This window comes from Neoarius graeffei, chromosome 2, assembly GCF_027579695.1.
Source record: "Neoarius graeffei isolate fNeoGra1 chromosome 2, fNeoGra1.pri, whole genome shotgun sequence".
Classification (NCBI taxonomy): Eukaryota; Metazoa; Chordata; class Actinopteri; order Siluriformes; family Ariidae; genus Neoarius; species Neoarius graeffei.
The window spans coordinates 119,608,345-119,680,078 of record NC_083570.1 but is presented as its reverse complement, the minus strand read 5'-3'; the positions used below and the strand labels follow the sequence as shown (position 1 = coordinate 119,680,078).

Here is a 71,734-nt window from a genome sequence, read left to right as displayed (position 1 = left end):
CTCTGCCTGCCTGCCTGCCTGTCTGGCGCTCTCTGCCTGCCTGCCTGCCTGTCTGGCGCTCTCTGCCTGCCTGCCTGCCTGTCTGGCGCTCTCTGCCTGCCTGCCTGCCTGTCTGGCGCTCTCTGCCTGCCTGCCTGCCTGTCTGGCGCTCTCTGCCTGCCTGCCTGTCTGGCGCTCTCTGCCTGCCTGCCTGTCTGGCGCTCTCTGCCTGCCTGCCTGTCTGGCGCTCTCTGCCTGCCTGCCTGTCTGGCGCTCTCTGCCTGCCTGCCTGTCTGGCGCTCTCTGCCTGCCTGCCTGTCTGGCGCTCTCTGCCTGCCTGCCTGTCTGGCGCTCTCTGCCTGCCTGGCGCTGTCTGGCACGCTCTGCCTGCCTGTCTAGCGCTGTCTGGCATGCTCTGCCTGCCTGCCTGTCCAGCGCTGTCTGGCGCGCTCTGTCTGTCTGTGTGTATAGCTATGTGTCTGTCTGCCTGCCTGCCTATTTAGTGCACTCTGTTTCTGTCTGTGTGTATAGCTGTGTGTGTGTCTGTCTGTCTAGCACAGTCTGTCTGTCTATCTGTCTAGCACAGTCTATCCGTCTGTCCATCTATCGGTGTTTATCTGTCTCTTACTCAGGCGGTGGTGCAGTGGACTGGTTGTCACTGTTGCCTCACTGGTTATCACTGGGTTCGAACCTCATGGCAGACTGGGTCCTGTCTGTGTGGGTTTCCTCCTCCGGGTCTCTGGTTTCCTCCCACAGTCTAAAGACATGTGAATTAGATCAACTCCCTCCTCTAAATCCCCCACAGGTGTGAGTGTGTCTGTCTCTCTGTAGTCCTGACACTTTTTTGTTACACTGTGTCTAAACCCTTCCAGCGCGTGCACTCGTTTCTCTTACCTGTTCTGCCAGCCCTGGATCAGGTTGGTGTATTTACTCAGTACTCCTTCCAGCTGAGGCCTCCTTCCTCCTCCTCCTCCTCTAGTGCTCCTTCGTGTCTGGTCCGCATGGTTCGGGTTCGAGCCTCCTGTGGTCACTGAGGCGTGCTCTCCATTGGTCCGTGTAGTTTTCTCCATTATTTGTGTGTGTGTGTGTGTGTGTGTGTGAGTGAGAGAGAGAAAGAGATAGTGTGTGTGTGTGTGTGTGTGAGAGAGAGAGAGAGATTGTGTGTGTGTGTGTGTGTGTGTGAGAGAGAGAGAGAGAGAGAGCGGAAGTGCGGTTCAGACCTGTTTCCTGAGTCTCCTAAACCCTGTGCTGTGGGAAAGTGGAATTCATATCTCTCTCTCTTTCTCTCTCCTGTTCCGGTGGTGTGTGACGGTGCGCGTGGAGAACTGTGTGTGTGTGGGGGCGTAGCTGCAGTGCAGGCCCGCCCACCAGCAGCCCGCGCCAGCCAGAACATAGGAACGCGCGTGCAGTGTGTTTTTGGAATTATACAAACCGGACATGGATCACGTGGTGTGTTCATGCAAACCTCTCTCTCTCTATCTCTCACATACACACACACTCTTTCTCTCTCTCACACACACACACACAGGGGCGTCAGAAGCATTTTTAATGTGTGGGGGACACACTGGCAGGGGGTGTGGGGGGTCCTCCCCCAGAACATTTATTAATTAATTAATTAGATGCCATTTCCTGCATTCTGGTGTATTTTTAACAGGTTGTTAAACACCTAATTTTACCGACAAAAGTCACTTAATTCAATGACTATTTTAGAGACTCAACAATAAGTCCTCATTCAACTAGTCCATATGTTCATCAGCCTATTTTTAAACCCACTGCTCTGCCTAAGATAATGAGATGAATGTGACACAGTTTATCACCAACAATGACTTTATGGGTGCATTTTACTTTTTTCCGATTTAGTGATACTCATAAAAATGGCATGGCATCATGCAGTCTTCATAACACAAAATCACACTGTGTCAAGCAACGGTGACACACAAAAAATAACTTCACACAATGAACAAGTGCAGTTTTGTCAACCTACATGCAATGGTGGTACTACAGTAACATTTACAGATCAGTATAACAAATAGATTTATAGATATAATTCCTTCTTACATTGGTGCCACCACAATTTCTACCACTTCATAACTTTTATCCCCCTTTCCTTCACAATCCACCTGGAATAACATCCATCTCTCTCCATCGCTTTCCTTTCTACTATTCCTTCCCCATACACTGATTTCCCATATTACTTTCCAGAAAACTGGCAAAGACCAGACAAAACAAGTTCTTCAGATCACAACAGGGAATCAATAAATATCATCAGAGCAGACTTGACCTCATTCTTGGCATTACAGTAAGGCAGGCCTACTGGGTTTGAATTAAATGATAGCTAACATTAAGCTAGCTGATACATCTCCTAACATTGACTAGACAGCTAACTGCACTAACATTTCCATTGGGACAAAAAAAAAAAAACTGTCCTGTGGGGAAATTCTGACTGACTTTCTGCTGCTTTGTAAAGAATGTCCTAACTGTATGTCCATTGTGTCTGGGGAGGAGCAAATACTGCAAACAATTCACCATCAACCAAGAATACCCCATTAGGCTAAGCTTATTTCACTGTTTAGTTGAACATTAATTTAACGTGGCCTAGGGTTAATTTTGAGGGCAGATACAGTAACAAAAGAATAAGGTTTCAGCAAAAGCTAGCCATTGTGAGGTGGCAATGGGGCTGATGTCACCTCCTCCACTCTCGAGCAGCTGAGATTGGTGAGTTGTTGTAGGGAACGCCCGGAAAACCCGGAGTGAATTTTCAGTGGTCTGTGTATTCTCTTATCGATCAAGTGGAATGGATTCTTTCACGAAGCAATAGAAACGGCGCTGGGTGAACTCATATTTTATATTAAATGTGGGCGGGGCCAAAGGAAGAATTATGAAATGTGAAGGGGACACGCCCCCGCCACCTTCAATAGTGGCACTGCCCATGCACACACACACTCAGAGGTGGAAAAACTGGATTGACAAAGTAAAAGTCCTGCTTAGGTTTTCCTTCTGCCTGTGCTCTCAACACAGGTGATTTCACCAATTAGCTCATCAACCTGGCTTAGGGGATGTGGTAATTAGGATCAGCTGGTTCATTGAATTGGCTGGAGCAAAAATGTGGCAGGGTTTTTACTTTCTGCACCCAGGTTTTTCCACCTCTGCACACACTCTCTCTCGCACACACACACTCTCTCTCCCAGACACACTACCTCACTCTCTCTCTCTCACACACACACACACACTGTCTCACTCTCTCTCACACACACTCTCTCACACACACACTGTCTCACTCTCTCTCACACATACACTCTCACTCTCTCACACACACTCTCACTCTCTCTCTCACACACACACACACACACTCACTCACACACTCTCTCACTCTCTCTCTCACACACTCACTCTCTCACTCTCTCTCTCACACACTCACACTCACTCTCTCACACACACACGCACACACTCTCACTCACTCTCTCACACACACTCTCTTTCTCACTCTCTCTCTCTCTCACACACACACTCTCTCTTTCTCACACTCAGTTCTGTCGTGCCTGTTCTCTCATCTTTAAAATCAGACTGTTTGTTTATTTCACATCTGTATTTTGACACTATATCAGTATTTAATTCAACACTCTGACATCATCTTTATTTATGTTTATAACCTCACAGTTTGCAGTAACAATATCCACAGAATATCAGTCTTTTATTCAGGGTCTGATCTTAGTGATATATCTAACTCGAACACACACTTATTCACAATTATATATTCTATATAACCAAAAGTATGTGCACCCCTCATGATCACACCCATATGTCCTTGTACCTGTTGAACATTTCAGATTTATTCCTATGGCAGCAGGGGCGTGGTCAAGCATCAGTCTGTGACAGGAGGGCGGAATCAGGGAAGGTAAGTGGCAGAATTGCTACACCTGATGTCGGTTAATCTGTGTTTGTGTGTCTTCCACAGTGACTGTGCCCTATATAAGGAGAGAGAAAGCAGAGGAAGGAAGCTCTCTCCCCAACCAGACAACTGATGTGTGTGTGTGTGTGTGTGTGTGTGTGTGTGTGTGTGTGTGTGTGTGTGTATGGCTGGGAGTATAAAAGCTGAAAAGCTAAATAAAAGAGTTTTGTTGGAACTCAGTTCTGGCCTGCCGTACTTCTGTGCTCCACCCACCCGCTCTTATACTACAGTGGTGCTGAAACCCAGGACCGGAGCACAGAGGAGAATAGCCCCATGGAGTCTTCCCCCTTCACAGACCTGATCCATGCCCTCGCCATGGCTCAACAGAGCCAGCACCAGGAGCTGATCACCCTCCGAAAGGAGCAAGAGCAAAGGTTCGAGACCCTGGTGCTGGTGCTACAGGAAGATCGTCAGGCATTCCGGCACCTCCTCGCATTAGCGGGGTCCACCACCTCCACCGCCGTGGGCCCTCCCCACCTCACCCTAACGAAGATGGGTCCGCATGACGACCCCGAGGCCTTCCTAGCGCTCTTTGAGCAAGCAGCAGAGGCCTGGGGCTGGCCGGTGGAACAGCGCACGGAGCGCCTCCTCCCCCTGCTAACGAGTGAGGCGCAGCTGGCCGCGCTACAGCTCCCCGCCAACAGCCGGCTGGTCTACGCAGACCTGCGCTGGGCCGTCCTCCAGCATGTGGAGCGCACTCCAGAACAACGTCAGTGCTTCCGCGCTCTACACCTAGAGGAGGTCGGCCGGCCGTTCGCATTTGGCCAGCAACTCCGGGATGCCTGCCGGCGGTGGCTGAGGGCTGACAACTGCGACGCCAAGGGAATCATCGATTTGGTGGCACTGGAGCAGTTCATTGCACGACTTCCCGAAGGGACCGCGGAGTGGGTCCAGTGCAATCGCCCGGCGTCGCTGGATCAGGCCATCGAGTTGGCAGAGGATCATTTGGCGGCTGTTCCCACAGCAGGATCGCAGATCTCCTCTTCTCCTCTCTCTCTCTCCCCCTCCCCTTCTGTGTCTCATCCTCGCCCCATTCCCCCACCGTGGAGGCAGAGGCTGGCTCCACCCCAGCCGGCCCACCGCACCCGTGGTGCCCTCCCATTTCCCGCTTCCGTGTCTGTCTCTCCCCCCCCCTCAGGTAAGTGAGCCCCAGAGCACCAGTGCAGAGAGAGAGCCTGGGCCGGTTTGCTGGCGCTGCAGGGAGCCAGGGCACCTCCAGCATCAGTGCTCGGCAATGGAGGTGGGCGCAGTGGTCCAGATCCCCGATGCACCAGGAACTGCCCTCGATTGGGCCGGAGCGTATCGCATACCGGTGAGTGTCCAAGGGGATACGTATCAGGCCTTGGTGGACTCCGGCTGTAATCAGACCTCAATCCACCAAAGCCTGGTGCAAGACAAGGCACTGGGGGGAGCACAAGAAGGTGTTGTGTTTGCATGGGGATATTTACAATTACCCTTTAGTGTCGGTCCACATTCTATTTCGAGGGGAAAAAATCTAGTGTAAAGGCGGCAGTTAATCCTCGCCTTACCCACTTGATAATTTTGGGGACTGATTGGCCGGGATTTCAGGAATTAATGACTCATTTAGTGAAGAGTGGGTCCTGCCGTAGTTCAGCAGGGGGAGGTCCCGGTGTGGCATTGGCGGGAGCAGCTGTCACAGAGCCGTCTACGTCATCACCCCATCAGAGTGAGGAGCCGCTGGTTCCTCCTCCCTCTCTCGGGGAATCCCTCGCAGATTTCCCGTTAGAGCAGTCGCGAGACGAGACTCTGCGGCATGCGTTTGACCAAGTGAGAGTCAAACGCTTCAGCCAAACACCACCCCGTCCTTCCCCTATTTCTCCATTATGAAGGATAGGTTATACCAAGTGACGCAGGACACTCAGACTAAGGAGCCGATTACGTAAGTTTTGATCCCAAAGAGCCGCCGGGAATTGGTATTCCAGGCGGCTCACTTTAATCCCATGGCTGGACACTTGGGGCAGGATAAGACACTATCCCGAATCATGGCCCAGTTCTATTGGCCAGGGATTTGCGGCGATGTCCATAGGTGGTGTACAGCATGTCGCGAATGCCAGTTAGCAAATCCAGCGGCCATTCCAAAAGCGCCTTTGCGCCCTCTACCATTAATCGAGACCCCGTTCTAAAGAATTGGGATGGATCTCGTCGGGCCATTAGATTGGTCAACCATGCGCCGTACAACCCTCTGCATTGAGGATAAAGGACGTAAAAACGGATAGTAGTAGTAGTAGTAGTAACACGAGGGTATCACTTTTAGTTCTGGTGGACTATGCAACGCGATACCCAGAAGCAATGCCTCTTCGCAATATCTCCGCATGTAGTATTGCGGAAGCACTCTTCCACGTGTAGGTGGAATTGGGATTAATTAAATTATAAATTGTGATAATTGATAATTAAATTAATCAATTTATAAATAAAGATCAGTCTCATAAAATCTTAAATTATTAATCTTAATACTCACCGTGAATGGTTACATTCAAGATTAATAGTAGCTCTGTATTAGATGGGAAACCCAGTTGTATAAAAAAGCTAAATTTTGAAGGAAAAAGGAGTTCTAAATAGTTGGCCTTGTGAATAAACAGGAACAAGTAAAATGCAATTCAATTTTATTAGCTTTTATTTGTCTACTACTCACTAATAATAATCTCAAAATACATTCAATGTCGGCAAAGGTAATAACAAGACAAAACAATGGAACAATTACACCTGGACTATAAATTTGAGGGAAAGAGAGAGAGAAAGAGATAGAAGAAAAAAAAAAAGAATCCCTTGTGTGTGCGTGTGTGTGAGGCTAGGGCAAGCAGATGCGTGCGTGCGTGCGTGTAGGTGTGTATGTATCTGTGGGTAGATGCTAACGACTAGCCACTCTGGCAATGCTTAAACAAAATGGCGGTCAGTGCCTAGGTGTCGTATCACAGGTAACTCAATGAGGAAGGTACCCAAAATGGCGTCGGGAAAAATGGCGCCTGCAGGCCTAGTCGAGAACACAAGCCTACCAGCTAGCGTATCACCCTGAGATAGCTAGCAATAAGTTGCTAAGGAGAATCTGACCACATTACAGCTGGATCCAAACACTGTACTTAACAACAATTTCCAACAGACTATCTAGGCAAAGAACTCAACACGAGAGAGAGAGAGAGAGAGAGAGAGAGTATATGTGTGTAATAGGTGTTGGATGGAGAGGACTAGGCCTTGTAGCGGTCTAGCCTCGGAGCTTAAAATAACAAACTTGTCGCTGCGCTGCTAATCAGATAGGGAAGCTAGCAATGGAGTTAAGGAAAGATATCATGCAAGATACCCTGTCTAACAAGTTCAAAGAAAAAAACAGAACCAAAACAAACAATAAAAACAAACAAACACCTTACGTGTCTGAGCGGGTATGCTAAACAGCTCAAAGCTTAAACATGACCCTAACAACCATCTGAATAAGCTACAAATTAAAATTTGCCCAAGTGCCTACTCAATGCGATGGAAGTTCGTTCTCCGATGTCCGCGCTGAGGGTCGCGGTCCGAGGAGAGGAGTTTAGCGGCGAGTTGCGTCCAACCGCGGCTAACGAAGCAGGGAGATGGAGGCCTAGCTGGCCCACGGTGCTTCGGGAGAAACCTCCGGTGATGCATCGACGAGAAAAAGGCTGAGAGGAGCGAAGCTGTCCGCAAATGCCTCTTAGCGTGGAAAACTACTTAACTGTAGTTAAACTTTGCAAAGGTTTAGAATCAAAACCACTATATCGCTGAAACTTAGCGGGTCGTTCAAAAGTTCGGCCGAAACTAATTTGAACAGGCTGTTCTCAGACAATAGCGGTTAGTCTCAACACTGTAGGCGAGCGTGCCAACAGTCCGTCCGACCACTCCAGTAGCCAGAACACGAGAGGATGAATCGAGGCGCTCTCGATACAGTTAAAGCAGTTCCACTTTACGTCACATCCGGGTGGAGCGCGCAAGGAATTGTGGGATCGTTATAGGGGGCGCTGGCGAGTTACCAACATTCCCCCCTTGGCCATAGGCGCTGAAAGGAGTGATACCCTATGGGCACATGGTGTTTAGTCTGCGCCCACGGTCCCTAGTAATCCACAATGAGGTAGTTCCACAATGAGGTAGTTCCACAATGAGGTAGTTCCAAGGGTCCTTTCTGTGAAAAGTCTTTCAGACACAGTTCAACAGTTCAATTCATTTCATACAGTCCATAAGATGCATAGGCACTTGGGCATGAAAGCATAGGCACTTGGACATGAAAACAATTACACTATGGCTACTTAACTACCTTCTACATACAATATTTCACACAGCAAACAAAAAAAATAATCAAAACTCCATAAAGGAAAATGGAAAAGAGGGGTTAGTTAGCGTGTTAGCAAGCCTACTCTTCAAGAAAGTTAGTGGAGGCCTTAGGCCTGATGGAGAATCGGACAATGCCACGATCTAATTTCTCAGGTGCGTAGATCGTTTTGTCCAGTTTGCGGTGTAGTGTCAGTATGTACCTATGTAGAGTGATGGCTATGAAGACTGTGATAACCCAACCGCTAGCTAGAAATCCCAGCGCAATTCGGCTTATTAAAGATCCTTGATCGGACGAAGGGTTTGCGCGGTTATTCAAGAAAGTGGTAGCGATGCCAGTGGGCTTAAGATCGAATTGCACGGTTTTGGTCCCTTCCAGCAGTAGTTGTGCTTGGAGGGTGGAGTTTATCTCAAGTTCGTGACCTGGGAAGGCATCGGGCATTTCTATCTCGGTCTCATACTGGTCAGCGCTAAGGTGATGGAGGGTGATGTCACCCACGTGAACAGTGGCTCCTAGTGGGACACTTAGGAGAGAGGTTTCGTTAGGGATCTTCATTCTAGTGGCAGTGTTATGTTGATCATATGATACCAGAATCTCAGTTTGGGGAGTGTTGATTAGCCACCGATTACCAGCTCTTTCTACTCTAGTTCCTATTCCTTCATCTTTAATAGACAATTTGCCTGCACACTTCTGATCGGGGACTTTTGTCAATCCACAGAGACGGTCTGTGGTGTCTCGGATAAAGGGATTGCTGGGGCAGACCCAGTGGATATCTTTGGTAGAGGTGCACATGTCTAAGTTAGGGATGAGGTAGATGGAGGGGTTATCATCGTGATAGGCTATGGTGGGAGGTGTCTGCAAACGTACGTGTACGCCGTTGTTCCAGAAACCTACATTAAGGACAGATTTGATTCTGTATATGTTTTGCCGTTCAATAACGGGGAGATTGAGGATGAAGCCTATTTCTAGGTTTTGAGGGTTCACAAAAATGGGGATAGCACTGCCAAGACTATAAGCCAGATGAATCTGTGATGAGTAAACGTTAGTCGTGGTAGTAGATCGGAGTATGCTGTCAACCATGCTGAGGGGTATCAAATATGGTGGGATTTTACCTCCACTCAGGGTGCTGAGAGAGCTACTTACTTCTCTCATCAGGTCCTGCATTAGGTCTCGGATTACTCGAACGTACTTGACTTCGCTTCTCATGATTGTCGCTAGTCTGTCTACGGCATGTACTGTGTTCTTGATTAATGTAGAATGCATGTTAACGGTTAGTATGGTTCCCTGCAGGGTTTTGCCTAGGCCCTGCAGCTCCTCCTGTTGAGTTAGTAGTCTACCCTGGATTTCTGGCATTTCTTCCTTAAGAATGTTCATTTCTCGTTTGACCGCGGTCAGGCTAACGGTGTTAACGGCAGAGAGGCCCATTGAGAACAGAGAGCCAATGGCGGATGCAGCAGTAAGTAGTCCTCCGAGGAACCGTTTAGGGCGTGTTTTGCCGCTGAATTCCTCCTCAGTGACTATGAACTTCTGTAACTGTTCGAGCATGTGAACTGTGGTACGCTTGGCGTGTTCGATGTTGGACCCAATCTCGGAGTCAGGCCCGGTTTCGAGGTTTGTTTGTGTGGGCGATCTAAAATGCTTACGGTACACGTCCCAAGGATCGAGGCGGGTGTACACGCGCTGGGTATGGACGCGGCAATTGGTGAGGAGCAGTCCTGGGGCATCTTGGAGAACGATGCCACTCGGCGGACCTGGTTCCACTATGTTACCGGCCAATGTGGTCTGCAGGACTAGGAAGATGCCGAGGATCCAGAGAGGGGCCATTCTGCAACATACAGGAGTTTGTTATTCCGATTTGAGTGGTAACAAGGGTGGTTACTTAGAGATGCACGCTTATGGATTGAGAGGCATGCAACTAAGTTGGGCAGGCTATAACTTATTGTTTGTCCACCCCCCTATGGAGTGTGGACTGCTCAAAAAGCTTTATTTGGTTGCTATGGACCCATCTATACGAAGGCGCCTGGCTGGGCTTCGAAGTTTTGATACGGTAGGCGACGGGGGACAGTTTACCGACGATTTCGAAAGGGCCGGACCAACGGGGTAAGAATTTTCTGGCTACTCCTACCGGTTTGGTGAAATTGAAGTATAGGACTCTGTCGCCTACTTCGTACTCACGGTGTGTCGCCTTTCTGTCGTAGTAAGCTTTCTGTCCTTTCGCACTCTTTTCGAGGTGTTCCTGGGCCCACACAAATGTGGCCTGCAAGTGGCGTTGCAAGTCGGTGACGTACTGGTGTGCGGTGTACGCAGTGGCAACGCTTAGGTCCTCTGGTCGGTAGAGGAGGTGTAAGGGAAGAACCATTTCACGGCCAGTCATCATTTCGAACGGGGTGACTCCGGTGGTGCGGTGAGGAGTGGACCGAATGGCCATCAGCACCAGAGGGAGTTTGATGTCCCAATCTTTGCCATGGTGACTCACATACTTGCGAAGCATGCTCACGATGGTTTGGTTGGCGCGTTCGACCTGACCGGAAGACTGAGGATGATACGCGATGTGGAATTTTGCCTCGACTCCGAGCATCTCCCACAACACTCTCATGACCTCTGCGGTGAAATGAGTACCTCGGTCGGAATCAATGGATAGGGGCAAGCCCCAACGGCTGAACACATGGTTCATAAGAAGGAGAGCGGTGGTCTCTGCGGTTTCGTTTGGGGCGGGCAAGCATTCCACCCACTTCGTGAACGCGCAAGTGACGGTCAGGAGGTACTTATTACCTCGAGCCGATTTCGGCACCGGTCCGACCCAGTCTATCTGGAGATTAGACCAGGGGAATGAGATGCCTTTGCTTTGCAGTGGGGCGCGGTTCAACGGTTGGGCTGGTCGGAATTGGCAGCAAATCAAGCACCCTTTGACATACTCGGTAACGTCCTGAATCATGAAGGGCCAATAGACAATCTGTTGGAGTGTCTGGTAGGTCGCCTGAGCGTTCCTATGGCCCCCGCACGGGCTGTCGTGAGCGTACTGCAACATGACCCCCCTATGATCTGTGGGCACGACCCACCGGGGAGGTCCCTGGTTGCGTGGTGTGTACACCAGGAGTCCTTTCTCGAGTTTTAAGCCGTTTTTGAGATTGTGAAGGTGATTTAAGTCTCGGGACTGTTGCAACTCTTGTGGGGAAATTGGGGACGCCACGGGGTCCGCAAGGAACTTACGGATTTGGTGGATCACGGGATCCCTTTCCTGCATAGACACCAGGTCGGCATCCTGGGGCAGTCGGCCGAGTTGCACTGTTCCTGCTTGGGGTACTGCGTCAGTTTGACCTGCTCTAGCCTGTCGGCGAGTAATCACGGTTACGTTATGGCGTGGCGTCTCGGGAAGCCATGACGGCTGGAATTCCCAAAGGGGGCCGTCTACGGCTCCCGCTTTGGCGAGGCCATCTGCCTCATCGTTACCGACTTTGTCAGGTCCTGGGACTTGAGAATGTCCCTTCACCTTCTTCCAATAGACGCACATTCCCTGTTCGGTTACGAGTCGATCGCATGCTAGGAAGAGTTCGGAGTGTTTCACTTCCTTGCCCCTTGCGTTTTTCATGTCCTGCACCTTCCACGAGGGAAAGTGTGAGACGAAGCTATGCCTGGCATAATTTGAATCAGAGCAGAGGACTAACCGCTTGATGTTCTCACGGGCAGCTTGTTGCAGGACGATGAGCACGGCTGCTACCTCCGCATATTGGCTAGTCTTAGCCCCGAGTCGATGTTGGTATTTCCCTTGTATAGGGCCGTTCGCCCATACGATACCGACACCGGCTTGGACTTTGCGTTCATGATGGAATGAGCATCCATCTATGTAAGCAGTGGGGAGGTCTTTGCAGACGTTCTCGTCATAGTAGTGGTGGTCGGAGGGGAGAGCAGGTACGGTTGTTAGTTCGGTTTGATCCGGACTATTCTCGCAGTCGCAATGCTGGCATTCCGCCAGGCCTCGGCCAAGCGCCATCTTGTGGTTCTGGGCGTACTTCACCTCGACGTCGTAGCCCTGTAATGCCATCATCCAAGCTGCGATGCGACTGTTCGAAATTCTTCCCTCTCTCAGCCTCTGGCTGTTCAAGAACGAGACCAGTTGATGATTGGTCTCTATCACCACCTTCTGGCCACCAATGTAACTGCGAAAGTGTTCAACGGCCCAGACCGTGGCCAGCAGGGCGTTTTCGCAGTCTGAAAATTTAAACTCCACAGCACTGAGGGGCCGACTGGCGTATGCTACGACACGGCGATCTTTGTCATGCTGCTGTGACAGTGCAGCGCTCAGGCAGTGGGTGGAGAAACTAGCCTCCAAGAAGAACGGTTTGTCTTTGTCGGGATACGCGAGGCAGGGAGCGGAGCAGAGCTTCTGCTTCATGCTCTTGAACGCGAGTTCTTGAGGGTCACTCCACTGGAAGGGTTTATCCTTTCGGAGGAGCTCGGTGAGCGGTCGTGCTATCTCCGCGTAGTCCTCGATGAACTGTCGGGAGTAGTTGCAGACCCCTAAGAAGCTCCTGAGTTCGGGTACGTTGGATGGGGCTTTGATGTCTTGGATAGCCCGCACCCTCCCCGACTGGGGTTCAATGCCATCTGGCCCGACGCACAGTCCAACGTATTCGACTTTGGTGCGACACCACTGCCCTTTGGTGACAGAGAGCTTCGCTCCTGCTCTGGACAGCTGAGACAGAACATGGCGTATCTCTTCAAGGTGTGCATCAAAAGTCTGTGACCTAATGAGGATGTCATCGACATAGATCAAGTTGCCACGAGCTGCGGCATCGCTCATTGCCTTATGCAAGAAGATGTTGAATTCAGCGGGGGAGTTCGCGTAGCCGAACGGACATCGGTTGAAAGTTAGCTGGCGGTTCCCAAAGGAAAAGGCCAGCTTGTGCTGGTCAGCTGGATCCACGCGCATGGTCCAGAATCCACTCGCCACGTCGGCGGTGGAGAAGAACTTTGCACCCTTCACCTTGGCAAGTTCTTGATCCAGATGGATCATGGGCCATCTTGACAAGGGCACTTGCTTGTTCAGCTGCCTATAGTCAATGGTGAGACGCCACTTACCGTTCGGTTTCAGCACCGGCCACAAGGGGGAGTTGTAAGTCGAGTTACACTCGCGAATGATCTGCTTTTCCAGCAGAGTGTCCAGTGTTTCTTGTATTGAGTCGTATGCGGCTAACGGGATTTTGTATTGCCGCACGAACGTCGGTGGAGCGTTCGGATCTGTTGGGATTCGGACGGTGTGGATGTCTGTGACTCCGCAGTCATTAGAATCTCGTGCCCAGATCGCCTTGAAGTCGTAGAACAGTTCACGGAGCTGTCGTCTCTGGGCGTCCGTGGTCAGGCTGTCAGCTTTCACCAGCTGTTGTTGAACTTCTCGTTCGAAGCCTGGGTACGGTTCACCTAGAGCTGAATCGACGACCTCAGTTGCAGGGGTGTCGTTGCTCGATTGCGTGGCAAGAGCGTACACCAGCATGTGTTTCGGGGTGTTAGTTTTGGTCATGACTATGCGCTCGTCGTGAAGCATGTCGTGAGGTTCGACGCGGATCATGTGGAAAGGAAGAGTAATCCAGGGAGGTTCCACTGGATCGGAATGAGTGTCCGGCGTTCGCAGCTCACCGATGACTGGAATGGTGAGTTCAAAGTCATGGAATGCCTGGTCTATCAGAAGGCCTAAAGGCCGACGGGCGGGGATCATGATGGCGTCCCGCGTGGAGTTTTGAACCAGGAGGTAAGCGGAACGATGACTCACTTCAAGCAGCGGAGTCCCACACACGGCTAAATCGAGCTCCATGAAGAATCTGAGAGGCTGGAAGAACGCCTGGGAGCTACGAAACTGTTGGTCTTTCATGATGACCAGCTTAAGAGGGGAACCAGCAGTCCTAGCGGGAATGATGATGTCAAATTCGCTAGCGACATGGCAGGCTTGGGGAATCGTTTGTCCTGACCGCATTTGTTCCGGGTCAGCTTGGAACGGGTGCTTAGCAGCGTCGGCTTGGGTCCAGATGACCCGGTTGACTAGGTCCAGTTGGGCTCCCAGTCTGACCAAGATGTCTGCCCCAATGACCAGTGGGTCAGGAAGTCCGGGGACGACACTCAAGAAATGAAGGAATTCTCTCTGACCGATGGCGAGCGACACGGCGCAGACGCCCGTGGCTTTGATGGGGCTCTGGGGTTGTTCGGCTGACAGTAGCCGGTGGCTCTTCTGCACAAAGACAGGGGAAGGAGTGCTCTGACGCACTATGTCAAACCACGTTTGGCTGATGGCTGACTTCTCTGACCAAAGCGCTAACCTGACGCCCGGTGCCGTGACGCCGTTGACAGTAATGTTGCCAGATATCCAGGGGTAGTACCTGGTTGGGGCAGATTCGCCAAGAAAGCAAAGGAAAGACGGGTGGCCATCAAGCGCGTTGCGGTTGAGAAGAGTGTCGGTTGAGTTTGGTACGTCTTGACTCGGCTCAGGGTGGAGCGGAGTGGTCTCGAGGTTCTCGGGGACCTGCCCTGACTCAGCTATCGGTGGAGTAGCCTCCACGCTAACTTCATCGCAACAGGCTCGATCGTGACGACGAGGATCTGGGGTCTGTGGGGACGCGACCTGGACCCACAGTTGCCCACGACGACAGTCAATGAGGGGCGCTAGCCTATCTAGTAGGTCTTGGCCAATGAGGAACGGTTCTACCCCAACAGAGCAGATGTAAGTGGGGTGAGTGATGGACATGCCCTGGAAGGTGAGTTCTAACCATGCAATGGTTGTTACTGGGGCTTGATTCTGGGTGAAGCTAACCAAGTTGACGTCACAACGTTCGGTTCTGATGGGTCTACCTTGCGCGCGCTGCGCATCAGAAACCTCTGCGAAGACTTTGGAACACATCAGGGTGATTTCTGACCCGGTATCCAAGAGAGCTTGGAGGGAAACGTTGCCTTCTACCACCACTGGGGTATAGATACGCTTGGCGTTGCCTTTCCTAACCAAATCTCCAAGAAACTGCGTCAGGGGTGCATCCTGCGGGTCAGGCTTCACTACCGGGGGGGGTGGTTTCAACTCATCGCTGCCTATTGGGCAGGGGTCCTTTCCCCACCCCACAAGGTAGACACGCGGTGGTGGTGGGGATGGGTCCCGGCCTAGTCATGCTGATGGTTCGTCCCTGTCCTTGCTCGGCTTACCCTTCCTGTTCTTATTGCTCAGCAGTTGTTTAACCCGTGCTAATTCGGTCCTCAATTCTACCATCCCAAGCGGCTCTTGGTTGGCTTGTTTAATCCGTGCTAATTCAGCCCTCAGTTCTGCCATCCCAAGCGGCTCTTGGTTGGCTTGTCTAGCGGTAGCTAGCTTAGGGCTCTGCTCCCTTCGAGAGGAGTTGCGATGGGGCCTTGACTGTCCGCTATTCTGAGATTTAGGGCCGTGACTGCCAGGTTTGCGGTTCCCTTGCCCTTTGGCGTTGGGGCCCTGTTCCCCCTTGGCTCCAGCTTGTCGAACTTTCCAGTTACCTTTGGGTTGACTCGACGTCTGGTGGCCGGGGTTTGGGTTCGCCCAAGGGGGCCCGCGGTTTGGGGCTTCACCCCCTTCTAGGCCTAAGGACTGACCTTCCTGCTCATATAGGCTGAGGACTCTGGGATCGTCCTCGTGGCGGTCCGTGGGTCGGACGAACGTCTCCCACGTTAGTTGTGCGGTGCGACGCATTTCTCTCATAGTATGGGGGCGCTGGCGACACGCGAGTGTTACTTGGTTACGGATGCACGGGTGAAGGTTATGGAGGAAGAGGGACTTGAAGTTGCGATCTTCCTCTAGCCCGGGCTCGCTTCTGCCCTGAAAGTACGCTGCCCGGAGCCGACGGTAGTACTCGCGAGGGTGTTCACTTCGTTTCTGTCTGATTAGAATGGCACCCATCGTCGCAGCAGTCTCGTCCTCGTACAACGAGTATTCCTCTTTCAAGTACTTACGTATTTTCTTGTAGTTGTCGAGGACTGACTGCGGTAGGGTCTCAACGAATGCTCGTACGCCACTACCTAAAGTTTTCCAGACTAGTCTGGCCTTTTCATGCGACGTAGCCTCTGGCAGGTCCAGGAGGCTACGCTCGATTTCCCAGAAATAATCATTAACGCTTCGGTGTCTATGATTTTCCGGCTCAAAACGCTCTATGTCTTTCGCAAGGACGTCGATTTGGCGGATCCTAGTTTTGCGTTCTGCGACGAGGCGTTTTGATTTTGACCCGTAGGGGTCCTCGCTGTCTTCGCTATTTGAGCTGCTCTCATATCGCCTATGTCTGCGTTTCAGCTTGTAGGCGGCCTCTCCGTCAGAGGAGTCTGAGGGTACGTAGCGCGGCGTTTTCTGCGGGCTAGAGGCTGCAGCGATATTGAAGCGCGAGGGGGTGTAGTGGGGAGTAAAGTAAAAACTCCCAGCGCCACGAGGTGGCGATCGCGCGGCTTTCACGCGAGTTGAGCTTGAGTGCGGTGTCTGATCTACCGTTCTAAGCTCAGGTTCTTCCTCCTCCAGAGCGGAACTCTGTTCTTGGGAGGGTTTGGCCGATCCCTCATCTGAGCGACGTGCTTGCGTCACTTCTTCTCTGAGGTATTCTGTTTCGCGCTTTAGTTCATCTTGTGTGGCTCTCAGGCCCACGAGGCTACTCTCCGCGCTTTCTGCTCTCCTTTGAGCTTCGGCCAGTTGTCGTTTTAGTGTTCTTTTCTCTTGTTCAAGGGTCATACCCACATGTTCCATTTCCTTATAGTAGATCATGAACAATTTGGGTAGCCCTTCTGGGAGAGTCATAGTACGCTCCTTAAGTTTCCTAACGGCTATGTGTATTTCATCAAAGCGAGCCTTTTGGTCCAGATCACAGAAGTAATTTCTCCTATCCTCCGGGACTTGGCCTAAATCGCCTACAACGTCGAAGAGAGAGAGGAGGGGCCCTTCTGACTCCCTTGATGGGGAACGCGACATTTTGTTCGAAATGTATTAATTAACTTAAAGGAAATTAATACTAGGGGTTGATTAGGTTAGAATTTAATTTAATCCAAGTTGCTAAATAATTGATGTGGTTTCTTAGCTACTTTGTTTTCACTAATGTTTCACTTGTATTAATTAGCTCAATTAATATTAGTTAACAATAATGATTATTATTAATAATATTAATTAAGTACTTGGATTAGATATTACTCTAATGTACTAATCAATTAAACCAGTTTATCAGCTAACTGTGGTTGGCAGCTGAATTTCAGTTCTGTGATTAACACACTGTTAATGATTCACCATTAAAGTCATCTGTGTTATACCTTGGCAGTTGATTTTGGGTATACAGCAGTTTACAAGTTATTGTTGAGAAATTCACAAGGTCATTAAACTATTCCTCACACGGGGCACCACTTTAATGTAGGTGGAATTGGGATTAATTAAATTATAAATTGTGATAATTGATAATTAAATTAATCAATTTATAAATAAAGATCAGTCTCATAAAATCTTAAATTATTAATCTTAATACTCACCGTGAATGGTTACATTCAAGATTAATGGTAGCTCTGTATTAGATGGGAAACCCAGTTGTATACAAAAGCTAAATTTTGAAGGAAAAAGGAGTTATAAATAGTTGGCCTTGTGAATAAACAGGAACAAGTAAAATGCAATTCAATTTTATTAGCTTTTATTTGTCTACTACTCACTAATAATAATCTCAAAATACATTCAATGTCGGCAAAGGTAATAACAAGACAAAACAATGGAACAATTACACCTGGACTATAAATTTGAGGGAAAGAGAGAGAGAAAGAGATAGAAGAAAAAAAAAAAGAATCCCTTGTGTGTGCGTGTGTGTGAGGCTAGGGCAAGCAGATGCGTGCGTGCGTGTAGGTGTGTATGTATCTGTGGGTAGATGCTAACGACTAGCCACTCTGGCAATGCTTAAACAAAATGGCGGTCAGTGCCTAGGTGTCGTATCACAGGTAACTCAATGAGGAAGGTACCCAAAATGGCGTCGGGAAAAATGGCGCCTGCAGGCCTAGTCGAGAACACAAGCCTACCAGCTAGCGTATCACCCTGAGATAGCTAGCAATAAGTTGCTAAGGAGAATCTGACCACATTACAGCTGGATCCAAACACTGTACTTAACAACAATTTCCAACAGACTATCTAGGCAAAGAACTCAACGCGAGAGAGAGAGAGAGAGAGAGAGTATATGTGTGTAATAGGTGTTGGATGGAGAGGACTAGGCCTTGTAGCGGTCTAGCCTCGGAGCTTAAAATAACAAACTTGTCGCTGCGCTGCTAATCAGATAGGGAAGCTAGCAATGGAGTTAAGGAAAGATATCATGCAAGATACCCTGTCTAACAAGTTCAAAGAAAAAAACAGAACCAAAACAAACAATAAAAACAAACAAACACCTTATGTGTCTGAGCGGGTATGCTAAACAGCTCAAAGCTTAAACATGACCCTAACAACCATCTGAATAAGCTACAAATTAAAATTTGCCCAAGTGCCTACTCAATGCGATGGAAGTTCGTTCTCCGATGTCCGCGCTGAGGGTCGCGGTCCGAGGAGAGGAGGTTAGCGGCGAGTTGCGTCCAACCGCGGCTAACGAAGCAGGGAGATGGAGGCCTAGCTGGCCCACGGTGCTTCGGGAGAAACCTCCGGTGATGCGTCGACGAGAAAACGGCTGAAGCGAAGCTGTCCGCAAATGCCTCTTAGCGTGGAAAACTACTTAACTGTAGTTAAACTTTGCAAAGGTTTAGAATCAAAACCACTATATCGCTGAAACTTAGCGGGTCGTTCAAAAGTTCGGCCGAAACTAATTTGAACAGGCTGTTCTCAGACAATAGCGGTTAGTCTCAACACTGTAGGCGAGCGTGCCAACAGTCCGTCCGACCACTCCAGTAGCCAGAACACGAGAGGACGAATCGAGGCGCTCTCGATACAGTTAAAGCAGTTCCACTTTACGTCACATCCGGGTGGAGCGCGCAAGGAATTGTGGGATCGTTATAGGGGGCGCTGGTGAGTTACCAACACACGTCATCTCCCGAGTCGGAATCCCCAAAGAGATTCTGACTGATCAAGGCACTTTGTTTATGTCACACACACTGCGTGAACTGTATGGGTTATTGGGAATTAAGCCGATCCACACCAGGGTTTATCACCCACAAACAGGCGGTTTAGTCGAACGGTTCAATCACACCCTCAAGAATATAATTAAAAAGTTTGTACGTGAGGACACATGTAATTGGGATAAATGGCTCAAACCCCTGTTATTCGCAGTGCGAGAGGTCCCACAAGCCTCCACGGGGTTCTCCCCATTCGAATTATTATATGGGCGTAAGCCACGTGGCATTCTAGATGTACTGCGGGAAAATTGGGAGGAGGGACCTTCATCGAGCAAAAATGAAATCCAATACGTTATCGACCTGCACGCAAAACTCCACACACTCACACACCTAACCCAGAAGAATTTGCGGCAGGCCCAAAAACGTCAAATCCGCCTGTACAACAGGGGTACGCACCTTAGGGAGTTTGCACCAGGAGATAAAGTACTCGTACTGTTGCCTACCTCAAGCTCCAAATTGATCGCCAAGTGGCAAGGATCCTTTGAGGTCACACAGCGAGTTGGGGACGTTGACTATGAGGTGAGGTGGACGGACAGGGGCGGGGCGCTACAGATTTACCACCTCAGTCTGCTCAAACTCTGGAATGAGGAGGTCCCCATGGCGTTGGTGTCAGTGGTTCCGGAGAAGGTGGAGCTGGGGCCGTAGGTTCAAAAGGGAACATTGACATTGCATACCTCTCCGGTCCCCTGTGGAGACCACCTCTCCCCGACCCAACTCACAGAGGTTGCCCAGTCGCAGACCGAATTTTCAGACGTGTTCTCGCCCCTGCCCGGCTGCACCCGCCTCATAGAACACCACATTGAAATGCCCCCAGGGGTGGTAGTGTGCAGCCGCCCTTACAGGCTGCCCAAACACAAGAAAAAGGTGGTTCGGGAAGAACTCAAGGCCATGCTCGAAATGGGCATCATCGAGGAGTCCCACAGTGACTGGAGCAGTCCGGTGGTCTTGGTTCCCAAGGCCGACGGGTTGGTCCGGTTCTGTGTGGACTATAGACCCCTTTCACATGACATCACTGCGCCGCGAGATTTTGTTAGGCGCCATATTGGAAGACCAAGTACATGCACTCACAATATAAAACAAAGTATGAGCGAGAGTAAAGTGACACGATGGATGATAATTCGGGTTATGTGAGTACATTACCAGTTGCAGAAAGGGCACGGTATGTGGAGAAACTGGCTGTGATTGATGGGTTTGACCCATATGATAAGACTCAGAAAAAATTGTGAATCCAAGCACACAGTTTAACGCAAAAGTTCGTTTATATCCCGACCTTGTCAGCTGTCAGATTTATGTTAATGGACCTGGTAAGCTGGTAAATAATATTTTTTTTTTTTTTCTTTACCAAATTCTAACAGAAAACGAGAGCGCCCGAAAGGGAAAACCGAGCCGAGCCGCCTCACAGCTGTAATGCAAATTGCTTTCCTCCTAGGTATACAAGTGCGCTTCCATGGCAGGGAAAAAGAAACTACATTCTGCCGCCTATGTAGTCCCCTATTTAAACAAATAGGAGTCATTCAGGATTCAGCCATGTTTTTGCTTCCTGTTTTTACTCGACCAAAGTTATACAGTATTATGAGCTTTAAATTGCATAAATAAAACCATTTGGTGAAACTTTGAAGAAGAGATTGTACTGGTTTAAAGTTTTTACCTAACGTTTTCATGTCGACTCCAATTAATACACTAGTAGAATTGATGACTAGTTTAGTAGGCCAAAACTTTTTTCAATTTTTGACTGTACCAGCCTGAAAAAACTTGCGACAGTCAAATGGGAAAAAAGTAAGCTGGTCATGTTGTACTGGACTAATCTATGACTGATGAGTATAGTAAGTGATACTAGTACTGATACAATAAAACAGACGACTGTAATCTGGTAGGCAGCACGATTTATATTATTTCTCCGTGTCAGATACATAAGGAGGACCGGACACCAATTCTGCCATCTGTTTGCTACCCAGACATTGTAAACTATTTGTTGTTTACACCCAGTGCCTACACTGCTGATGACTTGAAAGCCTACAAAGGGCTACAGGCTTACAATTATGTTGTTAGTGGCTTGGGTCGTGATATTACAGCTGTTATTAAGAATAACCTACACATAGTTATGGCCAAGGTAATCTTGTTGATATTTATCTTTTAATAATATATCTTTTCAGTTGAAAAATTAATACTTTTTGTTACTATTAAGGTATCCATAATTTAGGTTAATTTATCCAAATTATACATATGTATTTATGATATATGCCTACACAACAACTATGCTTTATTTATATAATAGGAGGGAGAGCAAGCCCCAAACCATCCTAAATTATTATTATTATTATTATTATTATTATTATTAAATTGTAGAAGTCTGGGAGGCTTGCTCCTCATACAGTTATCAACTTGAGGCCAATTTAGCATGTTTTAAATCTGAATTTCTTGCGTTTGCTTACCTCAAAGTGTCCGCAGATCATGCACAGACTTATCCATTATATCCACAGTTTTTTGCCAAGTCTCACACAGGTTTCTTTCAAGTCTACTGTTGGGCCAATAAATCATAAATAAAACAGCTCAGATTTGTTTGTTTAAGTCGTTTGCCACTCCACTTTATTCTCGTGGGTTCACATACCGCTGCCCTAATCACAAGTTTGTTGGTCTTCCAAAATGGCGCAGGGTCTGTTTACTTCCGGTTTCGGGTAACGTCAGTGAAAGGGGTCTATAGAAAAGTCAATGCGGTGTCTAAATTCGATGCGTACCCAATGCCTCATATTGACGAGTTGCTGGATCGACTAGGCACGGCTCGCTTTTATTCGACACTGGATTTGACAAAGGGTTATTGGCAGATCCCCTTGACTCCACTATCCCAAGAAAAAATGGCCTTTTCCACACCATTTGGCTTACACCAATTTGTCACACTTCCTTTTGGGTTGTTTGGGGCGCCCGCTACGTTTCAGCGGCTTATGGACAGGGTCCTCTGCCCCCACGCCACCTATGTGGCCACATACTTAGACGACATCATAATCTATAGTAACGACTGGCCGCGGCACCTGCAACACCTGAGGGCCGTCCTTGAGTCGCTGAGGCAAGCGGGCCTCACAGCCAACCCGAAGAAGTGTGTGATTGGGCGGGTGGAAGTACAGTATCTGGGCTTCCACTTGGGCAATGGGCAGGTGCGTCCCCAAATTAATAAGACAGCAGCGATTGCGGCCTGCCCAAGGCCCAAGACCAAAAAGGGGGTGAGACAGTTCCTGGGGCTGGCTGGCTACTATCGTACACTGTAAAAAAAAAAAAAAAGTGAGCATCTCAACTTAAATTTTCTAGGCAACATGATGCAAGAGAATTTTGTGTTGAGATGGTCAACAACAAAAGGTAAGTTGGTTGAACTCAAATTTAAACATGAAAATCCTTCTTAAGTCAACAAAGATCCTTGTTAAGTCAACAAGGATTTCTGAGTTGAAATTTGAGTTCAACCAACGTACTATTTGTTGTTGACCATCTCAACTCAAAATTCTCTTGCATCATGTTGCCTAGAAAATTTGAGTTTACATTTGATTTCAACCAACGTATTTTTGCTGTTACCCAAATTAGGTTGCTCTTCTTATAATAACAAATAAATGTTTGCTATAATAACATGTATTTCTACATTTCATATGATGTTTTTTCAAGTTACCTGTACCTTAAAACATACAATAAATCACTGGTGCAAAAAAGACACTTACAAATAATTGTCAAAGGAAAACACTTTTATTTGTAAGACTGTGTCTCTTGCAAATGAAAAAGAATTCTGCAATGTGCAGGAAAAATGTGATCCACTTCCAGACAGATTGCTACAGGTCAATCTCACATTTCAATTTTAGAATGAAGAACTAAAGACCTTTGTTGAAATTTACCTGAACATTAAAGTCAAGTTGGATTACAGACTATAATTTGAAATTTTGAACACATTTGTTGAATGAGTCTTTCACAAGTGTTCTGGAGTAAACTGACATTTATACCACAATAAAAAAGGGGCTCAGGCTGCACCACAAACAAGTGCTCAGGCTCCATCAGCTACTTGCACTTGACAAAATAAACTAACTGTGACTGCTGTGTCAATTTCAAAATTCAATTTTACGACAAAAAACTAAAAAAAAAACTTAAACCTTTACCTGAGTATTCAAATCAAGTTAACCTTCACAGCTGAGCATCAGTGTTGATATATGGACTACACACTATGATTTGAAATTTTGCAAACATTTGTTGAATGATTAAGTTCTTCAGAACAAGCACATTCCTCCTTGATGTGATTTGCCCCTGCGCAGAGGTAAGGAAACCCCATACAGCACGTGTATATATGCGTCATTGGTTCTACCAACAAGGATACCAACATGCAGCGTTGCAACAGTTTGCAGCTAGTTCTATCAACAAGGATATCTTTGATATTTGGATGTTAAAATTCTTGATAGCTCAACATGATATCACAATGAGAGAAAGTGTATTAGGCCGACCTGGTTTAGTTGGTTGTAAGTGAAAATGACATTTCTGGGTCAAATGATATGTAAAATCTATGTTCAATCAACACCCGCCCATAAAATTTTTTACAGTGTAGGTTTATACCTAATTATTCGGACGTCACCAGCCCGCTGACTGATCTCACTAAAAAGGGGGCACCAGATCCGGTCCAGTGGACGGAGCAATGCCAGCGGGCTTTCTCTGAGGTGAAGGCTGCACTGTGTGGGGGGCCACTGTTACACTCCCCTGACTTTTCTCTCCCCTTTATGTTGCAGACGGACGCCTCGGACAGAGGGCTGGGGGCCGTTCTGTCCCAGGAGGTGGAGGGGGAGGACCGCCCCATGCTCTATATCAGCAGGAAGCTGTTGGTGCGTGAGGGGCGCTACAGCACCATCAAGGAGTGCCTGGCGATCAAGTTGGCGGTCCTCGCCCTCTGCTACTACCTCCTGGGGTGCCCTTTCACCCTCTGTTTGGACCACGTGCCCCTCCAGTGGCTCCACCGCATGAAGGATGCCAACGCACGGATCACCCGTTGGTATCTGGTATTCCAGCCCTTTAATTTCAAGGTGATCCACAGGCCGGGGGCACAGATGGTCGTGGCGGACTTCCTCTCCCATCGGGGGGGGGGCAGTCGGCTGCAGGCCGGACGGCTGCCCGGCCTGAGTCGGGCAGTGGGGGTATGTGGCAGCGGGGGCTTGGTCAAGCGGCGGTCTGTGACAGGAGGGCGGAGTCAGGGAAGGTAAGTGGCAGAATCACTACACCTGATGTCGGTTAATCTGTGTTTGTGTGTCTTCCACAGTGACCGCACCCTATATAAGGAGAGAGAGAGCAGAGGAAGGAAGCTTTCTCCCCAACCAGATGACTGTGTGTGTGTGTGTGTGTGTGTGTGTGTGTGTGTGTGTGTGGCTGGGAGTATAAAAGCTGAAAAGCTAAAGAAAAGAGTTTTGTTGGAACTCCGTTATGGCCTGCCGTACTTCTGTGCTCCACCCACCCGCTCTTATACTACAATTCCCCTTTCCTGTTCTAATGAGCTCCACTCTTCTCTTCCACTAGACTTTGGGGTGTGGCTGTGGGGATTTGTGTTCATTCAGTTCAGCTACAAGAGCATTAATGAGATCAGACACTGATGTTGGGATGTTGAGGCTCCAGTTCCATCCATACCAAACGTCTTCAGAGTCAGGGTTCTTCACGCCAACGTTCACACACATCGTCATGCTGGAACAGGTCTGGGCTTCTTCTTGAAGAGAAAGTTATACAGACACATTCTATACAAATGTGTGCTTCAGATTTTGTGGGAACAGTTTGTTGAAGAAACATATGGGTGTGATGATCAGGGGCACTTACTTTTGGTCACACTCGTTATCACATCATTATTATTTATGATTATTTATTATTCATTATCTCTCAGACAACGTGATACAGTCTCTCTCTCACACACACACACTGACGCACAGGCAGTTTACACCATTGGTCCTTTTCAGTCCAGGCGTGTCAGTGGAGTGTCGGATTCCAGCACACCTGTGACGTGGCCCGACTCCCCTGCATATGAGTGAAGCGTAACCTCGACAGAAACCTACTGAAATCACAAAACCACACTTTCTCAACACACTGCACTTTATTTAACCCTTTCATACATCAGTTACTGGACAACACATCCAGATTTTAGAGGGTTTTATCAGTCAGTGGCATCATCATGTAAAATATCTAATCAATGTGGAAAGATATTCACATAAAAATTTAAGTCTGAAACATTTCAAATGTAAACACTTTGTTCTTAATTTAATGTCCAAAATTATAAGATAAAACTGTAGTTATGCATTTGAGCTCAGGAAGTGTATGATGTCTAATAGGTGTGAGAGTCTGACTTTGTTTACTTGGATGTTTTTTGTGTGAAAGTTTGGACAGAAATGTCTGAGATAACGATGTACTGAACAGGGCAGCAGTTTGGAGGATATTTACAGCTACTATATTTGTAAAAGCAGCCTTAAGTCAACATTGGAACAGCAAAGTTCTGTGATCGCAAAGTCAACAAAATCTACAAAGATAGTCGTTCTTGTGTGACCTGGACACATCACTGTGTTTGTACAGGATGATACTCACTTTACACCAACATCCTGAAACACACACACACACACCACCGGGTTTTTCATGGCATGTCATGTTTGTCGATTGAACTTAAAGATTTTTAATTTTGTAAAATCATGACGAGAGTTGAGAAGTAAATCTGAACTCTCTTTCCACTTCATTTGGTTTCTGGATCCAAAATAAATCACTGTTGGCTCTCTGAAACCAGATCACGTGAGGACGTGAAACAAGAAGTAACACGTAGCTGGACAGGATCCTGTTTATCGTACGTTACAGAGAGTAAACTGCTGAAATGATGGTGTGTGTAGTTGCACAGGACAGCAGCCAAAAACCATTAGTATGTATCCACTTTGCCGTATTCCCACTTTTCTGTTGATACACACAGAATATTCATGAGTTTTATAACAGTCATGTGATGATGGCATACGAAGGTGCTGTTAGATCTGATCATGGACTCCTGTGGAATTACATTAGCTGATTCTACGTCAGGAAAATTATTACTTTCATAAAGATCATAAAGTGTGTGAGCACCAGGAAAGCAGATTGTGACGTCATTCACAAATCAGTGAAAGCTCATTTTTGCTGCTGTTCAGCAACAAGAGTGAAGGTTACCAAAGTTACCAAGAAGTTGCCAAATTTGTCACTAGTTATTTTTGCTACATATTTTTGCAGCTAAGAAAGGTTAAAAAGTCTCTAAATATAGGAACAAATTTGCGAAATTGGCAGCACTGTTTTGGACCCATTTGTATTAGCGCCCTCTTCAGGATGGTTTGGTAAAAAAGTTTTAAGCAGCTGTGTGCTGTGGTGGAGGGTGGAGCAGATTTCTTCACACATATACACAGTGGGGCAAAAAAGTATTTAGTCAGCCACCAATTGTGCAAGTTCTCCCACTTAAAAAGATGAGAGAGGCCTGTAATTTTCATCATAGGTACACCTCAACTATGAGAGAGAGAATGGGGGGAAAGAATCCAGGAAATCATATTGTAGGATTTTTAATGAATTAATTGGTAAATTCCTCGGTAAAATAAGTATTTGGTCACCTACAAACAAGCAAGATTTCTGGCTCTCACAGACCTGTAACTTCTTTAAGAGGCTCCTCTGTCCTCCACTCATTACCTGTATTAATGGCACCTGTTTGAACTTATCAGTATAAAAGACACCTGTCCACAACCTCAAACAGTCACACTCCAAACTCCACTATGGCCAAGACCAAAGAGCTGTCAAAGGACACCAGAAACAAAATTGTAGACCTGCACCAGGCTGGGAAGACTGACTCTGCAATAGGTAAGCAGCTTGGTGTGAAGAAATCAACTGTGGGAGCAATTATTAGAAAATGGAAGACATACAAGACCACTGATAATCTCCCTCGATCTGGGGCTCCACGCAAGATCTCACCCCGTGGGGTCAAAATGATCACAAGAACGGTGAGCAAAAATCCCAGAACCACACGGGGGAACCTAGTGAATGACCTGCAGAGAGCTGGGACCAAAGTAACAAAGGCTACCATCAGTAACACACTACGCCGCCAGGGACTCAAATCCTGCAATACCTGACGTGTCCCCCTGCTTAAGCCAGTACATGTCCAGGCCCATCTGAAGTTTGCTAGAGAGCATTTGGATGATCCAGAAGAGGATTGGGAGAATGTCATATGGTCAGATGAAACCAAAATAGAACTTTTTGGTAAAAACTCAACTTGTTGTGTTTCGAGGAGAAAGAATGCTGAGTTGCATCCAAAGAACACCATACCTACTGTGAAGCATGGGGGTGGAAACATAATGCTTTGGGGTTGTTTTTCTGCAAAGGGACCAGGACGACTGATCCGTGTAAAGGAAAGAATGAATGGGGCCATGTATCGTGAGATTTTGAGTGAAAACCTCCTTCCATCAGCAAGGGCATCGAAGATGAAATGTGGCTGGGTCTTTCAGCATGACAATGATCCCAAACACACCGCCCGGGCAACGAAGGAGTGGCTTCGTAAGAAGCATTTCAAGGTCCTGGAGTGGCCTAGCCAGTCTCCAGATCTCAACCCCATAGAAAATCTTTGGAGGGAGTGGAAAGTCCATGTTGCCAAGCGACAGCCCCAAAACATCACTGCTCTAGAGGAGATCTGCATGGAGGAATGGGCCAAAATACCAGCAACAGTGTATGAAAACCTTGTAAAGACTTACAGAAAATGTTTGACCTCTGTCATTGCCAACAAAGGGTATATAACAAAGTATTGAGATGAACTTTTGTTATTGACCAAATACTTATTTTCCACCATAATTTGCAAATAAATTCTTTAAAAATCAGACAATGTGATTTTCTGGATTTTTTTTTTTTCTCATTTTGTCTCTCATAGTTGAGGTATACCTATGATGAAAATTACAGGCCTCTCTCATCTTTTTAAGTGGGAGAACTTGCACAATTGATGACTGACTAAATACTTTTTTGCCCCACTGTATGGATATGAGCAATTGTGCGCTTTGATTGGCTACTCTACTACTAGGCTATCAGCTCATATTGCTGGGTTTCAGTCATGTGACTTTTCTTCGCGGTTTTACCGGAAGTGAAATAGCTGGTGGTCTAAACGGCTGCTGTAGTGCAAATAACTAGCGATAACTTATCAATGATAGTAATCTAGAAGCCACTGCTGGCTTTAGAGATCTTCAGAAGATTGCTATGTGCAATGGAATCGACCCCTACAGTCTGGAGAAGAAGGATTTGTCATACAATCTCGAAAACCACCCTTCAGTTGAGTTCCCCGACATCTCCAACTATCTGGTATTGCAGACGTCCTTCTACACCACAAAATAGATGAAGGCATGGAAGAGTATGGAGGCTTACAGCTTTTTTTGTATGTGGCTGGGTAAAGGACCTCGGGATCAAGTTGCTGCCCAATGAATCCTGTATTGTTTTTGCCCATGTAAGTGTTTTTTTTTTTTAAAGCTTTTCATTCACGTCTTTACAACGAAGCATTGCAAGTTTAGTTTAGTTTAGTTTTAGTTTATTAGTTTGTTTGACAGGGACCATGCATAGAGTAGCTTCTATACCAGGGTTAGCTAATGAGCTAATTTTCACCTGCAGTCCCTGGGCAGGAAAAAAGAAATACACAACTAGACATTACAAACAGGATTAAAAACAACAAGTAGAAACTAAGTAAAACACAAAGATAAAATAAATAAAAATAAATTAAAAAAATAAATTTAAAAAAAACAGATCAATGAGTGTTGAAGTGTAAACAAACAACAGTTGGCCTGATTCTCACTTGTGTTGGCTCTTATCTCTAAATCATTCACAAAGATCACCAGAAACCCCTTTAAAGACCTGAATCTTAGTTAAACAAAACGGAGAAGTGATCATGGTGCATTGTAACTGTACGGCTGGGGAAGAATTTTGTCGCGACCTTCATGCATATGGACTTTGTGAGGAGTAAACAAAGAAACAGCTGGGGACTTTAGCGCTTCGGGACTAAAAAAAGTATCGTAAAATAATGACACATAGCAAGAAAAGTAATTGGAAAACACTAAGGACAGAGCTGAGAGGGAAATACAAACCTTTCACCAAGTGATCACTGCAAACTCCAGCATGCTTCGACTCGGCTCCCTTCGATTTCAGTGAGAGGTTCAAAATCCACCTTTCTCCATGTCTTTTTGTGAAATCCTGTGCTCGTTCACCCTTTTTTATTAGTTCAAGGGGAACCCTGAAAAAACTTTTATCAGTTTCACAGTTTGATCGATTCGAACAATGCAAGCGTAAGGCATTTTTCATGCGAGCAATGCATCTTCTCCATACAAAAGCTTTGTCAACTGAGCTTTGGTAGACCACCAGCTAAAGTTCTGAATAACTAATGAGGCGGATGTGACGCCACGTGGAACCGAAGAATACCATGAATAGAGAAAAACAAAATGGTGGAGGGTGTTGCTGAACCAACTGAAGGCGAAATAAAAACTCTACTTGAAAACAACCCCCCCCCCAAAAAAGCAACAAAATATGGAATAAAAGTATTTGATGGTAAGAACATATCTTTTTTTATTTTGCAAGCATTATTATTATTATTATTATTATTATTATTATTATTATTATCACCTTTTTTCAAAAATTGCTGTCATTTTGCTGGTTTGTTTACATTCTAAGCGGAAATGATTTTGTCAGACATTTTGCATAAAGTTTTTATTGATGGAATTTGCAAAAAAAATAAAAACGCTCTGTTTCTCAAAACCCAGTGAATGTGGATAGAATAAAACAGTTATTCCACTCAATCTCGGTGCTACACAACTCGTCACCTATCAGCTCATGTACGACTCGATTTCGTGGAATAACTATTAAATATACAGTATATATTTAGCATAAATACGCAGGTGATTTATAGAAAATCCTGCGCATGCTGACTGATCGAGAGATTCAGATTATTTCTCGATAATCACCTCGAGCGACTCAGTAAGGCCAATCACTTTGTTACCATGAGTGAGGAAGAATTACAGATGATGAAAGAAAATGCTGTTCCTAAAAGCATTAAAGATGCTCCGACGTTTGATCTAAAACTATTCAAAGGAAAGGTGGAGTTGGGATTTATTTCCTTGATTTCAAAACAAAGTTTTTTATGTGACTCGGTGTAGAGAAGTGACACAAGTCTGTGCCACAAAGTTATTACATTTACATGAAGATTTTGAAGATTGAAATAAATTATTTTTAATACCATTTTTCTTAAATAACCACCTGTTTATTTACAACCCCCATTCCAAAAAAGTTGGGACAAAATACAAATTGTAAATAAAAACGGAATGCAATGATGTGGAAGTTTCAGAATTCCATATTTTATTCAGAATAGAACATAGATGACATATCAAATGTTTAAACTGAGAAAATGTATCATTTAAAGAGAAAAATTAGGTGATTTTAAATTTCATGACAACAACACATCTCAAAAAAGTTGGGACAAGGCCATGTTTACCACTGTGAGACATCCCCTTTTCTCTTTACAACAGTCTGTAAACGTCTGGGGACTGAGGAGACAAGTTGCTCAAGTTTAGGGATAGGAATGTTAACCCATTCTTGTCTAATGTAGGATTCTAGTTGCTCAACTGTCTTAGGTCTTTTTTGTCGTATCTTCCCTTTTATGATGCGCCAAATGTTTTCTATGGGTGAAAGATCTGGACTGCAGGCTGGCCAGTTCAGTACCCGGACCCTTCTTCTACGCAGCCATGATGCTGTAATTGATGCAGTATGTGGTTTGGCATTGTCATGTTGGAAAATGCAAGGTCTTCCCTGAAAGAGACGTCGTCTGGATGGGAGCATATGTTGCTCTAGAACCTGGATATACCTTTCAGCATTGATGGTGTCTTTCCAGATGTGTAAGCTGCCCATGCCACACGCACTAATGCAACCCCATACCATCAGAGATGCAGGCTTCTGAACTGAGCGCTGATAACAACTTGGGTCGTCCTTCTCCTCTTTAGTCCGAATGACACGGCGTCCCTGATTTCCATAAAGAACTTCAAATTTTGATTCGTCTGACCACAGAACAGTTTTCCACTTTGCCACAGTCCATTTTAAATGAGCCTTGGCCCAGAGAAGACGTCTGTGCTTCTGGATCATGTTTAGATACGGCTTCTTCTTTGAACTATAGAGTTTTAGCTGGCAACGGTGGATGGCACGGTGAATTGTGTTCACAGATAATGTTCTCTGGAAATATTCCTGAGCCCATTTTGTGATTTCCAATACAGAAGCATGCCTGTATGTGATGCAGTGCCGTCTAAGGGCCCGAAGATCACGGGCACCCAGTATGGTTTTCCGGCCTTGACCCTTACGCACAGAGATTCTTCCAGATTCTCTGAATCTTTTGATGATATTATGCACTGTAGATGATGATATGTTCAAACTCTTTGCAATTTTACACTGTCGAACTCCTTTCTGATATTGCTCCACTATTTGTCGGCACAGAATTAGGGGGATTGGTGATCCTCTTCCCATCTTTACTTCTGAGAGCCGCTGCCACTCCAAGATGCTCTTTTTATGCCCAGTCATGTTAATGACCTATTGCCAGTTGACCTAATGAGTTGCAATTTGGTCCTCCAGCTGTTCCTTTTTTGTACCTTTAACTTTTCCAGCCTCTTATTGCCCCTGTCCCAACTTTTATGAGATGTGTTGCTGTCATGAAATTTCAAATGAGCCAATATTTAGCATGAAATTTCAAAATGTCTCACTTTCGACATTTGATATGTTGTCTATGTTCTATTGTGAATACAATATCAGTTTTTGAGATTTGTAAATTATTGCATTCCGTTTTTATTTACAATTTGTACTTTGTCCCAACTTTTTTGGAATCGGGGTTGTATTAGAATCTAATAATCTATTGTACAGTGTATTAATGGGATGCAACATCACTCCCTGCTCAGATGGGAGCCCAGGAATTAAATAATTGCAGTAAAAACAAACTGTTTTTAATTGTAGGTATTGTATTTAAAACTGTATGGATGTGCCAGATGCCAAACCATGCGCAGGTCATTCTCAATCAAAAGGGATTAATGATTTTTAAAAAAATTTTAAAGATTGTGAATATTTTTAGTCTTTTGTGTTTGTAATTATTTGTATCTGTCCATGCACGACCCCACCACCTATGCTGATCAACTTATCATGTTTAAATAAAGTTATTCATTCATTCTTTATGAGTTGGAAAATTATCCATCCGCTGAGTTCCCCGACATCTCAGTGCTGGTGCTGCAGACATCATTCTACACGGACACACAGATGAAAACCTGGAAGAGCATGGAGGAGAACAACTGTTTATATGTGGCTGGGTTAAAGATCTGGGGATCAGGACACTACAAGATAAATCCTGTATCGTTTTTGCCCAGGTAAGCAGGAGTTTCTGGGCTTTTTGTACGTATCTTTGTGATGGTTGCTAGGACGCTACAATTTTTAGTATTGGGTGTGAACAAACTACAGCTGCTTGATTCCCAATCCTCCCTGCTCTTCTCTTCCAGCAGGCATCATAGATCCATATAATTTACCCACAAATGTATTCATTTATTCTGCCCACTGTGCTCTCTCTCTCTCTCTCTCTCTCTCTCTCTCTGTGCACATGGAGGTTAAACACAGAGGAGGAATGTGACAAAAATAAAGGCTTGTTCTTCTTAATTTACCCACAAATGTATTTATTCCACTTGAAAAGTGTACGATAAACCAGCTACCAGATTTGGGACACTATGACATTCTGAACTATTTAGTATTTGCCTTCAAAAATAAAAATCGCAACCTACTAATGGGCTGCGGCCCAGTGGGTGAGAAATACTGGTTTATAGGACATGCTCATGTGGATGACTTCCGGTTCCAGAAAATGAAAAAACTGGCTATTTTCTATTTTTGTTCTCATGCGATTTTATTTTCTCTTTTACAACAGGAAAACAAACTATGACAATGTTTTTTGTTATTCATTTCTGTTTCTGAACTGAAAATAAAATGATACACAGATCTTTCATGTCCTGCACTGACAAGTCAATCTACACTCCCCGGCCACTTTAATAGGAACTTGTTGTTGATTCTAATGGCCCTTTTCCACTACCCTTTTTCAGCTCACTTCAGCTCGCTTCAGCTCACTTCAGCCCGACACGGCTCGCGTTTCGACTACCTCAGAGCGGCGCGACTCAGCTCGCTTCAGCCCTGCTCAGCACCCAAAACTCGCACGGTTTTGGAGTGGGGCTGAAGCGAGCCAAACCGAGCCGAGTGAGGCTAGGGGCGTGAGGAGACACTCCCCTGTGCACTGATTGGTGAGGAGGAGTGTCCTCACATGCCCCGCGAGCGCGCTGGGATCTGTAAACACCGTAAACCCGGAAGAAGAATTACGAGAATTTCTGAAGCCTTATGCGCCTCACCTCATCTATACGCTCTTGCCAGTATCTGTTGGCGTTGTCGGTGACAACAAGCCACAGCACCAAGACCAGCAACACTAACGACTCCATGTCCTCCATGTTTATTGTTTACTATCCGGGTCGTGAGACTACCGCTTAAAAGGTCACTGACGTCACTGTTTGCGCCGCCTAACGACATCACGTGACGTCCACCCACTTTTGCTAACTCCACCCAATGTGTCCACCCACTTCCAGCCAGCACGGTTCAGCGCGGTTGTAGTCGAAATACAACTCCAACAGCCCCACTCAGCTCGACTCAGTACGGCATGGCTCAGCCCAACTCAGCCGCGTTGGTAGTGGAAAAGCGGCATAAGATCCCTGTTCTTGGCTGCAGGAGTGGAACCCAATGTGTTCTTCTGCTGTTTCATGTTGAGATGCTTTTCTGCTCACAACGGTTGTAAAGAGTGATTATATGAGTTACTATATCCTTCCTGGCAAAAAAGCTTGAACCGATCTGTCCTTCTGACCCTCTCTTATCAACAAGGCGTTTGTTTCCATCCACAGAACTGTCGCTCAGTCACTCAGTGTTTTTTGTTTTTGGCACCATTCTGTGTAAACTCTAGAGACTGTTGTGTGTGAAAACCCCAGGAGGAGATCAGCAGTTTCTGAAATACTCAAACCAACTTAAACCATCTGGCTCAAACCAACACCCATACCACAGTGAAAGAAAGAAAGTCACACTTTGAGATCACAGTTTTTCCCATTCTGATGTTTGAACATTGTGAACATTAACTGAAGCTCTTGATTTGTATCTGCGTGATTTAATACATCAAAGGATCGGCTGATTAGAGAATTGCAGAAAACAGCGAGGGGGGGGGGGGAATGTAGGGGTGTTCCTAATAAAGTGGCCAGTGAGTGTACAGAAAAATGTACTTTTCCCAAAACGTTCTTGACTTCATTCCCTTTTCTCACTAACCCCAGTGCCTTTTACTGGGATTTTTAAACACTACCATTTCTGCTTAAAGATTGATTTATTATGTTTTAAGAGGTAAACGTATCCTTTCTTATGAGAGGTCTTGAAAAAAAGGAAGATCTTTTTGGGAGTTTTTGAGATTTAATCTGTTACCTTTTCCTTGTGTTGTCATTAGTGTTGTAGAACTCAAGTCCGGTCTCAAGACCACTTTCTGAAGGTCTTGGGTTTGTCTCAGAATCGACTGCATTTTTACTCAGCTTCGGACGTAGAGGACTCAGGGTTTTACTTCAAGACTCCAACTGTGGGGATTTGACTAAATTGTCTGATTTATTGTTAACATCGTTACTGTGATTGGATGGAAAATTTCCTCCTTCAAATGTAACCAGTGACGTGACTCATTGCTAATTTGAATTTTTTTTCTTCCTGTTAACGGCTGTTGCCCTTCCCCCACCCCTCTGCACACCCACTGGTCTGCTCCTGGTCTTGACTTGGTCTCAGTTTCGATGGTCTTGATGACAACACTAGTCGTGAAAGATTTTTGTTGAGTTTTGATGCTAATTTTTAAAGACATTTAGATATTTTAAAAACATTTAGAACCTTTGAGTATTTTATATGCCAATTTTTTTTTCCAGAATTCTAATTCGCTGATGTCATGCTAGCTACATGCTAGCTAATCCCAGTACCATTTATTGAGATTTGTAAACACACTGTAGCCTTTGTGTCTTTTTATATGATCACAAATACGACAAGCCTGTTCCAGAGGGAAATAAGTCACTTCAGCAGTCAAGTGTTGTCTCCAGGTAAAGTACTCTTCATAAGCTTCCTGCTTCTGGTCCAGAAATTTGAGATGTTCTGCCAGTTCCTGAGGGGACTCAAAATCGTCCACATGAATGAATGAATCTGCTGGAAGGAATTCCTCATAGTTCTCCCTGGGTGGACCAAGAACCACAGGAACCGTGCCGACTTTCATGGGGTTAAACAGCTTCTCTGTGAAGTAGTCTTTGTAGATGGAGTTCTCGAATGATAAGTAGAATTTACAGCTCAGCAAGATTCTGAAATACTCTTTTTGACTTAGTTTTCTTTCAAATGCCCCACCGTATATGTCTATTTGAATGTGTTTCCTTAATTCTTCAAAATATTGGACTCGTTTAAATTGTACGTCCCAGTTGTTGACGATCCAGCAGACAAGTTTGTCCTTCAGTGGAATTTTAAAGGTTTTGCCCTCCTTAGATGCTTCTATGATTCTCCCATAAGGAACCCAGATATCCGAATCTCTGCGATAACTCGCCGTCAGGTTGAACAACCCGTCAAACTCGGCTTGCCTCTCAGAATTCCTAGGAGACTCCATGTTCATCCAAACCCACTTCTGCAGCGGTGGTCTCCTCATCCCCAGCAGCTCAAACACGTTATCGTAGATGTCTCTGTGATGAAATATGACTCCATGAACTTTGTCGTACTCGCCTCGGTCATCTGTTAAGCGACAGCCCATGATGTTGAACAGCTTGCTGCAGAGCTTGTGTGTCCCCAGATTGTGCCAATGTCCAAACGGCCAGCTCCAAATCAAAACCACAGTGTCTTCTTCTTCTTTTTTAACAATATTGCACTTTGGCATTTCATTATTACCCAAGTGCAAACTTCTAGACGACATGTACAGAAGGTAGACTAATCCTTCCAAACACAGTAGGGTGAAGAGCACCAGGATGATCAGTTGGTATCCCACAGGATGTTCGAACTTCATTATTCATTCCTGAGGGAACATTTAATAAAACAACACCACTGATTTCACCAATTAGAAACAAGAAATTATGGGGAATATTCAAGCATCCAGAGGAATTTAAATAACATTAAGATTAAAAATAGCAATAATTTTATGAGTGCACATCTCATCTCATCATCTCTAGCCACTTTATCCTGTTCTACAGGGTCGCAGGCAAGCTGGAGCCTATCCCAGCTGACTACAGGCGAAAGGCAGGGTACACCCTGGACAAGTCACCAGGTCATCACAGGGCTGACACATAGACACAGACAACCATTCACACTCACATTCACACCTACAGTCAATTTAGAGTCACCAGTTAACCTAACCTGCATGTCTTTGGACTGTGGGGGAAACTGGAGCACCCAGAGGAAACCCATGCGGACAACATGCAAACTCCACACAGAAAGGCCCTCGCCGGCCACGGGGCTCGAACACGGACCTTCTTGCTGTGAGGCGACAGTGCTAACCACTACACCACCGTGCCGCCCCGAGTGCACATTTATCAAGTATAATTATTGACTTTATATAAATAAAAAATAAATTAAAAAGAAGAAAAAAATTAAAAATATAATGAGTTACACAATAAAAATGCTTTTAAATATTATTCCTTACCGAAAGACAGTGAATGTTTACTTCACATCAGAATCAGAATTGAGTTTATTGCCAAGTCCGTTCTCGCATACAAAAAATTTGCTTTGGTGGTTGGTGCTTGAACAGTTAAGAATTTAAAAAAGACAAAAGTATTTATATAAATGGAATTAAAAATAAGAATCTAAAATATGCAAAGTGGACATATTTAAGAGGTATGTGTATTTTTGAAATCCAAGCTGTACAGTATGACCCGGAATGTGCAAAAACAGGTCACAGGATGAAGCTGGAGAAGAGTCAAGACATGAATGTGTGAGAAGAAGAGAATATGCGCACTGGGTGAAATAAATAACCCAGTTGTACAGCGTGAGCCGGAATGTGCAATAAAAATTCACAGAATGAAAATGACTATGAGATGTGCAAAATTGCAGTTGAGACGAAGTGCATTAATGTCACAAAGTTAAGAGTTTAGAGTCAGTGAGGTAAGAAGGTTCTGGGTTTGAGCCCAGCGGCCGACGGGGGGCTTTCTGTGTGGACTTTGCATGTTCTCCCCGTGTCAGCGTGGGTTTCCCCGTGTCAGGTGCTCCGGTTTCCCTCACAGTCCAAAGACATGCAGTTAGGTTAATGTGGGGTGGCCTTAGGCTGAAGTGCCCTTGAGCAAGGTACTTAACCCCTGACTGCTCCCTGGGTGCTGTAGTGTGGCTGCCCACTGCTCTGGGTGTGTGTGTGCATGTAATGGGTTAAATGCAGAGGATGAATCTCACTGTGCTTGAAGTATGCATGTGACAAATAAAGGTTTCTTCTTCTTTTGGCTCTAATGGACCATAACCTCCTACCAGAGGGAAGTTTGTGTCCAGGGTGTGAGGGGTCGGCCACAATCCTTTCTGCTCTCCTCAGGCTCCTGGAGTTGTACAGGTCCTGAAGAGATGGAAGGTTGCAGCCGATTGTCCTTTCAGCAGAGTGAATGATGCGCTGTAGTCTGCCCTCGTCTCTGGCAGTGGCAGCAGCGTACCAGATGGTGATGGAGGAAGTGAAGATGGGCTCAGTGATGGTGGTGTGAAAGTGCACCATCATTGTCTTTGGCAGATTGAACTTCTTCAACTGCCACAGGAAGAACATCCTCTGCTGTGCTTTCTTGGTGAAAGAGCAGGTGTTCATCTCCCACTTGAGGTCCTGAGTGATTACAGTGTCCAGAAAGCAGAAATACTCCACAGAGGTTATTGCAGAGTCAAACAGGGTGATGGGGGAGGGTGTGGCAGAGCTCCTCCTGAAGTCTACAATCATCTCCACTGTCTTTAGAGCATTGAGCTCCAAGTTGTTCTGACTGCACCAGTACACCAGATGGTCAATTTCCCACCTGTAGGCAGACTCCTCCTCATTAGAGATGAGCCCAATGAGGGTGGTGTCATCTGCGAACTTTAGGAGCTTGACAGACTGATGACTAGAGGTGCAGCTGTTGGTGTACAGGGAGAAGAGCAGAGGAGAAAGGACGCAGCCTTGGGGGGATCCAGTGCTGATGGTTTGGGAGTCAGAGACATGTTTTCCCAGCTTCATGTGCTGCTTCCTGTCAGACAGGAAGTCAGTGATCCACCTGCAGGTGGAGTCAGGCATGCTCAGCTGGAAGAGCTTGTCCTGCAGAAGAGCCAGGATGATGGTGTTGAAGGTGGAACTGAAATCCACAAACAGGATCTACTGTAAGTGTAGGTTCCTGGGGAGTCCAGGTGCTGGAGGATGAAGTGAAGAGCCATGTTGACAGCATCGTCAGCAGATATGTTGGGTCTGTAGGCAAACTGCAAGGGATCCAGGAGTGGGTTAGTGATGGCTTAAGGGTGGTGAAGCACAAGGCGCTCAAAGGATTTCATAACAACAGAAGTCAGGGTGATGGGTCTGTAGGTCATATTGTCCTGTGATCCTTGGCTTTTTGTAGACCAGGATAATGGTAGAGGCCTTGAAGCAGGCTGGCACATGGCATAGCATGGTGCATGGCATGTCTCCAGTGAGGTGTTGAAGGTGTCTGTGAATACCAGAAACAGCTGATCAGCACAGTGCTCCAGGGTAAATGGTGATACAGAGTCGGGACCTGCTGCTTTGTGGAGGTTCAGCACCTTAACTTGTTGATGTCCCTCTCCAGAATGGAGAGAGTTGAGGCTGTGGTGGTGGAAGGTGGGCCTCCAGGGTGAGAGGTTGTAGAGAGGCCCTGGCAGCAGTAGAGGTGGGGGAGGTGAGCAGGAGCTGGAGTGTGGAGTCATGGGGGATGTTATCAGGACAGTCCCATTGTCTTTCAAAGCGACAGTAGAACTCATTCAGGTGGTTGGCCAGGCACAAGTCATTAACAGAGTGGGGGGCTGCAGGTTTGTAGTTAGTGATCTGTCTCAAATCGTTTCAAATCGATCATTCTGTCTGAGCCCTTTCTAGACAGACGCAGAGTCATTGGCTGAGAACTGGCATTGGAGTTTCTCAGAGTACAGTTGTTTAAGCTACAATCACACTACATCTCGCAATGTTTTGCAATGGGTTAAGATAAGATAAGATCGCCTTTTATTATCCCATAAGGGGAAATTTGCATTGTTACAGCAAGCAAAATATATAAAGAGAAAAGATAAGGCAGTGAAGGAGTAGTGCAAAAGTACTAAGTATACAAAAAAGGATATATATAAAAAAGAAATATACTACAAATTTAGAGATTTAAAAAAATTAACAAATTTGCATAAATGTGGCAGCTGGGGCACAGCCATGCAGCAGTCTGTGAATGGAGGGCAGGGTCGGGGAAGGTAAGTGGCTAAGTCATTCCACCTGCTGTCAATTAATGTGTGTGTGGGTTTGTTACAGAGATGGAGCATAAAAGGAGAGAGAGAGCAGAGAAAAGGGTCTCTCTCCCTGACCACAACGCATGTGTGAGTGAGTGAGTGAGTGAGTGAAAGAAAGAAAGAAAGAAAGAAAGAAAGAAAGAAAGAAAGAAAGAAAGAAAGCTCAATAAAGTGTTTGTGTGCAACCATCAACTCTCGCCTGCCATGCTTCTGTGCTCCTGGGTTTCAGCACCACTGTAACAGTTCTTGATGTGGGTGGAGCACAGAAGCACGGCAGGCGAGAGTTGATGGTTGCACACAAACACTTTATTGAGCTTTTCAGCTTGCTTGCTTGCTTTCACTCACTCACTCACTCAGACCCTTTTCTCTGCTCTCTCTCTCCTTTTATACTACATCCTTGTAACAAACACACACACACACACATTAATTGACAGCAGGTGGAATGACTTAGCCACTTACCTTCCCCGACCCCGCCCTCCATTCACAGACTGCTGCTTGGCCACGCCCCCACTGCCACAATAAATTAACAGGTTTGCAGATATAGTTCACATAAGTGTATTACAAAGGTGGTTATGCACGTGTAAGTATTGCACAGGTATTATTACCAGTATTACCCAGATAGTATTGCACAAGTAAGTCGGTATATTGCACAAGAGCCATTTTAACCATGTGTAGCTAGCAGTTTGCTGTAAAGTACTGATGCTGATAGTCAGTGCACACAGTATACGTTCAGAGGGGTTTCTGTGGATGTAGAAGTGATCTGGACAGTATTGTTGATTATTGTGAGGAGCGTCTGGTGCTGTGCTTGGTGAGGTGCTGGTTGTACAGTCTCACAGCAGTAGGGAGGAAGGAGCTGCTGTATCTCTCCTTAAAACACCGCAAATGGAGGAGCCGGTCACTGAAGGAGCTGCCCAGTGCTGCTACTGTCTCCTGCAGTGAATGGGAGGTGTTCGCCATTAAGGATGACAACTTGGCCAACATCCTCCTCTCCCCCACTACATCCACTGAGTCCAGTGCACAGCCCAGGACAGATCCTGCCTTCCTCATCAGCCTGTTCAGTATTTTCCTCTCTGCTGTTGTGATACTGCTTCCCCAACAGACAACTCCATAGAATATGGCTGATGCCACCACAGAGTCATAAAAAGAGTTCAGAAGTGGACCCTAAACTCTAAAGGCTCTGAGCCTCCTCAGCAGGTGGAGTCTGCTCTGGCCTTTCTTGTACAGGGCATGTGTGTGATCAGTCCAGTTTATTGTTCAGATGAACACCCAGGTAATTGTAGCTCCTAACAATCTCAATGTCCTTTCCCTGAATGTTCACTGGGATAGGTGAAGAGAACCTCATCCTGCGGAAATCCACCACCAGTTCCTTGGTTTTACATGTATTGATCTGGAGAGAGTTCCGTTGGCACCAGTCCACAAAGTTCCTTGTCAGTTCTCTGTACTTGCCATCATTGACATCATCATCTTGGATATAGCCCACAATAGCAGAGTCATCAGAGAACTTCTGTAAATGACAGGTAGTTGTATTGTATCTAAAGTCTGCAGTGTAAAGTGTGAACAGAAATAGGGCCAGGGCTGTCACCTGTGGAGCTGCTGTGCTGCAAAGAATGATGTCTGACACACAGTCCTTCAGTCTCACATACTGTGGTCTGTTTGTGAGATAGTCCATAGTTCATGAGGTAAGATGATGGTCCACCCCTGCGCTCTCCATCTTACTCCTCAGAAGAGTCGGCTGGATGGTGCCGAAGGCACTGGATAGATCAAAGAACATGATTCTCACAGTGCTTCCTGCCTTTTCAAGATGAGAGAGAGAGATCTATTGTAACCCAGGTGTTACTGAGGGTTTTTTTTTTTTTTTTTGTTTCTGTTATTTTCATATTCTGTTAAGACAGCAATGGTCTTACATAATTCATAACTCCTGTAGGATACAGTTTGTTTATTGTCATGTGCTATCCCTTTACAAATGTTACAGGGATTTTCTTTACCCGTAATTGACTTAAAAGAGCAAGAAACAAAAGAGAGACGAAATTATTATAAGTGTGCTGTACAGCCCTGTGGTATGAGTTAAAACTGTGATGCATGCGTAGGGGCATTCTGATTGGTTGGGAACATGCTGGACTAGCTGGGGAGAGGGGGGAGTTAAAAACTTGGAGAGAGTTCGTCCATTTTGTGTACTGACTCAGAGGACGGCAGCAAGTTTTCCTCTGTTGAGTAAATATGTAGCAGTCGGGGACTGTGTCCTTAAGTAAAGCGACGGGACTAGTAATGCAATAGATCTTCCGTTAGTGCCACAGAGCATTAGTTTTCGTTTACTAGTTTGCTGGGTGATTTGGAATCGTCCCAGTGCAAGTAGCAGGTCAAAAGTTAGACCCTCTGCTAATCACAGCACTTAGCTACTCAGTTAGCGCCCTGGTTTCCGTACAACCAGCGGTTCCACTGAGGTAGCCAGCGCGGGAGCACCGCTACCTGGATAGCGCCCTGGTGACCGGGAAAGCCAGAGGTTCCTCCAGCGACGAGGGAGGAAGGACGTCAGCCGTCTCCCTTTGCATCCTGTGCGGCGTGCACCGGACTTGCTATGTTGGTTCGCCAGGGAAGACTGGGACCGCGGTACCGTGAGTAAAGGACATTGTTACCCAAAAGGAAGAGACATTTAACAGGCCTGCACCGTTTTATTTTGGGGGTATTTCCTTTCATATGCCGGCTATTTTGTTCAGTAACTGCGCAGTTGTTGTGAATCTTTTGTTTTGAGTGTGGCCACACATTTTCTGTCAGTTTCATATGTAAATCGCCCTAGGTGGCTAAAGAGTATTTTTTTTGGTGCTGTTGGGGAAATCTGGGGATAACTATGCGTGGGTTATGTTGAAATGTATGAGACCTGTTGCTGTGTGACTGCCGCGGTTTGTCAGGAGAGGGATTTTTTTTTTTTGTAGCTAAAACGGGAGTAACCGTGTTGAGGAGTAGAAGCGGCGTTTAAGGGACCAAGCCCATGCTACTTAATTTTCATTACTAGAGCAGTCATTATTCTACTGGTAAATTACATGTTGTGTGTGTTTTTGTGTGTTTAAAATAAATGTTTCCTTTACAATATATTTACTTGTATCTTGACCACTCACTGAATAGTTCCATATTTTGAAGTATAGTTATAGAGTGAACCCCACTACCCTTAAGTGATCATAGGACATGATTTGGGTTACATAAAATGGCGACGAGGATGGGATTAATTTAAATATTTCAGTGAGTGGAGTAGTGTGTAGACTAAAATAATTCAAGCCAAGCCAAAGTAGTAGTTTTGCAAACTTTATTACAGTAACAATGTCATTTCTGCTGAACTGGTGCAAGGGAGAAGGGGTAGACCCAACTCATGCATTAATAGTCAAAAATGTCCCTAAAGATGCCCGTAATTAAAGTATTGAGGACGATCTTAACGCTATTAAGTGTCTTGGTCGCGTCAAAGTGAAAGGGCGGATGTTTGATCCCGAAACTCAGGGCCTTATGGTGCTATGTGTATGTAGCGAGGCCGTGAATGGCGATGCAATTCCCCCAGAAGTGAGGCCGGAAGAGGGAGACCCATGGCCATTAAGCATACTCATTGACTCGAGTGCTACACCCGTGGGCGCCTCTGACGCCCCCACAACTAAGCCTACTGACTCGGATGCAGGAGTAGAGGTCACCCCTGGCGCCCCCAGTCCCAGTGATCCACAGTTTACTGCCCTTTTAAAAACAGTGGGGGATATACTGGAGAAAGTCCCCAGGCCAATGGCCCCAGAGAATACAGCTTTCCGAAGATTGCGTCCCTTTTCTGGGACTGCACCTACCCCAAATGGAGAAGAGAACCTAGATACTTGGCTTATGCAGGCCCGCTTAATGGTTGATGAGTGTGAATGTTCAGCCAGCGAAAAGCGCAAACGAATTATTGAAAGTCTCAAGGGTCCAGCACTTGAAATTGCCCAGGCCGTTAGGTCCAGCGACCCCCAAGCCACTCCCCAAGATTATCTTGGAGCTTTGGAACAAGCTTTTGGTTCTTCTGAGTCGGGGGAAGATCTATACTTTGCTTTCCGGGCGCTACGACAACATTCAGGGGAGCGACTCTCTGACTTTTTGCGCCGAATTGAACATGCCTTGACTAAAGTAGTGTTCAGAGGCGGGGTGATTGCATCTCAAAGAGATCGTATAAGAGTTGAGCAACTCCTACGAGGGGCTGTGGAATCTGATTTGATGCTGGTGCAGCTGAGGCTTCGTGAACGCAAAGAGAAGCCTCCGTCCTTTTTGCAATTATTAAAAGAGATAAGGGAAGAAGAAGACCAGCAAGCCGTGCGGCAAAGGCCTGGCCCCTCAGTTACCAAGACCACCGTGAGGCAAGTGCGAGCTACTGAGGACGAGCTTAAGCTCCAGGATGCTTCTAAGCTAAAGCAAGAGATCGACAACCTTAAAGTCCTTGTAGCAAAGTTGTCTGCCAAAGACTCTGCCCCCAGCCCTCCGGTCAAGGAATCTGAAGCCCTGTTAGCGCCCCGACATGATGTAGTAAGCCATGAGCAGGAAGTGCACAGGTTACAACGTCAAGTAAGTGATTTGCAACACCAGATACAGATAATGGCTGTGAGCCAGCGCCCTCCTAACCCTAGAGAATGGGAGCCCCGAGATACCAAGGAGAACAATAATCGACGAGTAACAAGCCACAGCAAAAGTTCACAATCAGAGGGATCAGGAGAGTATTTTTGTTACCGATGTGGTGAGGATGGCCATGTAGCAACGCGCTGCGATGCACCCGAGGATTCAGGGAGAGTCATCACTCGCTTGATTCGATCATTGAAAAAACAAAAAGATGGCCGACAAGAGGCCTCCTCCAGCCGGGCAGGAGCCACCGACACTCATGTAAAGCACATGTCGAGTCGCAGTGATGTACTTACTTCGCCATCGGCAGTGTTACCGGATGGGTTAGTTGGAAGGCCTTCTGTAAGTAAGATCATTGTCGAGGGAAATGAGTGTAGTGCACTCATGGATAGTGGCTCTACGGTCACCCTAATTTTTGAGAAGTGGTATAATGAGAATCTTTCCCACATCCAAATCCAGCCCATTTCCAGTCTGTGCATTTGGGGCTTGAGTGAGTCCAGCTATCCATACAAAGGTTATGTGGCCGTTAATGTGAAGTTCCCCGAGGATGGGCCCAGTGAAAAGCCTCGAACGGTACTGGCCTTGGTATGTCCTGATCCCAAAGGACCAGACCAGGTACCATTGATCATTGGCACTAATGCTAGGGGCTTCCACCACGAACCCGTGTCTTCCCAAAGGGCCTCAACCCCACAGCAGGCCTCGTCCTGGAGAATTGATACCAGTATGGTGGGGCCACTGACCGAACATAGGGTTGGCCAGGTGACATGGACTGGACCCGGACCGCTTAAGTTGACCCCAGGAGAAGCCCGCATTGCAGTAGGTAGGGCCTCCATCTACACACCTGAAGCTCCTGGAATATTGGTCCTTGACAACCCTACCACCCTGCCACAGGGAGTCGCATCACCCCCCTGTGTGGTCCTTCCAAAAAACCTGGATAAGAATCATTGTGCTGTGCTGCTACAAAATGTGTCCCTAAAAGAACGGTGCATACCAAAGGGTACGGTCATTGCTCAAATACATACTGCTGACGTTGTGACAGAGTTAGTTCAGGGTCCTCCCTCCACTAGTAGCCTATGTCCTGACTTATTCGACTTTGGTACTTCCCCTTTACCAGCAACCTGGAAAAATAGGTTGGCGCAGAAATTGTCAGAACGGACAAGAGTTTTTTCAGTTGATGAGTGGGATGTGGGGCTAGCAAGGGGGGTGGAACATGAGATTCGACTCAATGACCCAAAACCATTTCGTGAGCGATCCAGACGTCTCACGCCCGCAGATATTGATGATGTGAGGCGCCACTTACAAGAGTTGTTGGCGGCAGGGATAATCAAAGAATCTCGTAGTCCCTACGCCTCCCCTATCGTGGTGGCAAGGAAGAAAAGTGGCAAGATCAGAATGTGCATCGATTATCGCACTCTCAATTCGCGGACCATCCCAGACCAGTATACTGTGCCGCGTATAGACGATGCTTTGGACTGTATGACGGGCAGTCGATGGTTTTCAGTGCTAGACCTGCGAAGCGGGTATTATCAAATTCCGATGCTGGAGGACGATAAAGAGAAGACGGCGTTCATTTGCCCCCTAGGCTTTTACCAATTTGAGAGGATGCCTCAGGGCATCACTGGGGCCCCTGCAACTTTCCAAAGATTGATGGAACGAGTTGTAGGGGACATGAACCTGTTACAGTGTATTGTTTACCTAGATGACATTATCATTTTTAGCCGCACCCTGGAGGAACATGAGGAGCGCCTCCTTAAAGTCCTTGATCGGCTGGAGGAGTTTGGCTTAAAAGTGTCCGTTGACAAATGTCAGTTTTGCCAGACTCAAGTCAAGTACGTGGGACATATTGTGTCTGCCGACGGTGTGTCCACGGATCCCGACAAGCTTCAGGCTGTAGCACAGTGGCCACTGCCGACTAGCCTCAAGGCCTTGCAGTCCTTCTTGGGCTTTTGCGGCTATTATAGGCGTTTTATTGCCCATTACTCTGCCATAGTTCGTCCACTCACTGACTTGACCAGGGGCTATGCCCCTCCCCAGAGAGGGCGCCCGCCAAAGTCCAACCAAAAACAACCCTATTTAAATAGGTCTGAGCCTTTCGGGGACCGGTGGACTGCTGAGTGTACTGAGGCTTTCACAAAGATAAAGAACTGCCTGACAAATGCCCCCGTGCTTGCCTTTGCCGACCCCAGTAAGCCTTACATACTACACGTAGATGCAAGTTTTGATGGATTGGGGGCTGTGCTAAATCAAGAGTACCCCGACGGGTTACGCCCGGTAGCTTTTGCCAGCCGGAAACTCAGTGCCTCTGAGAGAAACTACCCAGTCCACCAGTTGGAGTTTTTAGCGTTAAAGTGGGCGGTAGTCGACAAATTTCATGATTATCTCTACGGTGCCCAATTTACCGTTAGAACTGACAACAACCCATTAACGTATGTGTTGTCTTCTGCCAAACTGAATGCTTGTGGGCACAGATGGTTAGCAGCCTTAGCCACATACAATTTTGGAATTCAGTACAGACCTGGACGTGAAAACACTGATGCAGACCTCTTATCAAGAAAGGAAGAAGGTGTAGAGGAAGAAGTTGTAGATGATAAAGGGTGGATACCGCCCTCCGGGGTGAAAGCAGTCTGCAAAAGTGTCAGTTTGTCCCATCTCACTGGAACTACCCCACGAGGGGTTGACCAACTGGGTGCTTCTCCCCATTGCATTCCTCCTGCTTATGTATACCCTACTTGGGTTAGTGCTACGTCATTGGAACCGCTGAGTGTAAACGACTTACAGTTAGCTCAAGATCAAGATGTTTCCATTAGTAAGGTGAAACAAGCTTTGGCACACGGCCGCCGCCCCTATGTCCCCTTACGTGATGATGCTGAGGCTCACTTATTACTGAGACAGTGGCCCCGGTTAGTTCAACGGAGTGGAGTCCTGTACAGGACTGTCAGTAAGAGGTTAGGGAAAGAGATACTCCAGCTTGTCCTCCCAATGCAGTTTCGCCCCCAGGTTTTGAAAGCATTGCATGACGATGGGGGCCATTTGGGCATCGAGCGCATTATTGAGCTTGCACGAGACCGATTTTATTGGCCCAAGATGGCTGCTGACATTGCCAATTACATATATGACTGCGGGAGATGTGTGGCGCACAAATCTCAGCCCCACCGAACCGCTCCTCTTCACCAAATGACCAGTAAGGGCCCACTTGATTTAGTTTGTATCGACTTTCTGTCCATGGAGCCTGATTCTCGTGGTATTGCAAATGTTTTGGTTGTCACAGACCATTATACCCGATACGCTCAGGCTTATCCCACGAGAGATCAGAAAGCCCCAACAGTAGCTAAAGTCTTGCTGGAAAAATTCTTTGTCCATTATGGACTACCCGCCCGAATCCATTCCGACCAGGGCCGTGATTTTGAGAGTAGACTGATCAAGGAACTGCTTACGATACTGGGTATCAAAAAATCAAGAACAACGCCCTATCACCCTCAAGGTGACCCACAGCCCGAACGCTTTAACCGGACTTTGTTGTCAATGTTGGGTACACTGGACCCAGTGAAGAAGAGGTGCTGGAGTCAGCAAATTGCTGCAATGGTGCATGCTTACAATTGTTCCAAAAGCGATGCCACAGGCTACTCCCCGTACTTCCTTATGTTCGGGAGGGAAGCACGACTACCAGTGGACCTATGTTTCGGTGCAGTGCAGGATGGGCAAGAGGAAAAGTCTCACCAAAGATATGTGGAGACCCTTAGGAACGACCTGAAAGACGCTTATGAACTGGCTGTGCAGGCAGCCGACAAGAGTCACCAACGCAACAAGCAGGCCTACGATCGGAGAGTTCGCTCCCACTTGTTAGACGTAGGCGACAGAGTACTTGTCCGTGCATTTGGAGGCACTGGCAAACAAAAACTGAAGGATAAATGGAACTCTGTCCCCTATGTAGTCAAAGAAAAGTTGCCAAACCTTCCTGTGTACCGAGTAAAACCCGAACAGGGGGCAGGAGTGGTGAAAACTCTGCACCGAGACCACCTGCTACCAGTAAGCCCCCTTGTAAGGTTATCCGAAGGTTCTGAGGAAGCTATACCAACAGTCCAGCGTGTGCCTAGAACACGGCAGCAGAGTCGAACACATTCCCAACAAGTGGGGCCCGCTGGTAGTGGTTCCGACTCTGAGGATGATGAGTATGTGTATGCCCCTGCATCGGTGACCAGCTATGCTCCTTACCCAGGCCCTGATGGGTCTATACTGTCTGTGAGTAAGGGTGGTGAAGTGGGTACAGGCATACCTGAGGACCCTGATAATGTTGAGGGGATTATTCAGGAGGATAATGATGACTTGCGATTAGACCTGGGAGACCTTGTTGATCCAGGGGAGGGTGAAGACTGTAACCTCTCTGTAGGGAGTGGTGCTGAGATACTAGGTACTCCCCAATTGCAAAGCGCTGGGTCCCTAGGAGAGGTTGACAGTCTCTCTGATTTGGGGAGCCGGGAATCGGCGGAAGACGTTGCCCCTCGAGAGAGACGAATAGTCAAACCGGTGATCCGTTTCACCTATGATGAACTAGGGAAACCTTCTGACCATCCCTTGGTCATACAGCATAAAGGGATGAAAATATGTATATCCCAGGATGGGGAGTTGACTAAAGAGGGTCAGGTGGTTAAATGCTTAACTATTAGTATCTTACCTGGTGCCAGTTGCTAGTTCAGTCGGATGAGGACATCCAGACCTTTAGAAAGGGGGAAGTGTAACCCAGGTGTTACTGAGGGTTTTTTTTTTTTTTTTTTGTTTCTGTTATTTTCATATTCTGTTAAGACAGCAATGGTCTTACATAATTCATAACTCCTGTAGGATACAGTTTGTTTATTGTCATGTGCTATCCCTTTACAAATGTTACAGGGATTTTCTTTACCCGTAATTGACTTAAAAGAGCAAGAAACAAAAGAGAGACGAAATTATTATAAGTGTGCTGTACAGCCCTGTGGTATGAGTTAAAACTGTGATGCATGCGTAGGGGCATTCTGATTGGTTGGGAACATGCTGGACTAGCTGGGGAGAGGGGGGAGTTAAAAACTTGGAGAGAGTTCGTCCATTTTGTGTACTGACTCAGAGGACGGCAGCAAGTTTTCCTCTGTTGAGTAAATATGTAGCAGTCGGGGACTGTGTCCTTAAGTAAAGCGACGGGACTAGTAATGCAATAGATCTTCCGTTAGTGCCACAGAGCATTAGTTTTCGTTTACTAGTTTGCTGGGTGATTTGGAATCGTCCCAGTGCAAGTAGCAGGTCAAAAGTTAGACCCTCTGCTAATCACAGCACTTAGCTACTCAGTTAGCGCCCTGGTTTCCGTACAACCAGCGGTTCCACTGAGGTAGCCAGCGCGGGAGCACCGCTACCTGGATAGCGCCCTGGTGACCGGGAAAGCCAGAGGTTCCTCCAGCGACGAGGGAGGAAGGACGTCAGCCGTCTCCCTTTGCATCCTGTGCGGCGTGCACCGGACTTGCTATGTTGGTTCGCCAGGGAAGACTGGGACCGCGGTACCGTGAGTAAAGGACATTGTTACCCAAAAGGAAGAGACATTTAACAGGCCTGCACCGTTTTATTTTGGGGGTATTTCCTTTCATATGCCGGCTATTTTGTTCAGTAACTGCGCAGTTGTTGTGAATCTTTTGTTTTGAGTGTGGCCACACATTTTCTGTCAGTTTCATATGTAAATCGCCCTAGGTGGCTAAAGAGTATTTTTTTTGGTGCTGTTGGGGAAATCTGGGGATAACTATGCGTGGGTTATGTTGAAATGTATGAGACCTGTTGCTGTGTGACTGCCGCGGTTTGTCAGGAGAGGGATTTTTTTTTTTTTTTTTTTTTGTAGCTAAAACGGGAGTAACCGTGTTGAGGAGTAGAAGCGGCGTTTAAGGGACCAAGCCCATGCTACTTAATTTTCATTACTAGAGCAGTCATTATTCTACTGGTAAATTACATGTTGTGTGTGTTTTTGTGTGTTTAAAATAAATGTTTCCTTTACAATATATTTACTTGTATCTTGACCACTCACTGAATAGTTCCATATTTTGAAGTATAGTTATAGAGTGAACCCCACTACCCTTAAGTGATCATAGGACATGATTTGGGTTACACTATGAAGCAGGTAGATGACTGCATCTTCCACCCCGATGCCTGGCTGGTAGGCAAACTGCAGGGGCTCCATAGCTGGCCCCACCAGTGTGTGGAGATGTGCCAGAACAAGTCTTTCCAGAGCCTTCATCAGTTGAGAGGTCAGCACTACTGGTCTATATCCATTTAGCTCAATGGGGTGTGCAGTTTTTGGCATCAGAACTACACACAACGTATTCCAAAGGACCGGCACTCTTTCCTGCTCCAGGCTCAAGTTGAAAATGTCCCAGACTATTCCACACAGCTGGTCAGTACAATGCCTCAGAAGCCCAGGGTTGATGCCATGAGGACCTGCAGCCTTCCTCGCCTTCATCTTACTCAGTACCCTCTTGACTTGACCTCTGTCAAAGGACAAAGAAGAGCACAGCTGAGTGCTCGGTGTTATGCATGGAGGTGTGAAGCACTGAGCTGGAGGTATGATGGTTGAGGGGTGCTGAGAGGGTGAGAAGGAGGTCTGTGAGCTGGGTGGTGATGACCAGGAAAAGACAGTAGCAGTAACAGTGGGCTGGTCTGGGGGGAGGGCCGATGCCTGATCAAATCTGTTAAAGAAGTTGTTCAGGTCGTTTGCCCATTTCAACTCACCTCCAAGCTGCCTATTGGACTCCTTAAGCCCTGAGTTGGTTTTAAGGCCCTGCCAGACTCCACTCATGTTGCTCTGCTGCAGCTGATCCTCCATCCTCCTCCTGTAGTGGTCTTTGCCTTCCCTGATCTTTCTTCTCAGCTCCTTCTGTGCCCTCCTCAATTCCTCTCTGTTTCCTGATCTGAATACTCTCTCTTCTTCTCATTCAGGAGAGCTTTCAGCTCAGGAGTGACCCAGGGTTTGTTGTTTGAGAAGCACCGTACTGTTTTAGTGGGCACAGTGTTCTCCACACAGAAGTTTATGCAGTCTGTGATGCAGCTCATGAGACTGTCTACATCCTCATGGGGCTCACAAAGAACATCCCAGTCTGTAGTGTCAAAGCAGTCCTTCAAAGCCTCATAAGCTTCATCAGTCCAGCTTCTCACCTGTTGTGTATTGACTGGATGTCTGTGAACAATAGGTCTGTAGACTGGCAGGAGATGCACAAAGTTGTGATCAGATTTGCACAGGGGGGGTAGGGGTGATGTACGATATGCTTCCTTGGTGTTGACATAAAAAAGATCCAGTGTCTTATTGTCTCTTGAGCTGCATGTTATGTACTGTTTGAAGTTGGGGAGAGTGGAGGACAGGGAAGCATGGTTAAAATCCCCAGAAATCAGGATGAGAGCCTGTGGATGCTGTGTCTGCAGTCTGCTTGTGACTGAGTGGATGACATTACATGCTGCCTTCGCATCAGCAGAGGGGGGAATGTAAGCAGTTATCGCGATAACGTGTGAGAATTTCCTTGGTAAATAATACAGCCTCATGCTAACGGCTAACAGTTCAATATCCTTACTGCAGATTTTCTCTTTAATAGTGATGTGTCCCGGGTTACACCATCTATCATTGATAAACACAGCCAGTCCCCCTCCTTTCCTCTTACCGCTCTCCTTTGTCCTGTCTGCATGCCGAATTTGGAAGCCATCAAGTGTGATGTTAGCATCCGAAGTTAGCTTAGTTAGCCATGTCTCTGTAAACAGCATCAGACTACACTGCCGGTATTCCCGCTGGTGCTGAATCAGCGCTGCTAACTCATCCATTTTACTGGGAAGAGATCTTACATTCCCCATGATAACGGATGGAAGGACGGGTTTGTAGCATTTCTTCCTGGCATGACACTCAGCACTGGCACATTTTCCCCTTCTCCACCTCCTTAGTTCCCATGGTTATAGATGAAAATGAGGCACTTGGGTTACGATGCATGCCGATATACAGGTGAGCTAAAAGTTGTGGTCATACAGTAGGTGAACACTCGACTGTCACACCTTTACACTCGAGTGGCCATGCTCACTTATAGGACCCAGTTGTTATGGGAAACACCTAATGCTGATTTGAGTGCAATCAGCGCATGCATATAAAGACGCTGTTTTCACAGACTTTGCGAAGTATTGTCATTATCTGTGCCACGTTTGTTTCTAGCCAAGTTTATGACTCTGCTTTCAGTTTCGTTTGTGTTTTGTTTTTGTAAATCTCACACCTGCTAATAAACACTCTTTCTGCACTTAGATCTGTCTTCCACTGCATACCTGACAGAATAGTTGCAAAGTCTTTGTGAAAACAGCATCCTTATAGGCGCGTACTGATTGCGCTCAAATCAGCATCAGGTGTTTCCCATCATGACTGGGTCCCAAAAGCGTGCAGAACGCACTCCAAAGGATCCCCTTAAATGCACTTTTTAATTCTTGGGGAAGATTAGGCTATGCTGAGCCACTGTGTTGATGAGGCTCCCATGAGCATCAGGGACATGGATTTGAGACAAACACATCTCAAGAGGCTCGAAGAAGGTTCTCTGAGCTTCGGGAAGTATTCCCAAACCCATGTGCGAGTATTCGCTTCTTAGTTTACTCATGAAAATATCACCACCAAATTTCAATGCATTGCATTGAAATTTTCCATGACCTACATTATTTGGCCACTCATGAGGTGGAGACACAACAAAAAACATCTTGCGAAGCTCGGAGAACAATCGCCATGAATTGCACGATTGGTGGCGATGCTACCGATTTTTCATCGCCAAGTATTCGCAAACCCAACATGAGCTGTAGTGTGACCAGGGCCCTAGCTTCTCTCATCACCTTGCTAAACCTGTTCCTAGACTCTTTAACCCTGCTCGTGTCCCCACTTCTGAATGTTTCTTCCTTTTGCAACCTTAGCTGTCTGAGCTTAGCTGTGAACCAGGATTTGTCATGATTGTAACTCACCCTTGTTTGTGATGAAATACAGCAGTCTTCACAGAAGCTGATGTAAGATGTCACAGCCTCTGTGTACTCATGCAGACTGTTGGTAGCAGTCCTGAACACATTCCAGTTTGTCCTGACCAAATATGCCTGAAGATCCTCTACAGCCTCGTTGCTCCACTTCTTTGATGTCCTCACTACAGGTTTCCTCAGCTTTACTTTCTGTCTGTATGCAGGAACCAGGTGAACCATGACGTGGTCAGAGGGGCCCAGTGCAGCACAGGGGATGGTGTGATGGGCATTGTTATCTGTAGTGTAGCAGTGATCCAAAATATTCCCCTCCCTGGTTGGGCATTTAACCCTCTGGGGTCGAGAGCTTTGCTGGCAAAGCTTGGCAGGTTTAGAATGAGTAGGTCATGTATTTAGATAAATATCTTTGAGTTTTTATCATACAAGCATGATAAACATATTAACAGAAACTTTATACTTTACACTTTCCTATGTTCCCACTGACAAACAGTGATATATTTTTTAAATTAAATTACCAGAAGAAGAGGGGACACACCCTCTTATTCTACAGCCACGCCTTTGTAATGTGTGCAGAATGTGGTTTTGCGTTGTCTTGTTGAAATCTCCCTGGAAAAGACATAATTTTAAAGGCAGCAGATGTTGCTCCAAAACCTCGGTGTACTTTTCTGCATTAATGCTCCATCACAGAAGTGTAAGTTACCTTTTCCAAGGGCTCTGACACAACCCCATCCCATGACACACCCTAGCTTTTGGACTTGTTCCTGGTAACAGTCTGGATGGTCCATTTCCTCTTTAGTCCAGAGCACACAGTGTCCATTTCTTACAAAAAAAAAAAGTCCTGGAATACTGATTCGTCTGACCACAATACACGTTCCCACTGTGTGATGGTCCATCCCAGATGCCTCCGAGCCCAGAGAAGTCGACGGCGCTTCTGGACACAGTTAACATAAGGCTTTCTTTTTGCACAGTAAAGTTTTAACTGGTGTTTGTGGATGTAACTCCGTATTGTAGCTTGATAAAGGTTTGTCAAAGTAATCCTGAGCCCATGTGGTTCTATCAGCTATAGATGAATGATGGTTCTTGATGCAGTGCCGTCTGAGGGATCGGAGATCACAGGAGTTCAAATTAGGCTTGAGCCCTTTACGCACTGAAATTTCTCCAGATTCCTTGAATGGTTTAATGATATTATGCACCATAGATGTTGAAATATCCAAATCCATTCCTGTCTTTCTTTGAGGAAAATATGTTTTTAAACATTTCAATAATTTTCTCACACATTTGTTGATAAACTGGAGAGTCTCAGCCCATCTTTACTCCTCAAACACTCGGCCTTTCCTGGAGACTGATTTTGTACCAAATCATGATTACAATCACTTGTTGTAATCACCTGTTTCACATCACATCATTATTTAACTGTTTTGCCTCATTACTCACCCTAAATCTCCCCATCCCAACTTTTTTTGGAATGTGTTGCAGGTCTGAAACGCAGGAATAGATGGATATTAACAAATGAAATGAAGTTGACCAACAAAAGATAAAATATCTCGGGTTCATTCTGTCTGCAATGAAATACAAGTCAAAGTACATTTACAAATCACTGCTTTCTTTCTTTATTTTTTTTTTATTTTCCACACAATCCCAACTTTTTCTGATTTGGGGACAGAAATACCATACCAGTCAAAAGTTTGGCCACCCCTACTCCACTCATTCATAGGTTTTTCTGTATTTTGACTATTCTCTACACTGTAGAACAAAACTGAAGACATCAAAACTATGAAATAACATCTCGAACATATCTGAAATTATGTAGTAAACAAAATATTACAAAAACAATGTTTTCTATTTTAGATTCTTCAGTGTATCCAGCGTTTCTCTTGATGACTCTTTGCACACTATTGGCATTATGTTAACCAACTTCATGAGGGAGTCACCTGGAATACTTTTCAATTAACAGCTGTGCCTCATCAAAAGGTCATTAGTGTATGAGTTTCTTACCTTTTTAATGTGTTTGAGATCAAACAGTAAATAATAAATAATGAAAATACTCCCTAATAAAACAGCCCTATAACACAACTGTAGTAATCCATATTATGTCATGAACCGAACAACTAAGTAAAGAGAAACGACATCCATCATTATTTTAAGACAGGAAGTGACTTTTAATTAATAAAAATAAAGAAAAACTTTTGACTGCAGCTGTATATAGATTTTATTATACAGTGGTGCTTGAAAGTTTGTGAACCCTTTAGAATTTTCTATATTTCTGTATAAATATGACCTAAAACATCATCAGATTTTCACAAATAGTCCTAAAAGTAGATAAAGAGAACCCAGTTAAGCACATGAGACAAAAATATTATACTTAGTCATTTATTTATTTATTGAGGAAAATGATCCAATATTACATATCTGTGGGTGGCAAAAGTATATGAACCTTTGCTTTCAGTATCTGGTGTGACCCCCTTGTGCAGCAATAACTGCAGCTAAACGTTTGCGGTAACTGTTGATCAGTCCTGCACACCAGCTTGGAGGAATTTTAGCCCGTTCCTCCGTACAGAACAGCTTCAACTCTGGGATGTTGGTGGGTTTCCTCACATGAACTGCTCGCTTCAGGTCCTTCCACAACATTTCCATTGGATTAAAGTCAGGACTTTGACTTGGCCATTCCAAAACATTAACTTTATTCTTCTTTAACCATTCTTTGGTAGAACGACTTGTGTGCTTAGGGTCGTTGTCTTGCTGCATGACCCACCTTCTCTTGAGATTCAGTTCATGGACAGATGTCCTGACATTTTCCTGTAGAATTTACTGGTATAATTCAGAATCCATTATTCCATCAATGATGGCAAGCCGTCCTGGCCCAGATGCAGCAAAACAGGCCCAAACCATCATACTACCACCACCATGTTTCACAGATGGGATAAGGTTCTTATGCTGGAATGCAGTGTTTTCCTTTCTCCAAACATAACGCTTCTTATTTAAACCAAAAAGTTCTATTTTGGTCTCATCCATCCACAAAATATTTTTCCAATAGCCTTCTGGCTTGTCCACATGATCTTTAGCAAACTGCAGATGAGCAGCAATGTTCTTTTTGGAGAGCAGTGGCTTTCTCCTTGCAACCCTGCCATGCACACTATTGTTGTTCAGTGTTCTCCTGATGGTGGACTCATGAACATTAACATTAGCCAGTGTGAGAGAGGCCTTCAGTTGCTTAGAAGTTACCCTGGGGTCCTTTGTGACCTCACCGACTATTACTCACCTTGCTCTTGGAGTGATCTTTGTTGGTCGACCACTCCTGGGGAGGGTAACAATGGTCTTGAATTTCCTCCATTTGTACACAATCTGTCTGACTGTGGATTGGTGGAGTCCAAACTCTTTAGAGATGGTTTTGTAACCTTTTCCAGCCTGATGAGCATCAACAACGCTTTTTCTGAGGTCCTCAGAAATCTCCTTTGTTCGTGCCATGATACACTTCCACAAACATGTGTTGTGAAGATCAGACTTTGATAGATCCCTGTTCTTTAAATAAAACAGGGTGCCCACTCACACCTGATTGTCATCCCACTGATTGAAAACACCTGACTCTAATTTCACCTTCAAATTAACTGCTAATCCTAGAGGCTCACATACTTTTGCCACTCACAGATATGTAATATTGGATCATTTTCCTCAATAAATAAATGACCAAGTATAATACTTTTGTCTCATTTGTTTAACTGGGTTCTCTTTATCTACTTTTAGGACTTGTGTGAAAATCTGATGATGTTTTAGGTCACATTTATGCAGAAATATAGAAATTTTTAAAGGGTTCACAAACTTTCAAGCACCACTGTAAATCCTGTACTTTAACACCAGATATTGAACTCACCCGATGTTGCGCTTCTCGCTGCTCTTCAGTGTTTCAGCACTCTATCTGTGTGTATCTTCATTTAGTGAGCACCTTTTAAGGTTACAACCAGTTCTGGTGTTCACACCCAGGTGTGTATACACACACACACACACACACACACACACACACACACACACACACACACACTCTCTGTTGGACAAGGTGGGTCATTTTTAAACAAATGTGTGTGTGTGTGTGTGTGTGTGTGTGTGTGTGTGTGTGTGTGTGTGTGTGTGTGTTATGTATGCTATTACTTCACTGTGGAAAAGGAAAGGGAAAAAAGGACTCAGGACACCAGATTTCACTTTATTCACTTTATTGACATTTAGCTTATACACCTCCATAATTATTGGCACCCCCTGTAAAGGTTAATAAAAAGGGTGAGAAAAAATCCACCTTTTGGAGAGGTTGCTTCATCTCACACTGAAAAAAAATGAGAAAATTCCAACCTTTAATTGAAATTTATTCAGAGAAAAATAAATCCCTCATCAAGAAATGACTACAGTATTTTCAACAAAAACACGTGTCACTATTATTATTATACTGTAACTTTAACTTTTCCGACATCTTCAGGACAAAGGAGTTTGAACAAGTGGGAACATATGTTTATAGCTGCTCTAACATAAAATACATCATGAATATTAAATGTAACTAGAAACAAATAAAAATTATGATGTGCAGTTCTGTAATAAATGAATTAATTGGTGTAATTGTTGGTAAATTGCTGGGGTGTAAGAGGAGTAGAACACTTGGGGATGTGCTGTTATGGGAAAATAATCAGTGTCTCCTCTTCAGTATTTTACAGAATGCTCTGTTGTGTTTTATTCCTCACTGAATGTTCTTACTCACAGGACCTGAACACACTCTCGCTCCCCTCTGTCTCTTTATTAAAGTGCTTTAAGACAAAAGAACGGGGCGGCACGGTGGTGTAGTGGTTAGCACGGTCGCCTCACAGCAAGAAGGTTCTGGGTTCGAGACCGGCAGGGGCCTTTCTGTGTGGAGTTTGCATGTTCTCCCCGTGTCTGATTGGGTTTTCTCCGGGTGCTCTGGTTTCCCCCAATGACATGCAGTTAGGTTGATGTGGGGCGGCCTTGGGCTGAGGTGCCCTTGAGCAAGGTACCAAACCCCTGACTGCTCCCTGGGCGCTTTGGTGTGGCTGCCCACTGCTCTGAATGTGTGTTCACTGCTTCCGATGGGTTAAATGCAGAGGATGAATTTCACTGTGCTTGAAGTGTGCATGTGACAAATAAAGGTTTCTTCTTACATCAATTAATTTGTTTTGTGGATGAGGTGGAGTTTTTTTCATCTCATCTCATTATCGGTAGCCGCTTTATCCTGTTCTACAGGGTCGCAGGCAAGCTGGAGCCTATCCCAGCTGACTATGGGCGAAAGGCGGGGTACACCCTGGACAAGTCGCCAAGTCATCACAAGGCTGACACATAGACACAGACAACCATTCACACTCACATTCACACCTACGCTCAATTTAGAGTCACCAGTTAACCTAACCTGCATGTCTTTGGACTGTGGGGGAAACCGGAGCACCCGGAGGAAACCCACGCGGACACGGGGAGAACATGCAAACTCCACACAGAAAGGCCCTCGCCGGCCACGGGGCTCAAACCCAGACCTTCTTGCTGTGAGGCGACAGCGCTAACCACTACACCACCGTGCTGCCCATTATAACTCTAATATATATTTAACTTTATAATTGTTATAATTAACTGTATAATATTTCACTGTAATATATTTAAACTAGGGGTGGCACGGTGGTGTAGTGGTTAGCGCTGTCGCCTCACAGCAAGAAGGTCCGGGTTCGAGCCCCGTGGCCGGCGAGGGCCTTTCTGTGTGGAGTTTGCATGTTCTCCCCGTGTCCGCGTGGGTTTCCTCTGGGTGCTCCGGTTTCCCCCACAGTCCAAAGACATGCAGGTTAGGTTAACTGGTGACTCTAAATTGAGCGTAGGTGTGAATGTGAGTGTGAATGGTTGTCTGTGTCTATGTGTCAGCCCTGTGATGACCTGGTGACTTGTCCAGGGTGTACCCCGCCTTTCACCCGTAGTCAGCTGGGATAGGCTCCAGCTTGCCTGCGATGCTGTAGAACAGGATAAAGCGGCTACAGATAATGAGATGAGATATATGTTAACAATATGCCAAGGTATCTTGAGTACGGGTCGAGCCTCGCCCTCTTTGCAGATGATAGCAAGCTTTATTGCCCTATTGAATCTGCAAGTTCCAGCGTGTCTTTGCAGAGCGACTTGAACTGTCTCCATGACTGGAGTATGGATTATGGCATGCAGTTTAACATCTCTAAATGCAAGGTTTTGCACATGTCAAAGCTGAGATCATGTAAAGGGACTCCAAATAATTATCAACTAGCTGGGAAGGTATTGGAAACAGCCTCTGAAACTTTCGATCTCGGGGTGGTTGTTTCTAATAAGCTCACATGGGCTACCCATATTGAGGAACTTTGTGCTAAGGGAAACAAAGTGTTAGGTCTTGTGAAGCGCGTTTGTGGGCGTGATATTTACGATGTATCAACTAGGCAGTTACTGTATATGACTTTAGTTAGGCCAGTATTAGAATATGCATCGCCTTTGTGGTCCCCTTATACAGTTAAACATCGAAAGCTGTTGGAAAACATCCAGCGTCGCGCCACAAAGTTTATTCTAAACTATCCGGCCGTAGAGTTAACATACAATGACAGGCTGTGTAAGCTAAATTTACTCCCTCTAGAATTTCGTAGGGAGATACATGACTTAGTCCTCCTACATACATGTCAACCTTTGGTCAATCAAACCTGTATAACCAACCTCCAAAATCCGTATTTCCCTTATAAAATCCGTATAAGATGCAAATTAAAATAATTTACCTAAAATTTGAATGATAATTAACAATGATATATCCCAGTTACTTTTTATTCAATATTAATAACAATAAACCTTCAGAATGAATACAAAGCTCCAATGTTTGACAAAAACACAAAGTGTTATCAGTGTAGTTATGAAGGAAATACTTTGTTGTTTGGAGACAGGTTTCACTGAGCGACTATTATGCGCGAGACTTCATATTAGCCACAAAGTCAGGAAAATCTGTTCGTAAAATTATGTTATAATGACCAAATACTATGAAAAGTATTTTTCCAGTCTCACCTGTGAAAGGTAATCCCATGTGATCTTGTTTGGACGGTAAACCTGTTGGTACAGTTAAACGCAGCACATGAATGAGGCATCTTTATCAAGGGCGTAAAAACGGTGTTGATATTGGTGGGGACATAATTTGGCCAAGCGCCCCAGTGCGCCATGGTTGTCGCACGAAATGTGGCCTACACTGTACAAATGATTGGTTGTCCATTCCTTTGTGTTATTTTGATTTTTAGCACCAGGTACACTTAGTCTTAGACTTAGGCTAACATCTGCATGTATACGGGCAATACATTATCACACAGAGAAAGTGGACATTGAAGTTGCTGTGAATTTCGCTGTAGTGGATGACCTACCCAAAATACAACAACACAATCAATCAAAATTATGTGCTGCTGCTTCATTTTCACACAACTTTTACTATTTTCACATATTTGAAACATCATGTGCTTCCTTTTGAGTTACTGCAATTTCAGAATCTGGAAGTAATGTAGGTATGGGTGGTAGAAGTGTGAAGAGTTTTGGTAGTTGTAGTGCATTTTGCAAAAATGTTTATTTATTAAGTTGAAAGGGTTAAGTGACAATTGTTTCACATTTTTACATTTTCACATTTTATTGCAGAGGTTACATACATACGCATATACACATGCATATATACATATGCATATACATGCAAACAATGAGAAAGAAAAAAGTAAATATAAGTAAACATTTAGCATTACCTACAAGCATTTATTAGTGTGTGTGTGTGTGTGTGTGTGTGTGAGTGAGAGAGAGATTGCAAACAGAAACTCCTTGCTGTTACAGTAAATATAAGTAAACATTTAGCATTACCTACAAGCATTTATTAGTGTGTGTGTGTGTGTGTGTGTGTGTGTGTGTGTGAGAGAGAGAGAGAGAGAGAGACGGTGTATACAACTGCTAGATGTTAAGGTGTTCTAAGGTGTTTTTGCCTTCTGAGGCAGAAGCTAAACAATTGGAGTCGAGCGCTTGGCAGAAGAAAACGTCACTGTCTGAAGAGGTTCTCTAACAAGGCTATTTTGTTTTGAATAGCTTACCATTGACTGGGTAAAATAATGTCTTATGTCTTCCTTACGTTTTCTTTAATTGCCCGACATCACTGCCTGTGTGCGGTTTTGCTGTAGCAGCGAGCTGGATGCTGATTTTACCGCTTGCTACTGCTTACAGCCAATGACAACAAAAAAACATAGCAACGTCAAGGCAACGGGAGGTGGGCCAATCAAAGCTTCATAAAGCTTTTTTACCTGCTGTCCCCACCAATAGTCAGCCGTCTTTGAAAGGTCTGTTCACAACTGAAAATCAGCTGGAAGCGATACCGCGTTTGGCGTTTTTATTCAACGTTTCCCGCATCGCGGTTTCTCCATTCAAAAATGGTATGGACATTTTAAACTCAGCTGAATATTGGTATGGACGCGTCCATACCGTCCATACGCATTTTTACGCCCATGATCTTTATTCTCGGCTACTGTCTAGACACTATATCAGAGACGGTTGAAGAATCTCCACTTTGCCACATCCAATATGGCGGCGAGGATGACGTATGATTCTACACAGAAAGCGGCATCTATGTTTATATGTCTATGACTTCCCGGTTGGTGGGATTCTCGCAATGCGGTGTGCGCATGATCAAAAGTGGAACGAAGTCTCGCTACCACAAGATAACGCGCGATTTCATAAGACTCTTTACTGGCTGTCTGTGGTGTACAGTACGTTTGTAAATGTTATGCGCTCTTTTATCATCGTGGGAATTGATTATAGCTCTAAATAAATATGGAAGTTTTTTTAAAGAATCCATATAACTTTATTTATACGCCCGTATACTACGTTTATTGAATTAAATCCGTATAAAATACGGACATTCCGTATAGGTTGACATGTATGCCCCTATTCAAATTCAAGGTTGGGATAATAACAGCAAATTTTGTCAATTTTTTGTCACCTGCAACCAGCCATTATAGAACTCGTAACTATGATTCTAACAACTTTTGTCCTCTTACGTCACATAAGCAAGATTATTTCACTAACTCATATTTTCCTCGAACTATAAAATTATGGAACAGTCTCCCTAGTTATATAAAGCAGTCTACGTCAGTTCCTGAGTTCAAAAAACTACTTCGTAGCCATTATAATTCAAGATTGTACTCATATCGGGCACCATGACCTATATTTATTTAACTTGGATATTTTTGTTACTGGGCGACACGGTGGTGTAGTGGTTAGCGCTGTCGCCTCACAGCAAGAAGGTCTGGCTTTGAGCCCCGTGGCCGGCGAGGGCCTTTCTGTGCGGAGTTTGCATGTTCTCCCCGTGTCCGCGTGGGTTTCCTCTGGGTGCTCCAGTTTCCCCCACAGTCCAAAGACATGCAGGTTAGGTTAACTGGTGACTCTAAATTGAGCGTAGGTGTGAATGTGAGTGTGAATGGTTGTCTGTGTCTATGTGTCAGCCCTGCGATGACCTGGCGACTTGTCCAGGGTGAACCCCGCCTTTCGCCCGTAGTCAGCTGGGATAGGCTCCAGCTTGCCTGCGACCCTGTAGAACAGGATAAAGCGGCTACAGATAATGAGATGAGATTTTTGTTACTTAGTCAATTGATAATTATTTTTTATATTTATTGTTTTTCTTGTTTTTAATCATCTAAATATGCTTTGTAATGTTTTGTATTTTGTTAAGGGGTTGAATGTTAATTGGGGCTTTGCCCTGTTATTCTTCTCCTGCCACTTTTGCTATTTATGTATTTATTGTGGCAAACCTCAACAAAAGAAAAAAGAAAGAAAAGAGATGAGTTTTATTTTGGCGTGTTTGGAACTCTAGGGGGCGCAATTATAATTATGACCCACTGAGAACGATGACAGAAGAAGAGTGCAGGCCGAATCCCAAACGCATCGCTGTGAATACTAACCTTGTTACTGTTAGCTTAGCTTGCTAAATCACTACACAAGGATATTAGCTAGCTTCATGCTAATTTGGGTTCAGCGGAAATGGGTTTAATGAACGTTTTTCTTACACCGCTGTACAATAAAAATACTTTTGTCCGGTTTTTATGAATTTAAATTGTTAATCTTGTTCGTGTTTTGTTGGATTTGTGGTAGTTAGCATTAGGCTAATGAGCGAGTTACTACCCTAATCCCAAACAGCTCTCCACTGCCTATATAGGTGCACTACATAGGGTGTGTTGGTCCACATTGCACACTCTACCAAGTGCACTATTTGTTCAATAAAGCATCATTTGGGATGGAGCCGATCGCCTGAGGTAATTTGTGCTGAGTTTCTAGAAGGTTCTTTTTGTGCAGTGGCTGAAGTCAGACATGGGAGTTTCCATCACACCTTTAAAACATTTTCGAGCTAAATTAAATCGCAGAAGTAGTACGCACATTGTTTGTTTGTTTGTTTGTTTTATAATAATAAATAAATCCACAGAATTGTATATGATAAGTGAAATTTGTCTGGAGGTTCTGTTTTTACAGAAATGGTTGTATGAGTTTAGTTAATTAACAAACTTTAGTAATTAGGTGTTGGATAAACACTCCGAATACCAGGATAAACATCTCACTGAAATAACTACAATTCCTATTAAACTTGTCCTTCAATGACACGTCCAATGGTCCATCTAAACCTCCCCGTGTTCCTCTTCAGGAACCGCTCGAACTTCACTCAGCTTTCTACAAAACCCGGCTCTTTGACCCGACATTCATTCGTCTTCACTCAGGCCCTGCTCACGCTACGGCTCGCGATGGGTTTGCGAAAACTCGGCGATGAAAAATCAGTAAACATCGCCACTAATCGTGCGATGCACGGCGAATGTTCTCCAAGCTTTGCGAGTTGTTTTGTGGTGTGACTGAAAACATCGCGAAGCATTGACGCTAGAGGCCATGTGCCCGGATACCACATCGCAACTCCATACTGGAGAGCAAACGTTCAGGTAAACAGAACCCTCGACAAGGTCAGGAACAAAAGTTCCAGCAGTTTATTGTGCTGAATATATTTCCTTTTATCGAAGAATTGTCAACGCAGTTTTTCAAGTTTAATTTCGACTCAGGAAAAATGTAGTTTATTGCAAAGACGTCGACTTTCAACGGACGGCGTTTGGATCTTTGCGGCCAAACAACATGGTGACTTCGCAAGGTATGTACACAAAAAAATACCCGTAAAAGCATTTATTTTAATTCTCACTGGGCTGCGACTAGTTGGAGACACAACAATTGCGATAAAATATGCGAATTAGCGACAATTTTCACTTGGAATCACACTGAATTGATAGTCGCATATTTTACCGCAATTGCTGAGTCTCCAACTCGTCGCAGGCTGTCGCAGCCCGGCTTTCCCTCGGCAGGCAGGGAAGTAGAGGAAGCCTCACGGAAACTGACTTGAGAAGGGTTCGCGACAGCTTTGCGACACATTTGCGGCTATTTTGAGAGAAATTTTGTCGCACGGATTTTTTGAACATGTTCAAAATTTCAGCGACGAAGGAGCGACACTTTCCGACTCGTGCGAGGAAATTGAGAAGCCCCGCGAATGTTTCAAGACACTTTTGAAACTCTGTCGTGAATGACGTTCGCAATTTGTCGCAAGCTGTCGCAGCCCAGTGAGATACTGGCCTAACAGCTCCATTATAAAATATTTCAATTTGTAGAGTTGTTTTTGTCAGGTTTGGCTACATCTTGAAGATATAAACAAGCAATTTACCATGATGATAACACGAAGCTCGGCTTCCCTCCTCCTCCTCTCAGCTCTAATTTTCTGTAACCATGCGATTTTTACTGGCAACAAAATCCGCGAATCAACAGACTTCACTTTTATGAAGTTTAAATCCCACGCGGCCAGATAGACATGGGATACTAGCAAACAGCAACGCAATTCTTGCTGTCTAATGTGTGTCTGATGTGGTAGTCTGCAGCACGGGGGCTCCACAGGGTACAGCGCTCTCTCCTTTCCTCTTTACACTTTACACATCTGACTTCAGCTACAACACGGACAGCTGCCACCTCCAGAAGTTCTCAGATGATACAGCCATCGTTGGACGTGTGTCAGAGGGGGACGATCTGGAGTACAGAGAGGTCATCACCAACTTTGTTGCCTGGTGCGAACTGAACCACCTGCGCATCAACACCAGCAAGACAAAGGAGGTGGTGATCGATTTCAGAAGGACGGCTCCTCAAATTGCACCAGTGAACATCCAGGGTTTGGACATTGAGATCATGGAGGAGTACAAATACCTGGGTGTTCACCTCAACAACAAACTGGACTGGACTAACAACACGGATGTCCTGTACAAGAAGGGCCAAAGTCGTCTCCACCTCTTGAGAAGACTGAGGTCTTTTGGTGTGTGCAGGACACTGCTTAGGACTTTTTATGACTCTGTTGTAGCATCAGCGATTTTCTACGCTGTGGTCTGCTGGGGCTGTGGAAGTTCAGAGAGGGACAGGAAGAAACTTAATAAACTGGTCAGAAGGGCTGGCTCAGTCTTGGACTGGACTCCACTGAGGCGGTGGGTGAGAGGAGGATGTTAGCCAAGCTGACCTCAATCATGGATAACCCCTCTCACCCCCTACATGAGGCTGTGGGGGCTTTAAGCAGCTTGTTTAGTAGTAGACTGCTACACCCACGGTGTAAGAAGGAGAGATACCGCAGGTCATTCATACCTGCTGCTGTCAGACTGTATAACACCCACAACTTGTAACGTAGCACCAATAACCTGTTTGTCATTATATTTGCACTACTTCACCACTACTACCTCTGCCATCTCTCATCGATGCAATTATGTGCAATAATATAGGCCTCATCTCATTATCTCTAGCCGCTTTATCCTTCTACAGGGTCGCAGGCAAGCTGGAGCCTATCCCAGCTGACTACGGGCGAAAGGCGGGGTACACCCTGGACAAGTCGCCAGGTCATCACAGGGCTGACACATAGACACAGACAACCATTCACACTCACATTCACACCTACGGTCAATTTAGAGTCACCAGTTAACCTAACCTGCATGTCTTTGGACTGTGGGGGAAACCAGAGCACCCGGAGGAAACCCACGCGGACACGGGGAGAACATGCAAACTCCACACAGAAAGGCCCTCGCCGGCCCCGGGGCTCGAACCCAGGACCTTCTTGCTGTGAGGCGACAGCGCTAACCACTACACCACTGTGCCGTAATATAGGCCTAAACTATCTATATATATATATATATATATCTGTTTGACATTTTCTTGCTACTGTAACACGTGAATTTCCCCGATGTGGGATGAATAAAGTGAATCTAATCTAAAAAGATCACTTTTTTCAATGACTAAAAATGAACAAAAGCGTGTCACATAAAATGATCAATGAGCCATCGATGTGCTGTCATAAGTCCATGTTATTGTTGGAGTAAATTGTTTGTTTATACCTTCAAGATGGAGCCAAACCTTACAAAAACAACTCTATACCTTGGAAACTTTTATCATGGAGCTGTTCGAACTAAAATAAATGCTTTTACAGGGGTTTCTTTGGTGTACATACCTTGTGAAGTTGCCATGTTGTTTGGCTGCGAAGATCCAAACACCGTCCGTTGAAAGTCAACGCCTTTGTGATGAAATTATTTATTCCTGCAAAAATGAGCTTAAAGTAAACTTGGGGAAATTGCGTTGACAATTCTTCTTGAAAAGGAAAGATATTAAGTGCGATAAACTGTTCCTGACCTTGTTGAGGGTTCTGTTTACCTGAAATCTTGCTCTCCAGTATGATGGTGTGATGTGGTATCCGGGCACATGAACTGTAGCTGTAAAGAGCCTGTTTGGTGGCAATGTTTTCATCGGTAAATACTCGCAGATAGTTTTGGGAATACTTCCCAAAGCTCAGGGACCCTTCAATGGTGTAGTGGTTAGCACCGTCGCCTCACAGCCAATAGGGGCCTTTCTGTTTGGAGTCTGCCCAGGTTTCCTCCAGGTGCTTTGGTTTCCCCCAGTTACCCATCACAAAGCATCACGCGCTGTAGTACGAACATAGCCTAACTGCTTTATCTTGCTCAGGGTTGTGGTGGATCGGGACTAATCCCTGTAACCCTGGGACAAAGGCAAAGAATTCACCCTGAATATTTGGCTATAACGTTACCCTTTACAGTTTGGAGGTACTGCACGGTTCATACCTCCAGACTCCGACTATAATCACATGGCCTCAGGTTTCCTGATATTACACAGTGTTTACATATTGGTGAATCTTTTACATCATAACAGCGGCTTGCATTATTTTCTTCTCTTCTTTTCAGAGTGGCAGAGTCAGACGGAGTGTGACGAAAAATGGCTTTGCAGCGGATTCTGTTTTTGCTCAGGCCACATGGGAGCCAATTATCACGATCAGTTACTGCATTCAAATACTTCAGCACAAGAAATGTAGACCACACTGAAACAAAAACGGACCTCCATGATGCTGAAACAGACTCCTCGTCTGCTGGTTCCAGTTCTGAGAACAAGTCTTTGTTGGAGAACCTCAGTATCCTTGGCGTGGATGTGCAGATGGCACGGCGGCGTCAACCTGGAGTTTTCCGTAAAATCCAAACCAACGAGCAAGGATTGATTGATTTCCTTGAACAGAAAGGCGCAAGCCGTGATGTCATCGCGAGTATAATTTCCCGTTTTCCACGTGCCATAACGAGATCTGAGGAACACCTGGAGGAACGCTGGCGTCTGTGGCGCAGCATCTTCAACAGCGATTCCGAGGTTGTGAAGATCCTAAACCGTTCTCCAGAGTCCTTCTTCCGCTCAAGTGATAACGGCAACCTGGAGAAGAACATACACTACCTCAGTTCATTGGGAATAAAGCCAAAAGATCTGCACCGCCTCCTAACCATGGCACCGAGGATCTTCTCAAACACGTTGGCACTGAACCGGACAATGGTGGAGCTCCTGGAATGTGTGTGCACGAGCCTTGGAGGTGCTGACAGTGAAAAGTTTGCACGCATGGTCATTTCCAGAAATGTGTACATCCTGATCCGGAGCACGAAGCGTGTCAGGTCCAACATCGAGTTCCTCTTGAGCGTCCTGGATCTCAGTGATGACGAGGCGCTTAAGCTTCTGCAGAGCCATGGTGCCAAAATCCTCGACCTGTCGCATGAAAATATGAAAACGAACTACAAAAGCCTGCAGCTGAAGCTCAAGTCTCTGGGCTGCAGCCAGGTGCAGGTGAGGGGGCTCATCCTGAACTATGCTCCCGTACTCTTTGTTTCGTCAGACACGCTGAACCAGAAGCTGGACTGCTTGATTGAAAGTGGGATTGATATCAGAAGCATCATAGAGAAGCCTAAAGTGCTGGACTACAGTGTCGCCACCTTGAAACAGCGGCTGCACGATCTGCACCAACTTGGTTATGACTTTAAGATGAACGGAATCAGCGTCTTGGATTTGAGCAGCAAGCGTTTCGCATCTAAAATGGAGAAACTGAGAGAACTTGGAGTGTGAGAGGCTGTCAAATGACTACAGCTTTAAAACCCCAGTTTTGAAGATTGACTTTGGGTGCATGTACATCACACAAGTGTGTGCTTAAGGCGCAAGGTGGCAGAGTATGTGGTGGGAGAAGATTGTTCAGCTAGCAGGTCACGCAAAATGTCCATTGAAGCACGTAGTGCCTCCATCTGTGAGCCTGTCCTGTGTCTATTCCAACGTCACATCAGTGTGCACTCGAGCACAAGCGGGTAGCTTGTGAGATTCTCACACTTTGGATACATCACATCATGTTCCTCAATGGCTAATGCGTCTAATACATGCTAAAGTGCTATGCTGGTTTGCAAAGGGGTTAACATATTCGCCAGCTTGGAACTGACCATTCAGGTCACGCTACACAGCCAAAAGTATGTGAACACCTGACCATCAAACCCTGTGATTACAATTTCCCTTCACTTGGGCCTAAACCTGTACAGCATGACACAAAGCACAGGAGCTCCATGAAGACCTGGTGTGTTAAAGTCGGAGTGAAGAACCCTGACTGAAGTCAACTCTACTGAAGATCTTTGGGATGAACTGGAGGATCCTCAACATCTTAACATCAGTACCTGATCTCGGTAATGCTCTTGTAGCTGGAATGAAGGAACACCCATCCCAACAGCCAACTCGAGTGGAAGAGAAGGGAAGCGCTAATTGTAACAGGGAAAAGGGAATAAATCTGGAATGGGATGTTCACCAAGCACAAGGATGTACGAGTGTGATCGTGCGGGGTGCACGTACGTTTGGCTGTGTAGTGTACATCTGCTTATTTACTGAATGTTTTTTCCCCCCCGATAACACGGTGATATCTGTATAGATGGAAATATCAGAGGAATAAAACCCAGAACTTATACCCTTTTAATATAAATGTTGATTAAATAGTTTAATTTATTATTTTCAAAAAGGTATCTGCAGATTCAGCTCTTCTCTTCTGGTCCACAGTGAGATCCTCGACCAGGAATCATCCCACAAGCCTTCATCAAACAGAGACAGAAAAGGAACCGGTCTCAAAATGGCAGATCAGGTGGAGGTTTAGAATGCAGCGTACTGTATATCCCATCCAGTGGTCATACAGTATTATCTCTTATACTACAGCACTGACTGGTTAATCCTGAAGAGAAAAAATAAGGAAGGCTGGTGAGGGAACGAATGTTTATCGCTGCTATAATATAACGAACTTGTGTCACAGACGAGACACAGCACTGAATGTAACTATAATTGGCTAAAAAGCACAACGCGTCGTTCGTTAATAAATTACACATAAGTGTTTTGCTGTGGTATAAGGGGAGTAAAACACTTAGTGACGCCGCACCCTCCAAGTGTTTTATACACCTGAAACTGACTCTGTACACATCCTTGTGATATGCGTGATCATGCATACTGCTCTCAGCCAATCAGAACACACTATTGTTTTTATTATTATTCTTGGACAGCACTGTGTCACTCCATTGTGTGCTTATAACAACACTGAAAGGAAAGTGACCTTTACCTGAGAGTAGGCGTTCCAGGCATTATTACCTGGTGGCTAATGCTAGCTTGTCAGCCCTATTTATCAGAAAAATAAATGTACAGTACACCACACAATTTTCTATGTAGAAGTAATTCTATTTGGGAAAAAAGATGAAAGACTCAGGATTACCACTATTCTTGACCCAAAGGGGATTAAAACAAAAGATATGGTTAAAAATCTTGTTTTCATTGACAGCGAGCTAAACTTTGACAGTCACATGAAAGCAATCACTAAATCGGCATTTTATCACCTAAAAAACATTTCCAAACTAAGAGGACTTATGTCAAAAAATGATCTGGAAAAACTTGTACATTCCTTCATCTCTAGTAGGGTTGATTACTGCAATGGCCTTTTCACAGGCCTGCCAAAAAAGACCATCAAACGACTTCAGCTGGTTCAAAATGCAGCGGCGAGGGTTCTCACACGAACAAAAAGAACAGAGCACATTACTCCAATTCTAAGGTCCCTTCACTGGCTTCCAGTAAGCTACAGAATTGACTTTAAAGCATTGCTGCTGGTGTACAAATCTCTAAATGGTACAGGGCCCAATTACCTCTCTGATATGTTGCAGCGGCCTAACCCAATCAGATCTACCAGATCGAAACAGCAAAGTTTACTGGTAAAACCTGTTGTTAAAGCAAAGTGTGGTGAAGCAGCTTTTAGCTACTATGCAGTACAGCTATGGAACCAACTGCCAGAGGACATCAAAAATGCTCCTGCTGTTGGCAGCTTCAAATCTAGACTAAAGACCAAGCTGTTCTCAGATGCTTTCTGTTAACTGATATAGTCACCTTTCCATGTTTTAAACTTTACTTAACTTTTATTCTATTTTATTCTGCTGTTTTTTCTGAACTTTTACTTCATTTTATTATTTTATTTTTACTATTGTTTAATTCTTATTTTTTTCTCTCTTCTTCCCCCTTTATTTTATGTAATTTTATTTTCTATTGTTTACTGTTTTACCTTAACCTCTGTAAAGCACATTGAACTGCCACTGTGTATGAAATGCGCTATAGAAATAAACTTGCCTTGCCTATGTAAATTTTATTTGTAAAATATGGTGTTAACGAAGTAGAAGTACCGAGTAGTGAGCCTGTAGTGAAAGTAAAACGACACAGAAAAACAATTTTCAACCCAAAATTGTCTGGGAATTAAAAATGTGTAAAATAACAACGATAATTTATTAGTCCGTGTTAACTATTACATCTAATTTACAGAAAAATTTAATCTGAAAGAATAAAGTGATGAGATGTTATCTAATACACCACATTCAATTTGAAGAATCCATGAGTTAGCGGTTCATGCT

General features: G+C 45.4%; 3 protein-coding genes across 7 annotated transcripts in view; 1 reads left to right on the top strand and 2 right to left on the bottom strand.

The window, feature by feature from the left end:
• The window catches only part of LOC132875192 (oxysterol-binding protein-related protein 10), a 46,176-nt gene extending 44,870 nt beyond the window's left edge, over window positions 1-1,306 (bottom strand). Inside the window, exon 1 of the mRNA XM_060911886.1 lies at window positions 874-1,306. Coding sequence (XP_060767869.1) covers window positions 874-1,049 — 176 coding nt within the window. The 5' untranslated portion in view covers window positions 1,050-1,306. The remainder of the gene's footprint in view (window positions 1-873) is intronic.
• Window positions 1,307-31,708: 30,402 nt separating this feature from the next.
• LOC132882187 (4-galactosyl-N-acetylglucosaminide 3-alpha-L-fucosyltransferase 9-like) lies at window positions 31,709-57,348 on the bottom strand. Of its 2 annotated transcripts, XM_060915475.1 has the most exons (3): window positions 57,292-57,348; window positions 54,858-54,901; window positions 31,709-36,426 (listed from the first exon to the last, which is right to left on the bottom strand). In XM_060915475.1, exon 3 carries the CDS (start codon window positions 36,415-36,417, stop codon window positions 35,350-35,352), a length of 1,068 nt encoding a protein of 355 aa, XP_060771458.1. In that variant the 5' UTR covers window positions 36,418-36,426; window positions 54,858-54,901; window positions 57,292-57,348; the 3' UTR covers window positions 31,709-35,349. The 2 variants fall into 2 exon arrangements, with proteins under 2 accessions (XP_060771458.1, XP_060771459.1); XM_060915476.1 differs by lacking the exon at window positions 54,858-54,901 and having other exon boundaries at window positions 57,292-57,345.
• Window positions 57,349-63,340: 5,992 nt separating this feature from the next.
• Window positions 63,341-71,524, top strand: LOC132882186 (transcription termination factor 1, mitochondrial). Of its 4 annotated transcripts, none has more exons than XM_060915472.1 (3): window positions 63,341-63,721; window positions 64,105-64,593; window positions 67,709-71,524. In XM_060915472.1, the coding sequence occupies exon 3, from the start codon at window positions 67,740-67,742 to the stop codon at window positions 68,895-68,897; it is 1,158 nt and encodes a 385-aa protein (XP_060771455.1). In that variant the 5' UTR covers window positions 63,341-63,721; window positions 64,105-64,593; window positions 67,709-67,739; the 3' UTR covers window positions 68,898-71,524. The 4 variants fall into 4 exon arrangements, with proteins under 4 accessions (XP_060771455.1, XP_060771456.1, XP_060771457.1 ...); XM_060915474.1 differs by lacking the exon at window positions 63,341-63,721 and having other exon boundaries at window positions 63,735-64,390; window positions 64,469-64,593; XM_060915473.1 differs by lacking the exon at window positions 64,105-64,593.
• Window positions 71,525-71,734: the final 210 nt, after the last annotated feature.

Bases quoted from the DNA above. Each gene is read 5' to 3' on its own strand.
- LOC132882187 (XM_060915475.1), bottom strand. From the start codon at position 36,417: ATGAAGTTCGAACATCCTGTGGGATACCAACTGATCATCCTGGTGCTC.
- LOC132882186 (XM_060915473.1), top strand. From the start codon at position 67,740: ATGGCTTTGCAGCGGATTCTGTTTTTGCTCAGGCCACATGGGAGCCAA.